Source organism: Periplaneta americana, chromosome 4 (genome assembly GCF_040183065.1).
Source record: "Periplaneta americana isolate PAMFEO1 chromosome 4, P.americana_PAMFEO1_priV1, whole genome shotgun sequence".
NCBI classification, from domain to species: Eukaryota; Metazoa; Arthropoda; class Insecta; order Blattodea; family Blattidae; genus Periplaneta; species Periplaneta americana.
In genome coordinates this window covers 42,286,381-42,358,469 of record NC_091120.1, presented here as the reverse complement: position 1 = coordinate 42,358,469, position 72,089 = coordinate 42,286,381, and the positions used below count along the sequence as shown (strand labels likewise).

Sequence of the window (72,089 nt, the reverse complement as noted above, 5' to 3'; positions counted from 1 at the left end):
GATCCCTGCACCACAGAGGTGGTCTTTTTGGCATTCTATTTGTATTAGTGTACGATTTATGTAACAGTAAATCTCACTTGACGATATGTGTAAGAGGAAGAACAATTATTGTTTCTATGCATCTGAAGTTTGATTAGCTAATCGGCGATGTATGCAATTACCCATTTATCTCCTGGCTTAGTTGCCTCATGAGCGATGCCTTATTGATGTTACTTACGAGGTTAAAAGTTCTCCTTAACTATGGAAAGTAGAGTGAGTCTTTGTCGCGTCTGTGGCTCAAGTACTAGAGTGCTTATTTTCCATCTAAGTGTCCCGGCTTCGATCACATTTATGTTCTTTAAGCAAAATAATCTTTTGTTCCAGATTGTGACAATGTACGTATTATTGTTCCGTTATACAATTTATATGTTAGTTCACATGTAAAACTGCTTATGTATGTTCTCTGAAAGTATTCAATAACATTATTTGTTTATTACCGATATACTGCTGTTGTTAATAATATTATTACGCACGGGCAAATCCTATCAGACTGACCGGGTTGCTTGGAGTATGAGATTATACTGTAGATGAGTATTTTTGTGAGTTGACTGTACGTATTACTCGACCAAGGCGAGTGGAGCCGCGGGCGTAATGCGAACTATTGCGATGCGGTATTACGAACGCAGGAGCAGTAGCGCCACGGCTCTGGCTGCAGGACTCCACTGACCTTGGTCGAGTAATACCAGATGACTGGTGTAGCTGAAAACAAACGTAAATACTACACGTTGTGGGCTGAAATAGGAGCTAAACCTTCGGACTTTTCCATTTACTGTAAGGAAGGATCTACCAGCGGTGTAAACAGGAGCTGAGTCCTGCTGAAGCCAGTTGGGCTGTTACCAGCGACGTCTACATAAATACAATTTTATTACTTGGATTCATTCCGCAATTAACAGAAAAGAAAGTCGTCAAATCTAAAGTTTATAGGCTACAAATAATTGATCTAGAACAGGCCTGCACAAGGTTTGCGCTCTCCGAGCCGGCTCATGAGCGGAATGCAGATATTAGCTGCTCTCTGTATAAGGGTGGACTGGAAGAAGGGGTGATCTCGTACAAAATATACACAAAAAAGAAGTACTATTACGAGGTTCATGAAATGAATTCCCATTCAGTGTTTGAAAAACTATTTTGGACTATTATTAATTAATAAAGAAATATTTATTTTACACAAATAATAGAAATTCTATAGCTACTTAAATGTACAATAGCATTTTATTATTTTTTTATTTATCAGTACATGAAAACGAGATTTTATGCTGTTGGCAGCTGAAAGGAACAGTAGCCTACTGATCGTAATGAAACATCAGTTACAGATGTTCGATATCTGCCTTTATTAAAGTTGATTATAGAAAACAGTTGCTCACAAATATAAATGTTGAGCCAAACATAGCAATCATTTTCACAGCCAACTTGTGTAGTTGTGGATATTATTGATAATGTTTAGTCTTGTAAAACTAGTAGTATTATTCAAATGATCTTTAGCCCTTATGTCACATTGAAGATCAATGTAAGTTCAAGCTGTAAAACGTTAAATGTTATGTTCCGTCATTTAGATTCCTCCATACTGTACTGTAGCAGTAGGTAAGCAACGTGAAACAGTTACTGAGAATAGGCCTACACACTGCACTCCACTAGATAGCTGAGTGGTCGTTTCCTTCTACCTAAGCAAGTCTCTGTCATTCTGACATATCTTCCTCTCCGTTTCGGCGAGTGGTAAACACAGCTCTCCCGCTCCGAAGGAGGGCGCGCGCTCGTTGAGCGCTGTTTGTGCAGGTATGATCTAGAAGAAACCGTTAGGATATATTTTTATTTCAGTACGTTATTTTACGACGCTTTATCAACATCTTAGGTTATTTAGCATCTGAATGAGATGAAGGTGATAATGCCGGAGAAATGAGTCCGGGATGCAACACCGAAAGTTACCCAGCATTTGCTAATATTGGATTAAGGGAAAACCCCGGAGAAACCTCAACCAGGTAACTTTCCCCGACCAAGAATCGAACCCTTGCCACCTGGTTTCGCGGCCAGACGCGCTAACCGTTACTCCACAGGTGTCGACCCGTTATAATAGAAATTAGAAATATTACAGCTGATTTTCCCCGACGTGTGAATTGAAATTTGTTCCGGAGATGGCATTTGTACATCGCACAAGATTGAGAGCATTTCCAGCATCTTATGAATAAGAACCAGTTAATAAAGCAAGTCTGCCTTTTCTTGCCGTGATTACGAGACCGATTTAACCCTGGGATAGCGCCCGATTTGGCAGAGGCAGCGATCGTTGTTAGTCGCTGCGCGACTTAGAGACTCTCAGTATTTTCTTCATATCCATCCTGAGCATCAGACGTGGGCACGCTACGACTGAAAATATGGAAGCCACAAGCACTGGAAAGTTCTCGGACGAGGATGGTTGTTACTACAGGTAACAGTGGTAGATTGTATAGTTTAGGAAGAAATACTGTTTTGTTTATAATTCTTTTTAAAATAATACATAATTATGTCGGAAATAATTTACAGAATATTCATCTTTATAAAACATGAACAGTAACAATCTATACATAAATGGACACAACTATAACAGAACTTTAATTACATTATGGATATTTAGTTTCTTACATTGATATCCAAAATCTCTTATTATATACTACAGTCCACAATTTCTTTGAAATTGGGTTCTGTGTCTGTGAGAGGAATATTTAATATTGCCAACAGGTGGTCATTGCTTAAACGAGACCTGCGTTCTGATGTCAAAACTTTAATTAAATGCAGTTGTTCACATAGATAAGTAGTACGCAATATAACTAACATTCTGGGTAAAGTTTCTAATATTTACATTTGGGAAATACTCGTATAGTGAAGCCTCAATTGTAGACAGTTCGATTCTAGGATGGAGTACTTCGACTCAGAGTTCAGCCACCTTACAGGGTCCGCAAGAACAATGTTCACTATTTCAGGTTCTCATTGTATATCGTAATTTTACCAACAGAGAATTGAGGCAATTTCGTAAATTAGATCGCAAGAATGTAACACGGCCGTGGCGAAAATGCGATCGTGTGCCGAACCACTGTGTAACCTGCAAAGTGCATAGCACCTATGGAGGGAGGCGGACACCCGAAGGGGAAGTGAAGCAACTGTCTGACTTATTAACGGTTTTTCATTTTCCTTACATAATGCACTTAAATAAAATTTTATACAGTACAAGGCTACAAACGAATGTTTAGTACGTGTAACGAAGAAAGAAATGAACAAGAAAGCATAGGACACATTATCACAACCTAAAATTAATTGTCTTCAGATTGTCTCTGCGACAGAGTTTCAAAATCAGGAATTATGTCACTTACTGCCAATCGTAGTTGATCACGAAGGTATTTGTCTGTTAGTCGTGATCTAAATTTGATTTTTACTATTTTCATTGTTGAAAATAATTTTTCACAAACGTAAGTTGTAACGAACATGGCTTCAACAGAGCAAGCGAAAGAACGAAGGTTCGGATATTTATTTTTTGGCAAAGATTTGGAAAGTTCAACATTTGTCAAGTCCTTACATCTAGCTTTCATTTAACATCATATTGCAAATCTGTGAGTTTAAATTGAAGATCTAATCGCATTATTCGTACATCTGCTGAAAAATGATCGACGTACAGAGATAATAATAATAATAATAATAATAATAATAATAATAATAATAATAATAACCTTTTAATGTTTCATCAGTAACATGTAGAAACTTATAATGCTGTTTTATGTTATACAATCGTTTTCCTCGTAATACTTGTGAACAAATCATACATTTAATATTCTCATCATATTGGCAGCAAAAAATGCGTCCTCCCATCCTTCTTGAAACTTTCGTTTTTATAGAGGTACATGGTTTCGAGAGAGACATTGCGACGATACGCCACTCGCAGGTCAGAGACAAATACAAATGGAACGGAGTTTGACTCCAGTGAGTGAGAGGGTGGGGGTTGGGGAGGGTAGGAAGCAAAGGAAATGCGCAGCTATCATTGCGAGCCACAATGTGCTAGTGAGTCGCATTTTCGCCACGGCTGATGTAACAAATATATATATTTTAAAAGAAATGAATTTATTGCAGTTGAATTTAAACATCTGATTTAATATATGGACGATTATTAAAACAAGGAAAATTTTTAAACTTTTGTGACTTCTTTTTCATGAAAGAACTCTGCACTCTAAATAATTAAAAATAATTACACATAAATAAAATAAAGTTAATTATTGCTTGTGACACAGCGTAAAATATACTTTCTTTATACAGTATATCAAAGTACATACTGATCCTTTTGAGAGAACAAAGAAAAGACATAATCTCTGCATTGTTTTTAGTTGGTCTCTTTACTGTTTTTCTATTTTCAAGAATTGAACTGGAAATAGTATCAAAATCATTGATGCCAGTAATACTCCTCTTCTACTTCGCTAATGTAGACCGATATGGACAATTCTTTAGCTAAACTTGTCACATTTTCAGCTTTCTTTAGACTCTCTATCACAGCGAACTTAGTTTTCATCGAGTACGAATTATTTCTTTTTTCTTTTAAGTGTGGTTGCGCTCAATACGAAACATCCGACTACTACCAAGAGACAACTGTACACGAACACCTCACCTTCGTTCACTCAATCCCCACCCCTTACTGCCTTATAAGGAAGTAGGATAAACAAGATATTTTCTCTGCCTCCAGTGTACCGTATTTAAAGAAATTTTGCCCATATAAATATGCTTTCGATAAATATATCATTTTGTAATGAATACCTCGGTGTAAAAACCGGTCAAGTCCAGCTTCTGCGTTGTGTAACTTTCTCCATTCTCCTGTAACTTCATCCCTCTTAGCCCCAAATATTTTCCTAAGAACCTTATTCTCAAATACCCTTAATCTCTGTTCCTCTCTCAAAGTGAGAGTCCAAGTTTCACAACCATACAGAACAACCGGTAATATAATTGTTTTATAAATTCTAACTTTCAGATATTTTTGACAGCAGACTGGATGACAAAAGTTTCTCAACCGAATAATAACGCGCATTTCCCATATTTATTCTGCGTTTAATTTCCTTTTGAGTGTCATTTATATTTGTTACTGTTGCTCCAAGATATTTGAATTTTTCCACTTCTTCGAAGAATAAATCTCCAATTTTTATATTTCCATTTCATACAATATTCTGATCACAAGACTTAGGCCTAATCATTTACTTTGTCTATCGCTTTACTTCAAATAAAATTTCCGTCTTTTCCCTAATCGTTTGTGGATTTTCTCCTAACATATTCACGTCATCCGCATAGACAAGAAGCCGATATAACCCGTTCAATTCCAAACCCTGTCTATTATCCTGAACTTTTCCAAGAGAATATTCTAGAGCGAAATTAAAAAGTAAATGTGATAGTGCATCTCCTTGCTTTAGTCCGCAGTGAATTGGAAAAGCATCAGATAGAAACTGGCCTATACGGACTGTGCTCTAAGTTTCACTGAGACACATTTTAATTAGTCCAGACGTTTGAGATGGGCAGGACATGTAGCACGTTTGGACGAATCCAGAAATACATATAGAGTGTTAGTTGGGAAGCCTTAGGGAAAAAGACCTTTGGGAAGGTCAAGACGTAGATGGGAAGATGATATTAATGGATTTGAGGGAAGTGGGATATGATGGTAGAGACTGGATTAATCTTGCACAGAATAGGAACCGACGGCGGGATTATGTGAGGGCGGCAATTAACCTCCGGGTTCCTTAAAAGCCATATCTATAATTGAAAATATCAATGTGGGGAAAAGCGGACGTTGGAAACCATTCCAAACTGGTATAATACTGGTATCAAAAACAGTTCTTGATTTTCAAAAAGTTGTCTTAATAAAGCGACCTTCAAATATCTTATGCTAGATAGATGCACGCAGGATGCTTTAGAAAATTTATTTTCTACTGTCCGTTCCATAAATCCAATCCCGGATGCAAAATAATTCAAAACTGCATTACGATTTCTCAGTTTATCTAAAAAAACGGAGCATGGAAATTACGCAGTTTTCGATTCTGAACAATTAGTTGAGTTTCTAGGTACAGGTGTAAGTAAACCCGAAACAGAAAGATCTAGTGAAGATGAATGTGAGTAAAAGGAAATTGATATAGGTTAAATTGTAATTTAACTAAAAATATGAATATTGACTTGAGTGAACAACAAGCTCTTTACTATTTGTTGGGATCAGTTTTGTTCAAAATAAAACAAAATAAGTTATATAGTATGTGTGAAATCTGTTTTCTATCTCCAATAATGATAACAGGGATGAATCTAAAAAATTTTATTAGCACATTAATGATTCTCAAGTCGTACAAGGAATTTTAACTTGCATATCCTTGTAAATTCGTGTTTGAAATAATTCTAAATGCAGAAAAATGTGAAACGTTGATAGAAAATGAATTGACTCCAAAGGATTTGTAGTCTTTATTCATTAACACAACTCATACGTTCCCAGCTTGTTATAATATTTTTGAAAAATTATTATCACTGTATTTTAGGACTAGAATATATTTATTGTTAAGAAAATTGTCTGTTATAGCAAATGCACTACAAATGCACTACAACAGTCTGCTAAATGTGGCAGTCGAAGTGTTGTATGAGAATTGCAGTAGAAAATTGCTGATGTTATCCATATTGAAATGGACATAACATAAATAATAAAGCGTTATCTCTAATGAGTCGTTTTACTATGACAGTAATGCTTATTAATCCCCTGTATTCAATAAACCATAACATGTCTGATATCGCCTTTAATGATCTTCGTTCTAGCATTACTGCATAGCAAGGAGTAAATATGGCCACCGCCGCCGAGAATGCGGTACTTTCCAATATACAGTAAGGTCCGAAAGTCTTGTCCCCCCCCCCCATTTGTATGTTGATGTTAAATGTTATGTTTTATTTAACGACGCTCGCAACTGCAGAGGTTATATCAGCGTCGCCGGGTGTGCCGGAATTTTGTCCCGCAGGAGTTCTTTAACATGCCAGTAAATCTACTGACATGAGCCTGTCGCATTTAAGCACACTTAATTGCCATCGACCTGGCCCGGGATCGAACCCGCAACCTTGGGCATAGAAGGCCAGCGCTATACCAACTCGCCAACCAGGTCGACAATTGTATGTTGATGTGCATCCATTTTCAACATGTCATAGCAGATGTGTGACAGTGGTTGATACTTTACGTTCCAGCTTGTTTAGTGATCCAGAACATCGGTATGGGCACCATCATTGTCGAGGCACAAAATGATGCGGCGCCATGTCCTGTGTGAAATTTTCCGCAGCAAAGGCGGTGTGATTTCCCTGAATGCCTCCCTAACAGCTTGCTTCAAATCTTCAATTGTCTGGTATCGATGTTTTGAGACATGCTGCTTAATTATTCCCCAGAGGGGACAAATTAAGTCACACAGTATTGTGTGCACTCATAGTTGAGTTCTGGCGTCTTATCAGCTCATTTGAGTTGTGTGGATATAAAAAGGAAAAATTGTGACGGTGTCGTGTATAGTTCCTGGGTAGCTCAGTCGGTAGAGCGTTCGCGCGCTAAGCGAATAGTCCCGGGATCAATACCCGTCTCCGGAACAATTTTTTCTTGAAATTATTCAAACCTGCTTTACAGGGAGCTACTACCTGAAAGCCTGATTTGTTGTAGGATTGTTTCATTTCTTTCAAAGTTAGAAATGCTACACTGCAATCAGTGCTTTTTGTATCCTTTAAGTAACTTATTGTTTTAACTCTTTCTGTGAGTACATTAACATTTATCTGTACAATATTTTCTGGTTGAATAATTCATTTCAATTTACAAACAATGAATATGAATCATGTAACTCGTATTTTTCATTTTTCTGAACCTCTAGTTTACCGACATGCTCAAATATTTTTTATATCAGTCTGTAATAGTTAATTATTTTGCCTACAGACTCCCTTACATTAGGGACCTACCAGAAATTAGGCTAGTACTATATTCATCTACGCTTCATGTCATTATGGGAAATCTGTGGTCTCTGCCTACACCTCTCCACCGCAGACCATGACTACTCACGCGCAGGTAAACAAACCCTTATCTATAGTCAAGGAACAGCAAACCTGTTTCATCGGGCAACAAGTTTCGCTCCCTGTATATTATTTTTATAAAGTATTCTATTAAGATGAAGGTGAGGTGGAAGGTTTTGATAGCACACTGCAGTTCGAGTCTGAGACCGCCGCTGCAGTGAAATGTTTTGACTGAAGAGTTCTTGTTGTCTGTGCGCCTCACACTAGGTTCACTCAGGAAATGTCCATGGGTGCAATGTGCATCTTTTGCGAAAGAAGACTGACTCTTACAATAAAGTTGGTAATTGTGAATGTTTTGGCATAGGTTGGTTCAAATATTTTTGAATAACTTGCACTAATAGTTGAAAGTCTCTATCTTAATGAATTTTGGTATTTCTGACACTAAAGTCGCCAATGCAAAAATGTGAGAGCCTTCGTTCAGAATATTTTTTATGATTGTCTTCGCAGTAAACCCCGAACACGGATAGCATACAGAAAATGTCGTAGCCTATAAGTTGTGTAAAGTATAGTGTAAATGTATGTTTTATGCTTCAGAATATTGACTTCAGTAATGGATAAGGCTGGACCATGGCTGCAATGGCTTTACTAATGAAACGTAAGTTGAATATGGTTAATAATAGAGATGGATAAAAAATAACACAACAGTTATTTTAGAACTGTTCCGATCTCGGAACTGTTGCAAAAATGAACAGTAGGTCGGAACCTCCTGTTCCGAAATAACAGTGTTCCGACTCCGAGCTGCTCACTTGCCCAGCTGTTGCGGGCTCGCAGTACCGCGTTGCACAAGATATGTTCCGACTCCCTCGGAACTGTTGCAGAAATGAACAGTAGGTCGGAACCTCCTGTTCCGAAATAACAGTGTTCCGACTCTGAGCTGCTCACTTGCCCAGCTGTTGCGGGCTCGCAGTACCGCGTTGCACAAGGTATGTTCCGACTCCGAGATAACAGTCGGAACGTCGGAGCTTGTTCCGATGAACCAACGACAGCTGCAGTTACACTGTTCTCGTTGTTCTTTATGTTATACTTGGAACTTCGTTGGATGAAGTTGGTACTTGAAACTCTCACGTGGTTGGAGGGGGGCGCATGGAAATTGAAATCCTTGCGGTGGCGCGAACTTTAATATCAACATTTGTAAGACTGGCCAATCATCTGTAATGTTATAGTAAGTATTTAATAGTCTGTAATATTCATTCCCGCTTTATGGTTTATTTCACCATTAGTTGACTAATTCTGTTTTATAAACATTCTACAAAGTCATAAAGTACGCATACTATTATTAATTCATTGATCAGCTGATTTTATACAAAGGTTAAAGTCGTAAATGGTAATGAGTGGTTTAGTTACAATGTCTGTATGTCGTTTGTTGAGGTTAAGTCTGACAAGCACAAGTTTTTGTGCTATCTTCTCTGTTATCAAAGAACGACAAAAATGTTGTAGCATTATTTGTTGGAAACTACCCATATAAGTACTGATTTGGAGAGCGAGGTTTAATGCGAAGTTTAAATTACACTTTGGTAAAGATGCGATTCCAACATTTTACTAACCCACTGCGGGGTTTCCAGGTTTCAGTACTGCCAATATATATCTTTTTTATTTATGAAATTGTAATATATATTATTATTATTATTATTATTATTATTATTATTATTATTATAACTGTGCATTAAGAAAAGTAAAAATAAAAATTAATGATTTGTTTTTTTTTTATTATGTAATAGAGAGAACAGAAATTACATACCATATGTTTTAAATGTTATGTTTTTTTTTTAGTTGGCTACCATGTCTTTATAACTTTATGTACGAAAACAAAGTGTTGTATTCTGTCCTTGTAGTCAACAGCTGTGTAATTACTAACATTAAGCTTTTGAGTTCTGTCCGCATGCACAGCAATTTTCCAAAATCGATTCGAATGTGCATTGCAGTGCCATCTATAGATAAGAATGTGTACTATGTCATGCCTATGAGTGCTCCAGTGTGAGCAGCATGGTGAAGAGGGAGGGTACTGTACCGTTCGTTTGAACGACTCAACGACTCCGACTCATCACCACTGGTGACTGTTATTTCGGAACTGTTATTTGGAACATAGTATTTTTCGGAACCGGAACAGTCGGAACTGTTCCGGGAAAAGAACAACTTCGCCCATCACTAGTTAATAAAATATATAGGTCTCGCAAGTACGGATTACCGACGGAAGGAATGCGAATCAAACACTGCGATAAGGAAGAGCGGGCGAGAGGAAAGGTCACGAGATAACTTGAACGATAGTCAAGAGCACAGTCGGAAGAGAAATGACATCGATAGAATCAGTCTTGCGTTGTGATAGTTACATTACCACTTTAGTTTGTTCCATTGCATGTGAATACGTGTCTTGTATCGCACGGTATTATTATTTCATTCGTAAACATATGTTGCACGTTTAATTAGTTCCGATTTTTATCTTGCTACGTTCTTTATTTTCACAGCGATGTCCTCATTTGTTCATCTTCTTGGAAGAGACAGTACTTCCATCGTCTCGCTCCTCTCCCCCCTCGGCGTGCCTACATACACACGTCAAAACAGACAGCAACGCCACCAATGGTTTTCGGTAACCGTTTCTTGCGCGAGCTATAACAACTGTACTGTTGTGTTTAGATAGCTTGGTCGGTCATAACATTCTGCGCAGTAAACCAGGCAAGTCCATTTGATACTGATATGGAAAAAAAAGGGGGATATAAGTTAGTGACTGTGCAGCTCCTATGGAGTTCACTTCTTTTCCTTGTGCAAGTAAATGGTATACTAACTATTGCAAAAACATTAGTACCGTAATGGAACTAATAAAGACATTGTAGTTTAGTTTATTGTGAGTCGAAGAGTGAAAATTGAAGACTGTGTTATATTAAGTACGAGAGCTTGGAATGCAGTGAGTAGAAAAACTGTGATCACCAATACGTGACCAATGTTTTTTAACATAGCTGTACCTTAGGTCAGCATGCATACATGCAGTTCTCCTCCTTCCCCCTCCTATCCCCTCTGAGAAACTGTTCGCTCCGCATCACCCTACTCAAATGTTCGTGCACAACAGAGACCAAGCTATTTAAACACAACCGTATATTACAGTCTGTACACAATAAGCGACTGTTCATTCCATACTAAATATACAAATAAACTGAAACAAAAATAAATTAAAGTAACCGATGTGCGCTTTATTTGCTTAGTAATATTTAAATGCATTTCATTTCATTACACTGTAAACCAAAATTTATTACTTGTCCATAAATCATGTTAAGTATTTAGGTACAAGTTTTCATGTCGCATACATGAGTTAGCACTTTAAGTTCGAATAGTAATATACAACCTCTGTAGCGTGTTCAATGAAGCGAATCCAGACAAAAGAATAAAGAATTCAGTCTTCGCCACATTCAGACTTCGGAAATCACGATGACAGCATAAGCAGTACGTATTTCTCGACTGACATAAACTGAACTTTGAGGTTGATTCATTTTGGATTTAACCAGCCTTTGGCATGATATTCAAGTTGTATAGGTCATTCGTTATCTCGTGAAACCAGCATATAGTAAGAACCTTATGGTGGGGGTAAGCGAGTTCCCTGGCTGCAAGTAGGAGCATAGGATGGGAAGGAAGCTTCTCAGTCCACTTTCTTCTTCCCCTGACGCGCAGAAAGGTTTCAGGAGAGAACGAATGGCCTATATCAAAGAGATGACTTAAACACGGACAGAGACCTTGAATTTTGAGGCTTTACTTTAGAAATGTAAGTACAATAGGCCTAGTCCCAATATAACATAAATAGACCTACATCTGTTTTATAATACCTACTGTTGTGAGTTCTTTGCTAAGTACTCCCATTATATCTGTAACACATTAATTTATAGTGTTCCTATTCAATACCTGTTTTAGAATAATTACTGTTTTAAAGAGGGAAGTAGATAGCGATAAAGGAATGGAATATGTATTTTTGCTGTTTGTATTAACTGTACAGAGAAAATATTGCGGTGCTGTTAAGAATGAATTTATATTAATGTTGTGGGATTTAATCGATCAAGTTCTGTTGTAAGATTGATCGATCAAAATATTTAATCGCATAATCGAGTCGATTAAAAAAATTAAGTTGATATTATTTATTATTTTGTTAATACAAACTCATACTAAAAATTACCTGGTTGAGGTTTTTTCCGGGGTTTTACCTCAACCCAATACGAGAAAATGTTAGGTAACTTTCGGTGCTGGACCCCGGACTCATTTCACCGGCATTATCACCTTCATTTCATTCTGACGATATAACCTGAGATTTTGATACAGCGTCGTAAAATAACCCACTAAAAAAACCACTGATTATTATTTCAAATACTGCATTAAAAATATTCCAGTTACTCGCTGCTTACTGAATGTGAGTACCCTAAAGAATTTCCAATAGGCGATACTGCATCTTTTTACAGGTAAAATTACATATTTTAAAGATGCATGGGAAGTAAATGCTACAAATCTCAGTGTCTGTAGTAGAACTATCGGACTAGTGTTCGTTTTGTGTTCAATATAACCGAAAATAAGCGGAACTTGGGTTCGAATTCCGGCAGATAAATTATTATTTTACTTTTATAAAGACTGAATATGAACCAATTATCATGTTTGCCCTATGATCTGGCTTTGAGTCATGCTTACTACATGGTGAAGTAGTCCCGCTAATTATAAACATGTTAGAAACATTATTATAATTCATTATACTGAAAAGAGTTTATAAGAAGTCATGACAGCTAGTTAAATTTTATAACTAATGATTAATGTATACTTCATAATGCAACTGATACTATAATAATCAAAACTTTCTGTTTTGCTTCAGGTGAACGACAGGTCCGATCACATTAAAAGACAACATGTAAATTACTGGAAACAATTGCGATATGCTGATGGAGCGGTTGATCCTCTTATCAACATTTTTAGCATATTCCCACCCATTTCTTAGCAACTACGTGCAGACCGTGACGACTGTAACGCATTATTTCCAGTCCGGTTGCGTGTATTTGATTCATCACCACAAAAATAGTGAGTCAATCCTTTATCTTCTTCTTTTCAAGGATAAGACTACCTAGGCTGTGACGTCACGCATTGGTTTCTTGATTACACTGCACCTGATCAACTGTTTTCGGTAATCAAACCTCAGTTATTATTTTCAGAGCTTTTGAATCTGCGTGGATTTATTTCTTGTCTTACATGATATTTCTGTTTGCGAAGTTGGCGACTCGAGACTTCACCTTACTTAAACTGAGGTTTTTACCCCAAAATAATGTAATTAATTTCAAGAGATTATTCTTTGAGATATTCCGAACGAAAAGGTTTAATACAATTTTGCTTTCTTTTCGAGAAAAATATTATTTTATATGCAACATTACATAGCATATTTTGGGAAAACTCAATCAATTTAAGAGAGTAGTGCATTCTAATAATAAATAATTCAAAGAATTTTAGTTCTGTCCTTTGATCTGAACTATGAAACTTTTCGTTCTCCAAAGAAATTTTAAAATGTTACATTTATTTGAATCAAATTTTTGCATATTTATAAGACAAAACTGAAATTATTTCAATTATTTATTATCATAAAATTCTTAAATTGACTGAGCTTATTGGGAATTCAATCAATGGCTTTCCCAAAACATGCTATAAAATTTCCACATAAAACAATTTCTATCTCGAAAAGGAAGTAAAAACGAGCAAAATTGTATTAAACTTTTTGTTTGAAATATCTCAAAGATTATCACCCTATCCCCCTAATTAATTACATTACTTACGGGTATCTAGAAAGCGGCCACTTTTTCATTTGACAGCTGTAGGCCTACATTTCTGAAAAAAAAAACACACATTTTCAAGATAGTTAAATATTTTAGTAAGTCAAATAATATTTTATTATATTAGAGTACTTTATTTCTTCTAATCTTTATATCTCTTCTAATCGTGTAATAGTAAAATTCCACTCGAGTTTTGATTTTCTCTAGATAAATCAAAACCTCTATTCACTAGTGAGATTACTGTAGACATAGTGTCTGTTACTTAGTACGTTTGTCAGAAGAGTTACAAATGCTTCATTAATTTTGAATGTTGTTTCAGGTCTGCAAGAGCGAACAGTGCTACTAGAGGCCACAAAACATTTCTCAAGACGTCGAATATCGGTAGCTATATTCTCCACGTCGATGAATAAGGAATATCTTAATAAGATTAAATGCAGAAAAAATCGCCCACTATATGTGATTTACTTCAAGGAACAGAATGTTGCACAATTCTTACAAGAGGTACATTGATTTTATACCATCCACTTTGAAGGATCAGAAACACTCACACTGGGTCTCAACCCTGAATAGCGTCTATAGTTGTGAAAATAATAATAATAATAATAATAATAATAATAATAATAATAATAATAATAATAATAATAATAATCAACACTTTTCATGGATTGGACCAAATGGTTGATCCGTTCCGGTCTCAGGTGACCAGAAGTCGTTTCAATGATCATCCCTGACGTCTTGTTCCTCCATTCTTCATTATTCTTGGGAGACGAACTCGTAGCATCCGTTGGATCTGTTGAAATCAGTTATTTTTTATTTTATCCAGCACTGATGTAACTTTTAGTTCATTTAAAATTTCTTCATTATTCTTGTGATCTACGAGTAGAGAAAATGCAGGAATTTTACTTGAAGCAAGTAAAGAGATAGGTTTGGAAGTAAATCCCGAAAAGACAAAGGATATGATTATGTCTCGTGACCATAATATTGTACGAAATGGAAATATAAAAATTGGAAATTTATCCTTTGAAGGGGTGGAAAAATTCAAATGCCTAGGAGAAACAGTAACAAATATAAATGATACTCGGGAGGAAATTAAACACAGAATAAATATGGGAAATGCCTGTTATTATTCGGTTGAGAAGCTTTTATCATCCAGTCTGCTGTCAAAAAATTTGAAAGTTAGAATTTATAAAACAGTTATATTACCGGTTGTTCTTTATGGTTGTGAAACTTGGACTCTCACTTTGAGAGAGGAACATAGGTTAAGGGTGTTTGAGAATAAGGTGCTCAGGAAAATATTTGGGGCTAAGAGGGATGTAGTTACAGGAGAATGAAGAAAGTTACACAACACAGAACTGCACGCATTGTATTCTTCACCTGACATAATTAGGAACATAAATCCAGACGTTTGAGATGAACAGGGCATGTAGCACGTTTGGGCAAATCCAGAAATGCATGTAGATTGTTAGTTGGGAGGCTGGAGGGAAAAAGATCTTTGAGGAGACGGAAATGTAGATGGGAAGATAATATTAAAATGGATTTGAGGGAGGTGGGATATGATGATAGAGACTGGATTAATCTTGCTCAGGACAGGGACCGATGGCGGGCTTATGTGAGGGTGGCAATGAACCTCCGGGTTCCTTAAAAGCCAGTAAGTAAGTATTCTTGTGATCTAACAAAATATATTGCGCAGATTTTCTCATGAACTTAATTTCAGTCGCTCTAATTCTTGATGTCTCAGATAATTTTAGATTCCATATCTCACTCCCATACATATACATTGGAAGTGCCTCTGCACGTCGAATCCCGGTCTTCCAGATGCTCTCAAAGGCTGGCTTCTTTGCTCGCTCGAAGACTCACTTGTAGACTGACTGACTGGCCCCTCTTCTGTCAGCACTCACGGTGTTATTTATTAAACCACATGTTCTGGGGTCTTCGATTCTCGTGCTTTTCAGAATATTCGGGAGAAATCTGCTTCTCGATGCTTCCCTTGCTTTCCCCACTCCGCGCCGCCACCGTAGTTCTTTTCCCCTTGCTCCGTACTACGCTACAGCTCCTACCGAAGACGAGTTTCCGTTTCCCCGCTCCTTCCTTCTCGCTAGTTGAGCGCGCAACCTCCTGACGCGACCAGAACATTCCAGACGGGTGCCACAGTATTGTAAAGTGTTGGTGAAAAGCTACATCCTTTACGTACTTCTTTATTGATGTTTCCGGCTTCAGAAATTTTGGAGTTACATTTTATTTTAGTTTGATTATATTAATGAATATATTTATTATGTCATTAATCAGTTTATATCGTATATTTCTTTGTTTCAGGATATAAAATAGTTTATAGCGTTGAACACAATCAAATGCTTTTTCGTAATCTAAAAATACTCGTAGTATGTGTGTTTCCAGATAAAACTCCCGCCTTTTATATTAATAATTTAAGACAAAACATTGCATCGATGCAAGAGTGGCCTTTTCTAAATCCGTTTTATGTTTCATAAATGAAAGTTTCAGGTTTTTTTTTGCGCTCTAGGATTGTCAAGAATGTAGTAAGATGTTTAGTTCATTATTTCGCCGATATGGTTGAACGTTTGGTCGCACTGTAGAGTAAATGATTCACTTCATCGATACCAAAATCAAGAAAATAAACAAAGACTAGTGTAGTAACACCATAAAAAACAAAACTGTTAGAAAACTCTTAAAGCACATTAAAACGATAAATTATGAGTCACTTATAGATAGATAGGTAGGCAGGTAGGTAGGTTGGTAGACAGACAGACAGACAGACAGACAGATGAATTTAATGTCATCCAGCGATTTACAGCCATAGACAACGTCAGAGTAGATATATATATATATATATATATATATATATATATATATATATATATATATAATATATGGCTACTACAATATGAATAAATGTAAGGATAAAAAAAATAAATATACAATCACGAGATAATCACAAAAACATGTTAAAAGTTTTAAAAGAAATAGTATAAAATCAGGTTAAAATGTACAGATTTGTACAGATTTGTCAGTTACATGAGGTTAAAACAAATAGTATCTAAAACGTAATATTGCTAAAATCATTGACACTGTAGATTGGATTTGCCATCAAAGTCCTTCTCACCATCTTTCTGAAAGTAAAATATGATGTGTTTCTTATATGCAATTGTAAAGAATTATAAAGTTTATAAGATATGGAAATAAAGCTATTGCTTGTAGCACTATATTTGTACTTGGTGAAATATATGTCAAGTCTGGAACGGGTAGAATAATTATGAATGGATGAACAAGTAGAAAGATTATGCACATTACGCTTAACATACAGAAGGCAATCGAGAATAAACATTGACGGCAACTTAAGTATTCCTAGTTGTACAAAAAGTGGTTTACAATGAGTTCTAGAAGAGACACCACAAATAATTCTCACTGCTCTCTTTTGAAGGATAAACAACTTAGAAACCGAAGTATGGTTACCCCACAAAAGCGTCCCGTAACTTAAGTGACTGTAAATATGGGCACAATAAATTGTAAGTAAAGAATTATAACATAATGTTTGTCTGAGGATTCGTAACATGAAAATTCCTTTATTAATTTTATTAACAAGATATTCTATGTGTGTACTCCAGCCCAGACCGGCTTCGAGGTGAATGCCTAGGAATTTAACTGAGGAAGACAAGTCAGTAATATTTCTGTTAAAAGAAAATTGAATATCTACAGTCTTATTAGAGTTGATGCTAAGTTTTAGTTTATACATTTATATGCAGTTGTCGTCAGATGTCGCGCTCTCCAGTGCAAAATGGCTGCTGATCTTGGACACGAACTCGTCGTTGGACGAACTGTTTTCCAAAGTCAATATTCCTTTCGACTGTGAGTTCTTGGTAGCACATCCAGAAGGCGTCAAAGTCGTGTTGACAAAACTCTACCGTGTTGGACCTACACTGCCCTTACAGAAGTTTCAGATTGGTGAATGGAGTTCTCGAGGAGACATCAAGTGGTCCACATCGGGATTAGAACGAAGGAACAAACTTCAAGGCTTAATTCTCAAAACAGGAGTTCTCGATGTAAGTGCAATTCCAACATCTTACTATAAATGGAGGGGCAAAATTGGTATACTGTACTTTATGACGTCTTATTGTGTAAATAATCAAGTCATTTAGAGAAAAGCGGGACAAGTTTCGTATGTGAATTTAAAAGAGACTTTCCAAATATATTTATTTATTTATTTTGCTAATAATTGTGACATAAAATATAATATATACAGAAAAACTTTAGCTCGCCCCTGAAAGAGTAGAACTCGTGCTCAGGGGCGGATTCCTGAATTGAAATTAATAGGTATACAATACAATTTGTCTTATGTCTACTGTGCAATTATAATATATAAATTTAAATTAAAAATTTTTCAATTTTTATAAATTCCATACATAACTTTTTAAATTTAATACTAGAACTATTAGAATTGACAAGATTAGGATATTTAAATATAAATTTGTTATATATTCTTGGGCCTAAATTACTGCTATGATTAAATACTGTAAAAGTGTTGCATTTTGGTTCAAACAATCTAAAATAAATATATACGTGCTAAAAAATATATACTTTTCAGGAAACATGATTATGTATAAATGCAAATATCTTGAAGATACTGAAAGTGAAGTGAGCTTTATTGATCGAATTTAATTTTTTTAATTGATATTGTGCTAGGTAACAATGCTGTTAAACATTTTAATATATTCCACAATGTGCTAAGTCACTTGATTTAACATGCCTTGGTAAAATAGTTGTGCAACTGTTTAGTAATTATGTAGGCCTATGTTTATTTGAAATTTTGCATTACATATAAAGCTGAAAGTAGGCAATGTCTTAATAATAATAATTTAGGGTGCTATTCATAGACATTTCGCTAGCCCGCGCTACAAGCGTACTAAACTAGCCTCGGCTATCGACTGGTTACTTGTACGGGATTCATATCATATCATATCATATCGCTAACACTGGTTTATGAATACGAAAAACGTTAGTTCGTTGATCATCCACCGGAAGCCCGCGCTAAGAATGTCTATGGATATGGCCCTTTAATATCACACCACACAGAAACTAGGCTTAACTACGAATTCAATGGTGTTGTAATTCCGCAAGAACAATGTTGTAAATACTTAGGAGTATGTTTAAACTCCAAACTTTATTGGGGAGAGCATGTTGATAATGGTAAGGGTAAAGCATGGAGGGCACTTCACTTTTTTACAAAAATCTTGAAAAAGGCTAGCCCCAATTGAGGGAACATTTTAGAACATCTTACGAACTTCTAAATCCGGTGTACCATTCACAGGGATATTCAGCAATAAACAGGACGATACTTTACGTTCAATATTCAAAACGTGTGGGTTTCACAAAAAAAATGGTATTCTATATTTGTAACACTACCTCTATTAATTTCAACGTTAGTTACTTTATAATTATATATAGTCTATATTGATTTTAAATATATTATTTTTAACCACTGCTAGTGATATTTATGTTTTACTTTAATATTCATACTATTCATATTATTATTATTAGTTTATTATTATTTTTGTTATTAATTGTATTTATTATTAATTGTGTTTATTAGTAATTGTCATTATTGAGTGTAATTAGTTACCACTGCCATCGGGTATTTACCCATTTGCAGTGTGATTACATACATTACATACATACATACATACATACATACATACATACATACATTCCACACCTGTGGAGTAACGGTCAGAGCGTTTGGCCGCGAAACCAGGTGGCAAGTTACCTGGTTGAGGTTTTTCCGGAGTTTTCCCTCAACCCAATACGAGCAAATGCTGGGTAACTTTCGGTGCTGGACCCCGGACTCATTTCACCGGCATTATTACCTTAATTTCATTCCCACGCTAAATAACCTGAGATGTTGATACAGCGTCGTAAAATAACCCAATAAAATAAAAAAATACATAGCATACATACATACATACATACAAACGTACGTACGTACATACATACATACATACATACATACATACATACATACATACATACATACTCGAATACAATTTGCAGGTTTTAAGTGAGTTCTTACACTACGTTGCTGTATTTGATTCGCTTCCTATTGTTAACTTATTTGTAGAGCCCGGATGTTAGGCAAAATGCCTTTTTTAACTGAGTGTATGTATGAAATACCTATTAGAGATAAACACGTTTCCACACATTTGGGGGCGATAGGTCCAATTTTTATTTTGCCTTTCCTTTTTTGCCTGTTTTAACTCCCGTGGCCTATTTTAAGGTTAAATACCCTTTCAGGCTTCTTACGTCGTTATTGTATATGTTCTATATTTTTAATGCATTTAAAATAAACCGCACATAAATTACATAAAAAAACAAAAAAGAACGGTTGTACAAATAAAAAGTATATATTCACTTCATACAAATATTTGCTGAGAATCTTATTCTCCAGGAATACATATGTTTCCAAGAAGTCGTAAACTTTTCTCCCCTACCGATTCCATCTTTCATGTCACTTAACAAAGATGTTTGAACAGCATAACCCTCAGTGCTCAGGTCACTTCGGGGTTTACCAGCGAAAGAAAGGGGATGAGGGAAGTATTGAAAGTAAGTCTCCAGGTCCCGTTACTGTTGTCGCTTGCATGCACAAGTCACGCGTACTTTGAAGTCTCTAATCCCTTCTCACATCTTTTTTTTTTTTTTTTGAGAGAATGCACAGAAAAGAAAAGTAGAGACAGAAAGATATACGTAGTCTCTTCAATGTAGCAAGTAATTTGGGACTGAACTTGTATTAAATTCTCCAGTTTTCGTGATTATTGCAATATTTATCATGCCGAAAGTGAGTGCATACTTATGTAGTAAACTACATGGTTATGTCCGCGAATTCGGTTCAGATACGCCATCTACCGATGGTACTGTTCTCATGTGCAAAATTTGTGACAGTTGACAAGTTAAGAAAGCATCTTGTGACATGTAACCAAGGAAAGTGAGTACCCTATGGGATAGTTTATTAAGTCTGTTTCCATGATTAATAAATGCCTATTTCACTGCTTATTTATACTATTTTTAGTGCCTATATGCCTGCCTATTTTAGCCAAAATAAATGCCTAAACATCCGGGTTCTATTTATTTGTAATAAAGTTAATAATGATAAAAAAATTACAAACTTAATTTTTTGTATTCATTTGTGAATGATGTCTTATATTATGACATGAACATCACATTTATAATAATGCAATGAATTACTATTTTTCAAAGGCTTCTTTAACGAAAATTACGAAGACTTCAAATCACAAACCAATAGAAGTTGGAGGTTTCTTCGGAGATATATGGAATATCCTGCAACAAACATTACTTTTCCAGTAAGTAATTGATATACATGATGATTCATGGCTAAAGTACGTAACTAGGTGGGATGATCCCTCTGGTTACCCTAGTAAGAATAGTTATTACGAATATAGATCCGATTTCCGAGAAACGCACTCCTGTGAACTACAACTCTCTAGTGGTAAAGAACCAGCAGATAAATCCTGACTAAAGCTTTGCTAGGTGCTTTAATGACGATTATGCGGATATTTTTATGAACGGACTTCGCGATTTAAATAATGTTATGAAATATCAGCGATGATTTGCACATATTATTATTATTGTGTAAGTTCATAAAATTAAAATGAAATAGTATGAGTTTATGTGTAATTTGACATTTAATGCCTGTATTATAGACTATAATTTCATGTATTAATTCTGCAATACAGTACAGCCGACTGAGCTACGTCCGTAGCCTAAATAGTCCTTACGGGGTAAGAGGAGAGAGTAAGCCAGTGACTCAGGGTCCTTGAAGGAGCAGGTGGATGGGAGTGATGTCATTGGCCGACTGGCACAAACAAGACTCAGTCAATGGCCGGCCGTGTCTGTGTTGGGGGTAGGTTATAAGTAGTGCTGCTTATGATTAGGTTTTCTCCGGAGCGGTTTTTGAACGCTTTCAATCGGAGACCTCCGGATTACCTCCGATTGATGCCGCGCAGGTTGCATATGTGCTGTGGCGCAGACATACACTTTCCTCTGAGCATTCCTTTAATCGGATCAGGTAGTGATTCGAGTCCGCTGACGTCCGCGTATCTTTTAAAATAAGTTCTAATTTGTTGTTGTATATTCTCTCTTTTATGCTAATCTCTCTCTCTTTCTTCGGCTCTTTTTTGTGTTGCTTGAAGTGCTACGTTAGCTGACATTTTTTTTTCTAGTTTTGAAATTCATAGTACATGTGGAAAGACGTATTAGTTTTATGCCATTGATCAAATTAATAACATTCAATCTAACTGCAAAACTAATGCAGAAGTAAAGGTTTTCAGTAGGTAATGTAAACATTTATACTTTAATTCTCCTAGAAACTCTCGTTTAATCGCAAACACGGTTTGTCAATTATTATTCTAATCCGTTTAGTTTAACGTAAAATATATTAAGGGAGCTTCAGAATGGAACAAAAGAAACGTGTGCTATCAGTGGGTTAAAGTTTACTGTCCAACATAACTTATTCAGATTCTTCACCGGACAGGATTGTGATCATTGTGTTAAAGGGTGTCAGTATTTGAACTGCCTCTTCTAAAACGCGCCACTCTTTCTCTGTAATAAAAATATAAGCGGATATCAACTTAAGAATAATTGTAATTATATTATTACCACATGTTTCTTTAGTTTCATTCAGAAGTCTTTTAATCCAAACAGTAAAATATAACTCAAGTTGTCTAAACAACAAAATATAACTCAAGTCGTCTTGTAAATATTTCATATGTTTTTATTGCCTCGAAAGTTACGTTTTAGAGAAATTTCAAGACTTTCCTAGACTGTAAGCCTTTGGGAACAATAGCACTAAAACAATTTAAAAATAAATCGTATCAAATGTTTTGCGTAATTGTTTTCATCAAGTTCGCGATTGTGCGATCGCTTCAAATTGTCTAACAAATTCGAAGTTCCACCACCCTTAGAGTAAATTCGCCCACAAAGTTTACAGTGTGCGACTTTATTTTACCTTCAACTAAATTAAAGAATTTCCATGCGACGGATATCCGATTTGGTGCCATTTTATTCCACTCACAACTACCGTCAGTACGTACGCACCGGTCGTCCTTGAGCTAACTGTCGCTTCGCTCCGAACCACCGCATCCCTTCGTACGTCCCCATTCCACCTACGGTAGTACCGGAGATCACCGGTGGAGAGCTTTATTCGTAATCTCCGATTCCTCCGCGGTAGTAGTCACTCCGATGAGCAGCACTGGTTATAAGAGTGGGGGAAAAACTCGCATTCCTTGCTCGGATCTTCTCGTGAAATGCGGACAGTATTTTTGCTTGTAACTTTCGACTCGTTCATTTTCGGACCAGGGTTCCTTGTCTCAAATTGATACATGTGCCCTTCGCCATCATCCCAGAAACTTCGGAAACACTCTGTATAGCAGTTTATGGTGTCTTAGGTCCTATAGAATATTAATAGGGGAATCCTGTGTACGTGTAACGTAGAGATATCTGAATAACATACAACTGGGATGTAGCAAACAAAATAGGTACAGAACTAGCTATCCGTTCCCTGGTTATAATATAACATCTAAAACAGTAGTGTCAGGGTTGTAAGCTCCAAAACCGGTTGTGGAGCTAGAGTCGGAGCGTGAACTTGCTTATGTCTGTGGAAACACCGGAGCACGCAACGAGTCTAGTGGAGCGCTCCGCTCCGTTTAGTCTCTGTCTGACAACGCTGACCTAAAACGACTTCAGCTACAAACACATGCGTAATAACTTTCACATCATAGTTAAGGAAGGAAATTAATTCATTCATTTCTTCCTTCTCAGGTCTGATTTCTACAAATCTGTGGATAATACCTACGGTACCGGCACACGCAATGACAGCAATGGAGTGGTGGACATGGTAGTGAGGAACGAAGTTCACGTGACTCCTGTTGACTTATACTGGACAACTGAACGTGCATCAGTTTTGGACTTCATAACTCCGATAAGAAGAGTCAGGTATCTATCGTATTAACTTGTTATAATTCATTAATCTTCTTTTTCTTCTTCTTCTGCCAATACACAGTTTTGGGTTGTTTCCCGTCTGTGAATTACAAATGGAATTGGTCCGTCCAACGTCGGTGACATCTGCCAAAATCTGTTCGTCCTCGTGGATGGTAGGCTACTCTCGGCTCCACAAGTAAAGAACCCTGGCCTCACACCACTTCTACACGGATGACTGTGATTGACAGGCCAGTAAGGGGAAGTTGTCTTGCTAAAATTTTCAGTTGTTGCCACGTTTACTCCTGACCGGACTCTTAATTTTCTTTTGCAACTGATTGGATTGTTTTCAATGTATTTTCTATTTACAAACAAATTAAATCATTATTATTATTATTATTATTATTATTATTACTATTATTATTGTTATTATTATAACAGGTCATCAATAGGGATATCTTGAACTAGTACCAACAGATAGCGCCCGTGTACTTTGAGGGATGCGCTTTGCGTGTGCATTTGTTTTCCGGTATATAAACATTGAGAATTTACGTAGTGTATTACTATTACTACATTAAATACTCTTAAAAACAACTCAAAATGCCAAATTTTTGTTGTGTTCCTATATCTAAAAACCAGGGAAAGCCTTTTGTCTTCATTCAGGTCCCGAAATATTCAGAATATATGCTTTAAACCTTAAAAAAATATTAACTAAGTAAATTGCGCCTAAAAATGCTAACTAATAAACAAAAAGAACTACTTCAAGTAAGAAATTGCTGGCTACAGTTTCATTTTGGAAGAGAGAAAAGAAAAACTAATAAAAACATATGGAACCTCGACAGCAAGCTATGTTAGCTTAGATTATATTTAGTACTTCTAGGAGTCTCCGAAGTTTACGCCTGCAGTAAACTCTCGATTAGGTGGGATGTTTATTATCCAGGACGGTTCATAGTTGAAATCCATTTCGTGAATAATCTTCTTAATGTGCTGTAGACTAATTATTAAAATCATGTTTTTACTTCAAATTTTCAAAATCATCCTACATAGTATTCAAAACTGCATGTTCTTAACCACAAAACACAGGAATATTCGTGCGATTATATATCATCTTATCAAACATTGCATTAAAAAACACATTGGTGACTGCATATCCTGTTTTTAGCGTACGGCACTTACCATAATAATTATCACCTGCGAGAAAATTCCTATTTTATTTATTTATTTTATTCGTGCACCTAGTTCTCAAAGTTCTCGTTTAGGTTCATGAATATTCAATTTACTCGTATCTATATTCTGCATACTGCAGATTTCCCCATCCATCTCTTAAGGGGAATCGTTCAGTATTATAAAAGTTTACGCTGTTATTTATTGTAAATTAAATTAAATTAAATTATGAGGTAAGAAAACACTGAATTATATTAAATTATACCAGGCTATACAAAATAATTATGAATATACTTTTGACACGCACAGAAAACCAACAAGCGGGAGAACGTAATCAACTGTAGCATATGACATAATACAGCCCTACAACAAGTTGTGCCGTATGGAACACTCCTGCTATCTAACGGTAAAGCTTCGCATAAGATATCCCTATAGTCTCTTTGGTAAACGATGTTCAGGCATCCTAAGGAGGTGGTTTCTGCATTTACGTTGATAATGTTGGACGTCGTCGGTCATCTCCTCAACTTCCCACTGATTTCTTATGTCTTCGCTCCTAATGCTGTCCCGCAAGGTAACTCCTGTCAGTGATCGTAGAAATCTCATTTGTGATGCGTTGATTCTGTTTATTTCCTTTTGCCGCAGTGTCCAACATTCACTGCCATATAACAGAGCTGGTTTTGATATCATGTTGTAAAATCGGATTTGGATCTCTTTTCGCATTTATTTTCCAAAATTCCTTCCCAAGATACCATTTAATAGATTATATTTCAATATATTTTTATTTATGTCTTTTTCAAATATGACTTCTTAAATATACAAAATCTGTCACTTGTTCTATTATTTTATTATCAACCACTATTTTTGCTCTTATAAGGTTTTTGCCAGAAACTGCCATTACTTTTGTCATTTCGGTTGATATTTTCATATTGTATTCTTTTAAAACCATCTGTAGTTCAAAAACAGAGCGCTATAATTCGTCTTCAGTTTCTGCAAACAAAACTTGGTCATCTGCATGTATTGTTGTATTTAGTCTTGTGTGTTCGTCAATTTGTATACCTTATGGTGCTACTTCACTCCATTCTTGAATTGCTTTGTCTAAGTATATTATAAACAAAAGGGTGGAAAGGCCACAACCTTGTCTAAGTCCTTGGTTAGTTAGTATTGTTTCTGTATATTTGTCATGATATAGATTAATTTTTGTAGTAGTTGTTTCATAAAGACTTTTCATCGAATTTAACAGATTTTATGCTCGACCATGCCGAAATGTAGTAATTATACACCTGGTAGTAGCCCTTTAACGCACCTCATTAAAGTACACCTATTCATTATAATTCAGTTGTTCATCCACTGAGAAATCACCATTGTACCATTATAAAACCGCAAGTATCGATTATTCTCGGATATGCAATCGAAAGACAATTAGCGAAAAGTCACGGAGGCTGGAAAGCCAATACTGTCGCAGAAGGTTATGTTTTGTTACTATAATAATTAGCGTTAATTGTAAATAATATTCAAATAAATTCAATTTGTCATCTCGTTTTTCAATTCTAAATCAATTTCCAGGTTATATCAAGACTAATGTTTATGTTATTCTCTAGATTATATCAAGGTCAATGACATTCGTGCCTCGGAAAAAATTCAGGTCAGTTCCGCTCCTCACTTACATAACCATAACATGAATACTTATGAATAATTCCAAGTTATAAATATGGTCGAGCATAAAAAGTCGTATGAAGATTGCCTATAATGGTAATTAAGACTCTCGTATGAAAATTATGAAACTCGCTTGCGCTCGTTTCATAAACAAACATACTCGCGTCTTAATTACTACCATTTTAGGCTCTTTGCGTAATGTACTATTCTTGAATGCCGTAAGATCCTAAAATTAACTATAACTTTTCTGTATTGACTCTATCATATGCTTTTTCATAATCTAAAAATAGCATATATAGAGGGAGGTTAAATTCTCGCCTCTTTTCTAACAATTGTTTTACTATAAATATGGCATCTATTTACAGGAACGTCCCTTTCGGAAACCACATTGTTCTTCCGGAATTTGAGCTTCTACTATTGTTTTCAATATAATTAATCAATATTGTATACAAGTAATCTTGTGAATCTGTCTTGGATAGTTGAAATACAAAGTATGGGTATAATGTTACGAATAAGACCTTACTGTACACGTGAAATATTTTCAGGTATCTAATGAAATTTGGGTCTGCCAGAAACACCTTTTTGTTTGTTGAAGACGTTGTTTATTGGTTAAAATTTCTTCACGAATCTTTCAATTTTCTATCCCAGTGGAACTTCTGCATTGAAACTAAAAAATCATGAAACACCAAGACAGTACTTTTAGACTGATGAAAACGTTTCACAGAAAACACCCTTTGTTCAACAGTGTACGCCATTTTGTTTACTAGGTGCTGTTCAATGCATCGCAATGGTTATAAAGAAAAATCTCAATTGTCTGTGATATTGTGTAATACCAAAATCAATGCAATGTTTCTTTGTGTAATTATAGGGCTTTAACTTGTCTTTATTCGCGCCGACTCTACGAGCGTAGCTCATAGATGTCACTAGTGTCAGGAAGCGTAGACCACTTAGTTAGTTCGACAGAGACTGTCCAGAGTGCACCACAGGCACTGCATTCATAACGAATAGATACATGAATGAATGATTACGATGGTGGTAATGATGTTGATGATGATGATGATGATGATGATGATGATGATGTTGGAGAATTGTTGGGATATCAGGGAACCGGAATATCTACTGGCTGTTCAGTTCAAAGTGTGTCATGTCTCGCTGTATGCCGTCACATGGCTAGTCGACGAGCCTAGAGAATTCAATCTTCCTACACTTCCGCAGAGGTGTATTACTTATCTGCCAGAGAAGTTGCCTAGCAAGTACGGCGTTCATTCAGAAGAGTACTTACCGATACGTACAATAACGCCGGTAGTGGCAGGAATGTGAACCGGGTTCGAAACATGTATTGAGGTGAGTTTTTTCTTACCGTCGGGATATGGAGAGAGGGTTAAGACAATTACTTACGTATTTGTTGACATTAACTTCGACGGTCAACATGGACACGGGGCATTTGATTTGTGTTGTGGAATGTTACCGTACGCAACCAATGATAACAAATACCCTGCGTACGACTTGGCCGCGCAAAACTCAGTTCGAAAGAGGTTATGGTAGCACACAGACCGTACAGACCACCATCTGTTGCTACGACTTTCAAGTTATACCGTACACGTTCTCAAGTTCAGATTGAACGCCTTGATTAATAGGCAACTTCTCTGACACAAATGCTGAAACTCGCTTCAAATCGCTGACTCATCAACAGTGACGTCATGACACACTTTGAAATGAACACCCAGTAGACAAAACCCTGTGTTGCCTGGACCAGAGTCTTGCCCAATATAAGTTATAAATTCAGAGTGAATCGACCGCGATTTGAACCCAGCCCCATGAGCCACCGTGGCGGTTACAATCAATGCAATTTATGGAAAAATATTAGGCCTACATTAAAAATACAGCGTCTTTTGCAATGTCTTTTGTGTGTTAATTCATTTATTCATTACTCATTTGTGTGATTTTGCAGGTCATACTTGATGTTTCGAATGACTGAATCATCAGATTCGAATTGGATGGGTCTACTTACGCCCTTCAGTACTGATCTGTGGCTCGTATTTCTTGTCTTCATGATCATATTTTCAATTTTTCTGAAATGTACGACCAAAGTCTGGAGTAAATATAGAGGGATGGAGAGGAATATGTCTACGTTGAACTCTTTTAAATCGTCACTGTGCGTCTTCAGAGCTTTCGTAGCACAAGGTAAACACGTTAGACATATAGTGTATAGTACTTGGGTTGGATAAAAAGTATTGGCAACAGTTCGATATTTCTGACATGGCTTTATTCACAGGGGTACAACATTTACGTACCTTCTATATAGTCGCCCCCCTTATTTATTACCTTTTGCCAAATGTTTGGAAGGCGTCGTACACCATCAGCACGCCCATCTTTGTTGATGTTCCGTATTGACCGCCCAAAAGCACGGATAAGTTCATCTCTGGTATTTTACCGGGTCCCTCGCAGTGGTTCTTTCACTTTGGTGAAAAGATCGTAATCACATGGATCATATCGGGTGAGTACGGTGGATGTTCCAGTAGTCCGCGTTTTCCGTCTGCCTTGGAGGTACAGCGTGGTGCAGTATTACCCCATCAATTCATACGCCACAATGAACATCTCCTTCACAGCACTTTGTGTAGGGCGCACTTTCTGTGGACGAGGAGAACCGGGATTCATTTGATTGGCGTTTCAAGTGTGGCTCATACGAGTGAGTCCAGGTTTCGTCCATAGCGACGATTCGTCCAAGAAAGTCGTCACCTTCATTTTGATACCGGTGCAATAAGGCCTTCCCGGAACGCTTTAACCCATCGTGCAACTGTGCGATATGGCAACGCTGCATCGCCACATGCTTCACGCAGTCCCTAAAAACATTCTTGTGCACTATGACCTCGTGCCATTTCAATTTTGACCCAGGAACGTTGCTCTAGTTTTGTAAGGATTGTCTTAGGGAGCTCGCACTATCCCTAAGAAAGTGAACGTTCTACACACTGCAGTAGATTGATGTAGTACTGTCGCCGCTGGCTGCACTAACTCCTCTAACAGTCCTTGTTCATGTCCACACAGCTGGCAGCTCTCGAACGCACCATTACTTTTTATCCAACCTATGTATATAGTAGAGGAGGAAAGAACTATCCTGTGACCTTATCAGGCATCGTTGGACATGGAGGGGGAAAATAAATTTATAGTCTGAGATGAACTTCCGAGTCGGTAGATTAGGCAGGATGGCCTACCAGTCAGCATCATATTCAATAATGCTGCTTGTATTGGTTGCAGCTTGCCCGGATGTGCCCACCTCTTGGCCAAGTCGCATGGTGTACTTGACTGTGTACCTCTGTGGAGTCGTGGTGCTGACTAGTTACAGTGCTTCTCTCATATCCCACATCACGACACACGTGTACAAACTTCCGTTCGCCAATTTCCAGGAATTTCTGAGTGACGGAACTTACCGTCTGGGAGTTCTTCCTTTCAGTGGCACAGCTATGTACTTTATGGTAAGTTGGCTGCATTATGGTACAGGGTGTAACAAAGAATACTGGGATAAACTTTGGGAAAGAGTTATCCACAACAGAACAAGGAAAAAGTTAGTTGGTTATTTAACGACGCTGTATCAACTACTAGATTATTTAGCGTCGATGAGATTGGTGATAGTGAGATGGTATTTGGCGAGATGAGGCCGAGGATTCGCCATTCACCTTACGATTGGGGAAAACCTCGGAAAAACTCAACCAGGTAATCAGCCCAAGCGGGGATCGAACCCGCGCCCGAGCGCAACTTCAGACCGGCAAGCGCCTTAACCGACTGAGCCACTCTGGTGGCTCTCTTCGTTCTTGTATTATACTCTTTTAATACCGGTACTTATATTCTCACTGATTAACTGTTGAGTTAAATAAATGAATGAATAAATAAATAAATAAGTAAATAAATAAATAAATGAATAAATGAATAAATAAATGAATAAATAAATGAATAAATGAATAAATGAAAAATAAATGAATGAATGAATGATTTTACGGTGTTAACATTTCAATTTCAGAATGTTTTCTCAGCTTGTAGGATTCAGCAGATGATGAAAATAACATTGGAAGTAGTCAATCAGATAGAATAATATCATTATTTAAAATGTTAACACGGTAGAGTCATTATTTATTAATTTAAATAACTTCACAGTTAATCAGTGAAAAAAGTCATATAAACATAAGCATTTGACATTTCCTGAGACTACTGCGTTGGTCGGTCGAAGTGCGTAGTCTAATGTTTTCGGGTCCATCCTAATTTATTTTCATAAAATTTAAAGGTTATGTGCATCGTAATATTTCCAGAAAAAAAAATCATCCGGGATGTCGTCTCTCTATATAGGCAATCCCAACAGTAATAATGTATTAATAAATTAATATATTTTGATGCACCTTTATTTCAGTGATATATATTTTTATACAAGGAGTGCCGTATTAAAAACAATTCCTGTAGATATGTGATTTCGGTATCAATTGGTTTTGGAAAAGATTCTCGTTTTTTAGCTTGTAGAAAGCATAATGAAACGTTGAACTTAATTTTAATAAATGAATTATTATTGTGCGCAAATAAGATAATTAATAAATGCGGGGAACAAGTTAATTCAACAGTCTAATTATACTAGAATACTTAACTGTGGTATTAATTACAAAATTAATTCCAATTCCCTGTAATGAGCCATTGCAGAGAATTGAATGTTATCAGAGATGAAACGAAATATTGAAACAATTGATGGTCATTGAATTTCATCTACTAACACTAGGGGTGCTATGCATTGGCATTTCGCTAGCCCGCGCTACGAGCGTGCTAAACTGGCCCCGGCTATCGACTGATTACTTCTACAGGATTCATATCATATCATATCATATCATATCATATCATATCATATCATATCATATATCACATCATATCATATCATATCATATATCATATCATATCATATCATATCATATCATATCATATCATATCATATATAATATCATATCACATCATATCATCGTATCGTATCGTATCGTAACGTATCGTATCGTATCATATCATATCATATCATACCATACCATATCATATATCATATCATATCATATCATACCATACCATATCATATATCATATCATATCATATCATATATCATATCACATCATATCACATCATATTATATCTCATATCATATCATATCATATCATATATCATATCATATCATGTCATATGTCATATCATATATCATTTCATATCATATATATCATATCATATATCATATCATATCATATCATATCATATCATATCATATCATATCATATCATATCATATATCATATCATATCATATCATATCCATATCGTATCGTATCGTATCATATATCATATCATATATCATATCATATCATATATCATCATATCATATAAATGTTATGTTTTATTTAACGACGCTCGCAACTGCAGAGGTTATATCAGCGTCGCCGGATGTGCCGGAATTTTGTCCCGCAGGAGTTCTTTTACATGCCAGTAAATCTACTGACATGAGCCTGTCGCATTTAAGCACACTTAAATGCCATCGACCTGGCCCGGGATCGAACCCGCAACCTTGGGAATAGAAGGCCAGCGCTATACCAACTTGCCAACCAGGTCGACCATATCATATATCATATATCATATCACATCATATCATATATCATATCACATCGTATCATATCTATTATATCTCATATCATATCATATATCATATCATGTCATATGTCATATCATATCATATGATATCATTTCATATCATATCATATCATATCATATCATATCATATCATATCATATCATATCATATCATATATCATATCATATCATATATCATGTTATGTCATATTATATCATATCATATCATACCATACCATATCATATCATATATCATATTATATCATATCATATCATATATCATATCATATCACATATCATATCATATCACATATCATATCATATCACATATCATATCATATCATATCATATCATATCATATCATATCATATCATATCATATCATATCATATAATATATCATATCGTATCACATATATCATATCATATATCATATCATATCATATCATATCATATCATATCATATCATATCATATCATATCATATCATATCATATCATATCATATCATATCATATCATATCATATCATATCGCTAACACTGGTTTATGAATACGAAAAACGTTAGTTCGCGGATCATCCACCGGAAACCCGCGCTAAGAATTTCTATGAATATGGCCCTAGATGTTTAAATGATATATTATTCATTACAATTTTCACCATCTCATTGAATCGTTTGGAATATCAACAGCACTATTGTCCCGAGATTAGACATCATGGAATGAGGAAGTAATTATGAAGTAACGGGTTTATCACGTAAAACGCAACTCGCGGCCTACGGCGTTGCTCGGAAAACCGAGCCGTGACGCGGCATTTGTGCTAGTCTTATGCGGTAGACGTGCCGCGGAAGATATGAGCAGCCGATTGCGTCGTACGTGATAAATCCTGTACTTGAAGTGAGGAGAAGGATCCACCTCATTGAAGTTATATGTCGGATGTATTAAGTTAGAAGTGAAAATAAATATATATATTTTTTAATGTAAATCCCAAATATCATTATAGAGTGAAGTGAGATAATACAAATAAGATAAATTGTATTTTGTTCATTACAGAATTCAACCAACACAATGCTGCAGGAAGTATACAAGAATCATATCGCACCACTTGGTTTAGATCGACCGAAGTCTGAATACGAAATACTACAGAACGTTTGCGTACGACCCAAATATGCAACTGTATTAAGCACCCTCAAATTTCAGTCCTTAAAGAATAAACTCAATTGTACTATTCTCTCGGTTCCTGATGCATTTTTCGAAGCTACCATGACAATGGGCATTCAGAAGGGAAGCCCATACTTGGAGATACTGAAACACACGTATGTAAATAATTATATTAGCTTCTTTGTTCTTATATTTTATTGGTTATCTCCTTTTACGTAGTGGTCTTTGGATATTAAGGTATTAATATGTATTTTAAGTAGTGCTGTTGATCGATCAAAATATTTAATCGTTTAAGTATTTGAATTTAATCGATTAATCGAGTTTTGATCGAATTGAAAATAGTAATATACGTTACAAGAGCGGTATGTTGACGTTTTCATGGTCGAGGAAAAGATTGAAAAAGCGAAACGTAGTTGAGCTTTTTTAATTTCCGAGAACATGAAAACAAACATACCGCTCGTGTATCGTACATTATTTTGTGCGAAGATCGTTTATTACATACCTGAAAGACGAATTTCTTATTAGTTGCAATGAAATCTCCATCTTGGTTTCTGTTTAATGACGGCAACTTCGGAAAGCCAAAATATCTTTCTTCAACATTGTTGCTATAAAATGTTTTCTGTGTTTACTATACTCCAGCAGGCCGTGATATACGTCTGTTTTTTCCCCCCAGTCTATAAATGCGAACTTAAAACAAACGGTAAGGTTATGTAATGATTTATTTTTTATTTTAATATTTTAACAATATTATTTATATAACGTATTGCAGTAATAACATCGGCATCTGGAATCTTGTTGATTTTTTCACGGCTTCCTTAATGTTACTTGTATCAGGAATGCATTAAGTTTCGTGGAGTAGTAGACATTACTTAATTTTTGCAAATATTTAAAAACAATAATTAACATTGCAATTTAGGTGAAATTGCAGTGGTAAGTTTCCAATTTATAATTATTATTATGTTAAACGTCTCTAAAAATAATATGTTAAAAGCCTAAAGCAGTAAAATGAATGTCGCGCTTAAGCGGTAAGAAGAGGGAAATTGTTATGTGTGTTACGTTGGGAATACTGAATGTGGTATTTCACACTTACCGCGTATTGGTTCTGTGCGGAAAACAAGCAAATACGCACGATCTCGCACAAAATGTTTTAATATACTGTAATACACAATTATTCTTAAATTTAACTTGTGTTCGGTGATAAGCATAAGTATTAAATGTTGTATATATGTATATATTGTATCTTATATTACTAAACAACTATTTTAATTACTTACTAACATATTATTTATTATGAGGCTTATAATTTATTGTGTCAATTTCTCCGGGAATTTTTCAGACAAACATAAATAACAAAAAAGTACAAAGACTCACCTAGTTAATACTGCTTCATCCATGATTTTAAACGTGTGAATGCATTCACATGATCCGAATTAAGTGCCGCCCTACGTTTAGTAACAATATTTCCTGCATCACTAAACACGAAAAAAAACTTTTTTCTTGTCAAGCACTTCTTCACGATCGTTCAATTTAAATCCAAACGTTTCACCGAGTTTACCTATCAAATTCTCATATGACATAATGGAATTTACATTTTTCACAAACCACAGAAAAATGATTTTTTTTTCTTTATCAAACTAAACACACAACCTTCATACACAAACTCAGTATAGAAACTGCAAGTGCAAAAAGTACAACTGTCGAAATAGAAGACTGGCCCCTATTGTAATCGAATTACCAGATTTTGGAAAGAAAAGAAAGTAGTTAATCTCTCACTTGCACACAGTGTAGACATGGCTATTTTATAAGGAATGAGGGGAACGAATCCCAGAAAAGTATGTATTTCATATGCTAGGAAGATGATCTCACAACAAGGTGGAAGTTTTCTTGGAAAACCATAAAACTTAATAAGAGTTTCGCATTGTGTTTCAACTTTCAATAGAGGTATACTAGGTCACTGTCCTCATATCTCCATCTCTTTCTTAAGTGTTTGTGCAAAGATTTTCTCTACGCTACCTGGTTTACGTTAGAAAATAACACTACTATTGTGCTTTTAAGTAAGCAATTTCCGAAAGAGGAATATTGTCGGATTTTTAGTATGAGTATGTATTAACAAAATAATAATTAATATCAACTACAACCGATTAATTTTAATGGACTCTATTAAATGTTTTGATCGGTTAATTTTACAACAGAAATTGATCGATTAATCGATTAAATCCCACAACACTAGTTTTAAGTGATAAAGTGCAGACGTTCACACCTGTGGAGTAACGGTCAGCGCGTCTGGCTGTGAAACTAGGTGGCCCGGGTTCGATTCCCGGTCGGGGCAAGTTACCTGGTTGAGGTTTTTTCCGGGGTTTTCCCTCAACCCAATATGAGCAAATGCTAGGTAACTTTCGGTGATGGACCCCGGCCTCATTTCACCGGCATTATCACCTTCATTTCATTCAGACGCTAAATAACCTAGATGTTGATAAAGCGTCGTAAAATAAACTACTACTAAAGTGCAGACATTGCATTGAAATAAGATATAAGGATTGCAATTTGTTAAAAATGTATTTGTAAAAAATTTAATGAGTTTTGTAGAAAAGTTTTAGAAGTAATTTAAAATATCTTTGAACTCGAACAGAACACAATTTTTTTTATAGTCGGTTTGACTACAATGTTCATATCGCGACTTTACTATGGAGGTGATATAATTTTGTCTCAAGTTCGGCGTTCTCGCTAGCTCGAAGACATCCGACAATCCGACCTGGGGTGTTTTTTCATTATCACGACATCCACCACGCCGGCTGGACATTTTAAACCCCGAACGGAGTATCGAGTACCGAGTACCCTAAATTTAGATGGAATATACATGTTAAACTTGAAGAAATAAAGGCAAATACCGTAAAATGGGGTAACTTTGCACCATTTTCTAGTTAAAAAATTTGTTTTCAGTCTGTATGTAGTCTTTAAGGGTGCTATTCAGAGACATTTCGCTAGCCCGCGCTACGAGCGTGCTAAACAGGATTCATATCATTTCATATCATATCATATCATATCATATCATATCATATCATATCATATCATATCATATCATATCATATCATATATCATATCATATCATATATCATATCATATCATATATCATATCATATATCATATCATATCATATCATATCATATCATATCATATCATATCATATCATATCATATCATATCATATCATATCATATCATATCATATCATATCATATCATATCATATCATATCATATCATATCATATCATATCGTATATCGTATATCATATATCATATCATATCATATATCATATATCATATATCATATCATATATCATATATCATATATCATATATCATATATCATATATCATATATCATATATCATATATCATATATCATATATCATATATCATATATCATATATCATATATCATATATCATATATCATATATCATATATCATATATCATATATCATATATCATATATCATATATCATATATCATATCATATCATATCATATATCATACCATATCATACCATATCATATCATATATCATATATCATATCATATCATATATCATATATCATATCATATCATATCATATCATATCATATCATATCATATCATATCATATCATATCATATCATATCATATCATATCATATCATATCATATCATATCATATCATATCATATCATATCATATCATATCATATCATATCATATCGCTAACACTGGTTTATAAATACGAAAAACGTTAGTTCGCTGATCATGCACCGAAAGCCCGCGCTAAGAATGTCTATGAATAGGACCCTAAATGTTTATTTTATGCGTTCTAAAGATATGCGGGAATGTATTTAGCCAGTCATATCTTCGAAAATAAATGTCTTTTGAAACTTATAATCTGCCAAAAATTGGTGCAAAGTTACCCATAGTTGGGGGTTACTTTCCAACGCCAGAGTTTTAAGTGGGGTGGTGCAAATTTTGCCACTGCTGGTGTTACATTACACCGTACACGTGTTAAACAATGAAAATAATATAATTTATCAGGGACAGAAAAAATGGAAAAACAGGTTCAAAAACTGCTATAAATAATAACACGGACAAAACTTTTTGAAAAAAAACTACACATTCTTCTAAAATGTTGTTTCAAAAATATTTTGAGTTCTTTCGGATGAGAAGTCGAGATGACAGCACGTGAACAACTGTAAAAAATTATACCTATTGTTTTGTGTAAAGTTCTGGAATGGAATATAAGCAAGCCCTTTCTTGATACTTTCTTGGGTGGATTTAGTCTCCCAATTAGCCTGCATCCTCCCATTCATATTCCATAATATTCTCCCTTTCAGTTCATTTGCAGGATTTGAATGATTTTGTCACTGCCTTAATGACAGCACTATTTGTTTTTATTTCCTGGTACCTTTCCAAGCCGAACCAATTGCCGACATCTTTTGGAGCACTTTATTTGGAACTTTGTCCCTCAGTGATAAGCCTAGTATCCTTCTCAACATTTTTCTTTGGCATATTTGGAGATTGTTACCAAGTTTGGCAGTGAGAGACCATGTATGACTTTAATATGTAATAAAAAGAAAAACAAATTCAAGTAATTTAGCTGTAATACGAAGTGTGAATTATAGTAAGCGTTTTTAAACTTCACGGAAGGTCCTCAAATGAAAATAATGCAATTAAAATTTTAAAAATCTTCGTTTGTGTTATAGTGCAAAGTAACCCCAATTTAGCCTCAAATTCACCTTGATTAGAAAATTATTCTGTAACACCATTTTCCGACAAAACAGATGCACAAACGAAACTAGAAAGTCTAAATGGATGAATACGGAACAGATACACGTATAACTTATCTTGTGCACACCATCTGTGGTGAAAGGTAATTAATTTGATCTATATTTCAATCAAATTATGCACACGTTCTGTTGTCAAGGTACAGATATACCATAAACAAATTCTATGACCACGAACAGTGGGGAAAATACCGTGCACATATATCTACTGGTGGAAGTGATGGACAGATAAATTTGGTTCACCCCTAGACCTATATAAAAAGTTTTTCATAGATGGTGCAAAGTTACCCCTGCAGGTGCAAAGTTACCCCATTTTACAGTATGTCGGTGTATGTTCTGACAGCGGACAAAACGTTAATTATGCGGATATAGTTTACGCCTGTGAGATATTGATATTCCTCGGCTATTTTTACATTTGTGAATAAATCTATAATTAATTTAATGAATGTTCTTTATTTCAGGACAAATAATATGCTTCGGAGTGGAATTCTTAGAAATATAGAAAAGAGAAACATTCCTCAGGGATTAACCAAGTTAAAAACAACTTTTACAAGTGTGACTGTTCCAGATATTACGCCGGTTCTAGTGGTGCTCTTAATAGGCATTGCGGCATCACTGTTATTACTGATATTTGAGCTAATATCCGGCTACAAAACTCGTCTGAAGAAGATACCAAATGAAAGATTTGCTCGTACAAAGCTTACTGGAATTCGTATTGGCCGCTATCGGGCAAGGCGGAATCATTCCTACGTACTGTAGCCAAAGATTGGCTTTTTATGGATCCTATAGAAATTTTTGCGTGTTTATTGTGCTGCCCGACTAAGCCGCTTCCATCATCCTTTTCAGCATGCAATCCTCTACTGCCACGTTCGAATACTACACATCTGTTAATGATGTGCCATACCTAAGAGACCTTCCAGTGTAGAAAGCTTAGATTTTAAAAAAAAGCCTACTGTGTGTAACTCAGTCTAACATGAGAAATGAATTATCTGTAAGTACTATCTTCCTTATATGTTTCACAGAAAAAAAATATATAAGAAAAATTCTGAAGGGATATAAATAATTTACATCGAAATGCACTAACAACTATTTTATTTTGTTAAAAGACTCAGAATAAAATCTGAGAATGTAACATGAGGTTCCTTGATTTTGCACAAATGATGTAACTCGACTTTTAATGAAAATGGGGTTACTGGTATATTTTATAGCAAAAATGCCGATACTTTACAATGTTAATATGTATACAAATTATTACAACACTTATTTGTTTATTGAATGTTCTCTAAATATATTCATTTTTTTTAATATTTCCTCATATTTCACGGAAGTATCCCAGATGGAGTTACATCATTAAATATGTGCTGTAATTGAAAGTGTTATTTCTCCTACGGCCCCATGAAATTCGATATGTGAAACTCAATGTTAAATAAGTTTTAATATACAGGGTTATTCACGAGGATTTACCCCCACTTATAGAGCTTATTTCCGAAGACATTCTGAGCAAAAAAGTCATATAAACATTTGTCCTATTCTGAATATTTTCAGAGTTACACTAATTTGAATTTGGTTAGTAAAATACCTTTTTTCTTTAGTTTTAAAGGTAATGAGAATGAACTATTCAGAAGTATCATTTATTTAATTCGCTAGTGGTCTGAAACTAAAAATGTGTCGTTAATTGTTTTGTACAGTTTTTGTTTTTCAATTTTTAACTAAAAATTACATCATTCTTACGCACTTATCACAAAAATTATTACAAATCTTACGACTTTATTGATTCTTTACAGTTTAATCATGTATCCTAATGTACAGTCTTAAAGAATTTACAAGAGTGGCGTGATTTGTAATTGTTGTGATAAATGCGTAAGAAAAATGTAATTTTGTAGTTAAAAATCGAAAAAAAAAAAATTCTATACGAAGCAACTATGGAATTCAGAAACTAAGACACTGCCATACAAGGATAGTGAATCAGTACTAGATAAAAGACAGTGGAATCATAACTCTAAAATGCCTGTAGACATACGACTTCCTCTACGAAGAATATATTTTCAGAATTTATCGGGAACTTAATTCGATTCATTTTGATGAGAAACTATCGATTGACTGAGCTACGAATCTGAGAAAGAAATGAGGTACCTCTTTGACATTGTAATAGATGTTAAATTATAGAAACGTACAAAAGAATGATTACGTGCATCGATAAGGAATGGATTAAGTAGAGATAACATAAATCGAAAATGTTAGGAAATAGACTTTCAACTAATGGAAATGATATTATCAAACATTTGTCCTGAATCGGCTACGTATTGAGAAAGACTATGATATCAAGCTATTGATGTATGTTCCATGACGATCACTAAACCATTACATTGAAACCCGTGCTGTGTTTCTCTTGTACTCATTTATGCATTTGGAAGTGTTCCACATTAATTCACGAGCGGCACAAACTGAGCAGCTACAAGCATATAAGGGTGAGGAGGAACACAGAATTATACATCTAGCAGGCTGGAATAATTGTAGATTAATTTAAGCGAGCTATATTGATTTTGTGTGTAATATAATTCGTAGATATGTGACACGAGATTATTATTTACAAAAGCAACTTAATTCTTATCGCAAGATGAATATCGGCTACTATCACCTATCGTTTCTAAGTTGCTTGTATCCACCTCGTCTACAGACTATAAAAATTAGGAGGAAATGGAGAAGTTGCATTTGAACCTAGAAATGTTATGTTTTATTTAACAACGCTCGAAACTGCCGAAGTTACATCAGCGTCGCTTACAAAAATTGTGAGGTCCACATTACAAGGATGTAAATGTTGACATACCATATCATATCATATCATATCATATCATATCATATCATATCATATCATATCATATCATATCATATCATATCATATCATATCATATCATATATCATATCATATCATACCATATCATATATCATACCATTATCATTATCATATCATATCATATAATATCATATCATATCATATCATATCATATCATATCATATCATATCATATCATATCATATCATATCATATCATATCATATCATATCATATCATATCATATATCATATCATATCATATCATATCATATATCATATCATATATCATATCATATCATATCATATCATATATCATATCATATCATATCATATCATACCACATCATATATCATATCATATCATATCATATCATATCATATCATATCATATCATATCATATCATATCATATCATATCATATCATATCATATCATATCATATCATATCATATCATATCATATCATATATCATGTCATATCATATCATATATCATATCATATCATATCATATCATATCATATCATATCATATCATATCATATCATATCATATCATATCATATCATATCATATCATATCAGTGTCGCTGGTGTGCCAGAATTTTATCCCGCGGGAGTTCTTTTACATGCCAGTAAATCTACTGAGATGAGCCTGTCGCATTTAGGCACACTTAAATGCCATCGAACTGGCCCGGGATCGAACCCGCAACCTCGGGCATAGAAGGCTATACCAGTTGCGCCAACCAGGCCGACTCTTGAACCTAGATCCCATAAAATTAATAACAAATAAACGTAAGAGATTCTGCAAAGAAAATCATTTCACTGAAGTTGTGCACAACATAGCCTATTCTAATTTGAAGCAATCAAGAAGTATGTGCGTTCGTTCATGTAGCTCAAGGGAGGAAAAAACAATAATTGAATAAACATTATAAAATAACTTTATCCTCTGTTTTACAAGTCTCTTAGATTCGATGAGTTCCAGTTCTCATTGTTATAACACACCATTATGGAAATCGCTGTTTTTTAATTCAATAGCGAATTATTCAGGGAGTGTAATTCTACAGAATCCGGCAATTAGTTCTAACGAATTTCAGCATTTAATAATAATAATAATAATAATAATAATAATAATAATAATAATATCTTATTTGTTAACGGTAATATAATTTTTGTTAGCTTACTTTTTCAACTGAAAGATAATACGAGGAAATCAAATATTTTCTAGAAGAAAAATTCTAAATCTTTTTCTCTGTTTTTTTTTGAAACTGCTAGTTCTTGTAGTGATAACTATGTATTAAATTTAGAAACTGGATAATATCTTACTGATTTCTATTGCTATACGTATTTTTATTTAATATTACTGTCCTCGTTATAGCTGCAAATATTACTGATATATTTTGTGCAAACCTATTATTGTTTAGCATGTTACTATACATAAATAGAATTAATTGCTATTGTTAATATTTCAAATTTTCCGATGTAATTACACATATTCTTTGTATGTCTAATAGATGTATGAGAAGTTGGTGATCATGTTATCGCTGCTCTTGTTTCCGATGGCACAAATGGCGGAGGATTCCTTCCACACAGATGGGCACCACATGGTGTTATTTGTGAGAGATATTGCGGAGCGTTACTTCACACCAGATCATCCCTTGATGGTTGTCGCACCACCTCCAGTCAAGGAAAATATTCCACGCACACTCATGCATCGCGAGGGTACTTACTACATAGACGTTCTGCACCAGATGATTTCCTCCACATTCCTTATCCCATTGTATGCTTATTGCCCACTGAACAATAAAACCCATCCAGTTGTGGAATGGTATTCTCAAACTTATGGGAACATAAAACAATATCTTATAATTATTTCACGGATTCGTATCAGGGGAAACTTTGCTACTTTTGATATAAACCAGCTGGACGTTTTATCAGAATTCAGCCGTATGGGAATATTGTTTAACAATAAAGCCCGCATTGTTATTGTTGTGGAGAAACTTCCTCCAGTCCAAAACAACTCTCTGCTACAATACATTGCATTTGTCACCCAATTGTGTCATATATACAACGTCATTATAGTAATCCCTACAGATAAAGATTCTACGAAAGTTACAGGCTTTGATATTTTCACATGGTTTCCATACGAACCTGTAAACATGTGTGGAAGGTACAATAATTTCTCAATTATAGATCGATGGGTCCTGTCTGAGGAAGATTCGTTTCTTAGAAAAACAAATTTGTTTCCAAATAAATTACCTGTGAAATTCAAAGGCTGTCCAGTAATATTTCAGGTGTCATCGTTTTATTCTTTACCGCCTTTGTTGAAAATAGTAGCGCACAATGCACTGCTTAGGCTTTACGAGACTCTAGAGGTAACTGTCTTCAATCGAGAACATTAGGTGAAATTTCGTTTGAAAATTTAAATTTTAGGTATAATATGTCGCAGTACGTAGACATGACTTACCTCCTTTTCTCAGCGGAAATGAAATGGTTTGTGCCTTGCTCAAGATCCTTTCCTCTCAGAGGGAATTTCACAAAAGTTTTTTCTTTTTGGCTCTGGGTGACTCTTACTGTAACGATTCCTATCATGGCATTAATGATGCACGTGTTATACAAGAAAGAAAACAGTGCGCAAAACTCCACGACTTACAAGAGTCTGTCGAGTCGTTTCTGCGACATTTGGGCTGTGGTAATGGGCGTATCCGTTCCTCAATTACCCCGAACTCACAGACTGAGAATTTTCTTTCTGTTTTGGGTTTGTTACTGTTTCTCTATAAGCACAATTTTTCAGTCATATTTCACTAGCTTTCTCGTCGAACCAGATTTTCGTAAACAAATTTCTACTATTGAAGAAATGGTAAAGAGTGATATGAAATATGGATTCTTGGATTATATTTCTGCTTTTCATTGGTGTTATTTTTCTAAGCACTTGACTGAACAATTGTGTGAAGACTTTAATGACGTCTCTAAGTCTCTTTCTAATGCTACCTCTTTTTATTCTTCTTCTTTGGCTTCATTCTCTTTGATAACTGATGGCAACAAACAAGCTATATTTTTCAACGAATTGGAGTTGAAGACAGAATTATCTTTTCTTGGCAGAACGTACGACTTGTGTACATTGAAGGAGGGAGCACTCGATGCGAAATACATGATTTTTATTCTTAGAAGTAGCGCTTTTGGGGAATCTGTTCAAAAAGCAATACATCGAATTGTTGAATCTGGCTTATTACTGAAAATTGAAGCTGATGTTCTGTTAAATGGGAGAAAAGTATTAAATAATGATAAATTTTCGTCATACTTCGAAAAGTTAGACTCTTACATAAAACATTTCCCTCATAAATATTTTCATGAAGACAGCGATTTCTTTATTTTCACTGTAAGTCACATGAAAATTGCTTTTTATTCTTTATTATTTGGATACACCCTCAGTTTAATAACACTAATATTTGAGATAGCTTGGTGTAGGTATAGGAGAGAAAAATCTGTCTCATTAGCTACTGGGGGGGAAAGAACAAGAGGGAGAAAAATAACATTGAAATGTTGATGAGGATGACGATAATGACACTGACTATGATAATTCGCATTGCTTGAAATCACTTCTGTTACCATAATAATCTATTTAAAGCAATGCGCTACTAAAAATAGTCGAATTTTGACAAATTTTATAGTTTTTTATTTTTAGGCTAAAATGTACGGTTTCATGAAAATTTTACCTCGATATCTTAATTATAAGTACACTTTTATGTAAGTGGTAGAAGTTATGTTAATGTAAGAGTTATGTGTAACCAAGACTTTAAATGTAATTATCTAAAAAAAAAAAATAAATAAATGTTCTACGTTTTTAGCCACAAGTATTCACTTTATTTTTCAGTGTTTAAAGCTAGAGTGATGAAACTTGGCATACTTATTCATTAATATCTCTGTTGTTGTGAAATGGAGCATCTGATTGGCTGTGTTCAGCAAAGTTTTATTGCTAGAGAATTATACGTAAAGCAGTATTATTTCTTTTATTAATGTTTGAACATTGAAAAAATTATATATATACAGGCTGTTTCCGAGGTGGTGTGTCAAACTTTCAGGAATGATGGCGAAGGGCACATGTATCAATTTGAGATAAGGAACCCTGGTCCGGAAATGACTGAGTCGAAAGTTATAAGCAAAAGCAGTTGTGTGAAAATGGAAGTGTAATTTGGCACCACGTGCCCTCTTTCCCTTAACTTTTGGAACAGTCGTGGAAAAACGGTATGGGCCAGATGTCTCCTACGTGGGTACTTGTCCCGATATAATCTGTGAGCTTGTCTACTGTTCCCATTGGCTCATCCGTATTCGAAAATCAGGTCTGCTTATTCCGCTCTCGTGTACTCCTCCATTTCACTAGGACTGATCGACTGGACACTGCAACTTGTACACATACACTGCTGTCTACAGACGTGCATATCAGGACCGACCATGTCCGTTACACATTACGCTATCTGCATTGCTGTTTTTTTACGGTGATGTGTTGTTAGTCCTTCGCCCAACCCCCAAGCTGGAGGGCCACTCCTTATCGGCTGTCCGCGACTGCTTATTCAATATATTCGCAGCTACCCTCCATTTCTGGAGGCCGTCTCCTCTATCCGCAACCTGAGATCGCGCAATGCCGTGGTGACAGATATTTTTGTATTAGTCTACTTATTTATATTACTGTTATTTATGTCATTATTACTATATTTCTTTTGTGTTAGTTTTATCATATTCTTGTATTTGTATTATTTGTAGTCTGTAATAAAAAAACTGAAGAAAAAAAGCGTGAATGTTGCCGCTTTACCATATCCAGGCGCTCGGTTCAGTGGTGGCCCCAACCTGCACAAAATGGCGTTATCTCGTAAACGGTTAATTTGCGGACTCATATTTACAGGAACTTTTTTGCTTCTCTTCGTTTTTACTTCCCATCTCTACATTTTTTACGATCACGTTTAAAACACCCTGTAGTTGGTACGAGGTCTCATGCTAGAATACTTCGTTGCGTAATCTTAAGCCTTGGTTTTTCTGAACCGACGCATGCGACGTGCGAGTTGCGAGGCCAGCCTCGCACAAATCCGGACTACACGAGAGATAGTGGTTTCTATAGCTGTGAGATGCGAGGTCTACGTACCTCACAATTATAGAAACCACTCACTCTCGTGTAGTCCGGATTTGTGCGAGGCTGAGTTATAAGCAAAAGTAGTTGTGTGGAAATGTAATTATAATTTGGCACCATTTGCCCTCCTTCCCTTAACTTTTGGAACAGTCGTGGAAAAATGTTATGGGCCGGATATCTCCTACGTGGCTACTTGTATCGGGATACAATCTGTGAGCTTGTCTACCTCATCCGTATTCGAAAATCAAGTCTGCTTATTCCGATCTCGTGTACTCCTCCATTTCACTAGGACTGATCGACTGGACACTGCAACTTGTCCAGTCAGCTGCAGTCAGGTCAGGAGATCTTGACGGCCAGACAGTGTCTCCAAATCGTGAAATTATTCGTCCTGGAAACATATTTCGCAGACAGTTCATTGAACCATGAGCAGTGTGCAATGAATATTTCCTATGGGGAATCTCAAAAGTAAGGTGTATCACAACAAACCTCGCACCATCATCCAGCTAAAACAAAACATAAGGAACGAAATTAGTGCCATCGAATCTTTTTTTGGGGAGTGAGTTATACAGAACTTTCTAGCAGCTTCCAGGAATGTAATCGTTGCCGTGGAGGCTACTTACGAAATGTAGTTTTTAAAAAGTAATCAGACATTAATGAATTGCATTGTACTGGATTACTTCCAGTATATGTGTTTTCTTTTAATTCGTCCTGACTGTCCCACAACAAGGCTATGAAAACCGTCATATCCCACTGCAGCACCCTATAGAACAGCGTTTCTCAAACTATAGTCCGTGGACCACCTGTGGTCCTCGAGGTCTGCCCTCGTGATCCTTCAAAAAAGACAGAAGAAAAAATAAAATTCAAACGAACAGCTTCTCACACCATAGCTTAAAATCTCAGGGTTTGGAAATGACATATGGCAATCGCCTTTCATTTCTTCTCCCAGTTCTGACATTTTATGAAATGTATTACCCTACCCGTCTACCGACTTCCCACTCTACTCTCAGCATCAAAATAGAGATTTAAAGCACTATGAACGTGGTGTTTCTCGCCATCTTTTCCTACATCTGGCACAGCGCCTGTAACCCAGCCAGGGACCACCCGAATTCATAACAGAGGACCAAAGTACCGAATATTTTAATGTGTTTATGACTTTCTTAATAGTCTTGCCGACACCCAGTCTGCACATTGAAATGGTCACATACTGTACGTCGTACACTAATAATAATAGAACGTGCCAAATTACATCTTTACTTGTTTAAAATAGGGCATGTTTCTGCATTAATTTTTTTATTTCTGTTTTTCCAGATTACGATATAAGAAATTTTAGACTCCGCCTATTTTAAAATGCAGACGAATCAGATCCAGAAATTCAAATTACAATACTTTTCTAATTATATTCATATTCATATTCATATTTATTGTCATCAAACGTCTTTCAGGTAGTGGTTTCCCTCACATTTTCTAATTATATATTTTGTAGCCAGTTAATTCGTCCCTTGCCTGTTGTTTGAAATCCTTCTTATGTGCTACACGGTAGTGTAGTTGTCTATGTCTCTGTTAAATAGCACCCATTATAAATAATGAAAAACTGGCTTCGATTCGGATCTTTGAAAAGAAAGGAACGTGATGATACGCTTCATTTAGGCACTGTTAATAGTTCAGAAACTGTGTGTGAAGATATTAATATCAGTGATTCTAGTGTCATTTATGAAATATCTAGACATACAAATATAGAACAACTGTGCAAGAATCGGTAAGCTCATCCATCTCATTAATGTGAGTAACAACATTTATTGATATTTTTTAGTTAATAAGTTAAAAGACTATCCAAACTCTAATAGCCTTGAATTATTAAGTAAACGAAAATGAATTTTCTTCTATTAACATTAACTTAATTAGTTAGTACTAATATAAAATTAATTGAATTAAATTAATTTTAATTAATTAATTCTAATTAATTGATTAACTAGTGGACTTACTCGTGTTAATTATGTAAGATTTGTCTGGCTTACAGCTGTTTCAGTGCTTACGCACCATCCTCAGAGCCTACTAGATCACGGCGTCATCTCGAACTTCTCTGCCTGTTATGTGGGTGTGTTCGATTGTTGAAAGGTGTTGAAGAGTGGAGTCAAATAGTGTGTGTGTACTGAAATTGATCTATGTGTTGAGAATTTGACCGGGGTGTGTTCCACTAGTTAATCAATTAATTATATTCAAGTGTTAAAAGTAGTGTACGCAAGATTCAAAATGAATTAATTCTATTTTAAAATATAAGTATACTGATATTAAAATTTTCTAAAAAAAATGGTAATTTTGCTTTCGTAGGGAACAAGAGTAAGGTGGTCCGTGGAACTGTTCTGACTTAAAGAAGTGGTCACCACTTCAAAAAAGTTTGAGAAACGCTGCTATAGAACAATGAAGACTTTTTCGTCATCGTACATTAAATTGTATTTCCTGGAAAAATTTCATGTTATCACTGAGTATGATATGTAGACGTATTACGCTGCCTTATTCTTATACATAACTTCCCATATCATTAGAATCTGTATAGTTCTCAAATGTGATTGGTAGTTTCGATTGCTCATTTTCCATGTTAAAAGTTAATGCATCGACGTGATGTAATAGATGTACCAGAAGAAACTACTCGATCCGCTGTACGTTTGGGAACAAAAAATGCGCTGCCTGGTGATAACGCTCGATGATACGATTTCTTGTGGCGAAAATTGTAAAGCGGCTGAAATCCATCATGTTGAGCTCTGGGATGGTTTTCTACAGGACAACGTCCGCCCGTATACTACGCAGTGTACTGTGACCGAACTGCAAAATTTAATCTGGGAAATGTTTGGAGGTTTCATAATTATGTTGACAGTTGGCCGATAGACCAACGCTAATATTTGATTTAACAAGCAATGTTTGTTAAATCAGGTGATACGTATCCGAAATTTATTTATTTATTTATTATTTTGCTAATAATTGTAATATAGAATATAATAGGGTAAACGCGGGTGAATCGGATCATTTTTAAAATAATTATAAATAAAAGTGGTAATAAGCTGTTAATTCTTGCGTTTCTTACCGCCCGCTGCAAGATAATTTCATTAACTTCAAGTCTGACGCAACAGTCTGTCAGAAATAGTTATTATGTTTTATTTTTCTTCAATTTAATTGGTTGTTAAAATTGATCCGAATGATCCTCCAGTGGCGGGTGAATAGGATTGAAAGAAAAAGCAGTGGAAACTTATTATTCATGCTATAAGATACAAAATTAGAAGCTCAGTAATAGCAAAATCATATTTCTTAGTTTCTCTGTTTTCAAACACATTTTCCACAGATAAACGTCTTTCTCCCCTTAGCTCCCACACACACCTCGTGGCACCATTCACCCTTACGTTGGCACTGAATCCATTCTCCTTTCTTCACAGACTTGGGATCAGAATATTTCAACATACAAAATTGGCAAATGTCATCACTCCCTTCATTGTCTATTTCTACAACCACATCCTCATCCTCCTCATCATAATCATCATCATCGTCGTCATCATCGTCATCATCACTATCGTTAATCTCAATCATGTCCTGACTTCCTATTTGCACATTTTTTCTGTTCATTCTGCATCCTTTCTTACTATTTATCTTCTCGTTTTTTAATTCTTGCTTTTTCTTCATTTGTGCTATGTTCTCTGGTGAAGTGAGAAGACAAGCAATTTGTCTGGGTCTTCCTCGTGCTGAGTCTACCCATCCGGAATTAAAAAAAAACAATATTGCCATTTCTATATAAAATAAGCAATTCAAACTACCCGCCATTCACTGATCCGTTTCGCCCGCACATGCACAGAAATACATATTTGCAAATTGGCAGCACTGGCAGCAAATAAATGAGAACATCAGGTGAGGTTATAGAATCAAGACAGACTGTTCTTTCCTACTACATAACTTGTTGCGTAAGTTTTAATAATGTGTGTTCAAAAAATTGTTTAATCCAGAGCTAAAAATAACAAAATGGCAAATTCAGAGCATCTACGTACCTCAAACTTATAAAAAGTAGTCTATTTATCACCAGCAGGTCGTACACACGCCAACTTCTTATGGTCATCGAACTCAAATACTAGCATTTTTTTACTTCAGAGGATGGTATCAGCAAGAACTCACTAGCGCACTCTAGGACCAGCAATTTATATTAACTGATCCGATTCGTCCTCCAATCCGATTCACCCGCGTTTACCCTATATACAGAAAAACTTTAGCTCGCCCCTGAAAGAGTAGAACTCGAGCTGAGGGGCGGATTCCTGAATTGAAATTAATATAGTTATACAATACAATTTATCTTATGTCTACTATGCAATTATAGTATATAAATTTAAATTTACAATTTTTCAATTTTTATAAAATCCATACGTAACTTTTTAAATTTAATACTATAACTATTAGAATTGACAAGATTAGGATATTTAAATATAAATTTGTTATATATTCTTGGGCCTAAATTACTACTATGATTAAATACTGTAACAGTGTTGCATTTTGGTTCAAACAATCTTAAAGAATTCATACATTTTGTTTCCTAACTATGAGAATACAATTCAAAATTATTTCGATTTTTATGTATGAATTTTATTAATACAATATAATAAATTTGTCTTGCGTTAAGTACATTAAAGTCTAAAAACAAATTTTGAGATGGAAAATCTATAGGTTTATGAAGACATATTTTAATTATTTTCTTCTGTAATAAATAAAGCGAATTAAAATTGGATTTAAATGAGCTACCCCATCCTATAATTCCATACATAATTACCGATTGAAATAAAGTTAAATATATTGTGCGTAATAAACTTATTGACAAGTAATTCCTCAATAAAACAAAATAATATACTATTTTACGTAATTTATTACAAAGGTAATTAATGTGTTGGTTCCATTTTAAATGATTATCGAAAATTATGCCTAAATACTTAACTTCAGAGGACTCTTTAATAATCGGACATTTACACTATATAAGACAAGAATCAGAATTATGTAATTTAATACTTAATATAGATGTAGGAGGTTTGTTACATTTTTCATATAATGATAATGGAATAATTATGGTTTTATTTTCGGTGATAGAAAGACAATTTATGTCAAACCATTTTTTTTATTAATTTAAGTCCATTGTTTGAATTATTATATGCATCATACCAGGTTTTTCCACCAAATGAAATCAAATTCTCCATAAGAAAAAAGATATTCTCAATAGAAAGTTTATAAATACTTAGATAAGCATAGGCCTATAGACGGCCCTCATATAATATATGTATAAGTTGGGAAGTGTTTGATCACCATCCATATAGCCTTGATTTGGCACCTAGTGATTACCATCTTTTGATGCACATGAAGAAGTCGTTTGCATCGCAGCTCTTTGACGATGACGAAGAGTTGCAGTCCAGCGTCGTAGGTTGGCTTCAGTCACAGAAAGGAGACTTTTACGACTGCATTATTTTCAATTTCTGTTAAACGCTGTGGTAAGTGTCTCAGTTTGGTTGGAAACTTTGTGGAAAGGTAAATCGAAGTTTATACCTTAGTTTAAAACTGTTGTAAACAAATCCTGTAATCACATTGCGATTTTTGTTGCAATAAAATGGAAGTTACTTTATGAATAGCCTTCGTACAATACATGTTCCCAGTTCAGGATGTAATAACGCTACTGACTTGAATACATAATGACGCTAAAGTGGAGAATTACATACAGCAGCTTTGAGACCAGCTGTATATATGTATAACAAAATATATGTATAATGTCGCCAAGATATAGACATGACTTTTACCTGTGACGTTGTTACCAAGAGAAATTTGTTTCTCTTTCCCTCTCTCTCTCTCTCTCTCTCTCTCTATATATATATATATATATATATATATATATATATATATATATATATATATACAGGGTGTTTCAGAAATACTTTGACAAACCTAGGGGGCATGTTCCTCACATCAAAACAAGAAAAAAGATCATATAAACATATGTTCGAAAATCCTTAGTTTTTTAGTTATTAACGAAAGAACATAATGAAACATCTGTTAGACATTGTCAGCTTGGTAGCAAGTGTTGCAACTTTAATCGATTCAGAAACTCATTACAATGACAGCTTACGTTCAAACGCGTTTCGAGGTACAAACCAACAACTTAACTTAAGTTTGTAACAGATAATAATGCATTTTGTTAGATAATCGAATGATGTTATGGATACAAGTCTGCTGATGCACCCATTGTATCCTAGATGGCTATGTGTTGCCAAGGAGACTTTTTTACTAGTCATTTTGTCATTTAAACATTTGTTGTGGGTTTCTGAATTGATTAACACTTGCTACCAAGCTGACAATATCTAACATGTTTCATTATGTTCTTTCATTAATAACTAAAAAACTAAGAATTTTCAGACATATGTTTATGTGAACATTTTTTCTTGTTTTGGTGTGAGGAACATGCCCCCAAGGTTTGTCCAAGTATTTCTGAAACACTCTGTATATATAGGCCTATAACTCTATCTCCCTACTGAGAGGTAGCGCCACTGTTAGCAACAAGGTTAGGGCACAGTCTACTATATATATTCACGAAGTTTGAGTTTTGAGGGTGCTAGAAACAATAGACTGTGACGGTACTATTTTGCATTGCCTGTAATGAGGCGATATTAACGATCCTAGTGGTGAGCTACTATCTAATGTTTGCATATTCACTACGTATTGAACTTCGCGACTGTATATACTAGACTGTGGTTAGGGTACGTACACGTTGGAGCGACGATAAACGATAAAAGAAGCAGCGATGCTATATCAGAGTGAATTGAAGCATGCATTGTCATTGAGGTGTGCATATGGGAGTAACGACAAAAGCGAAGATACACGATAAAAGCGACGAAAAAGAAAAGTTCCATTTTCTTCTCTCTTGTCGTTCATATGATCTCTGATTAAGATAATATTAATCTGTATAATGACCGGTGGTTATCAATATAACCGAATATTAATCGATTTATTATTATTTCGGCATATTAAATTAATTATCATGGATAGTGACAAATTGATAAGTTGTGTATTTATTCGTGATACGTTATGTGATCACAAGAACCAATCACATCACAAAGAATTTATACTAGCTTTGGGATGAGAAACGGATTCAATTTTGTACGTATTTAAGTTATATTAACCTAGAACCTAGCAGCTGATATTTTCTATATGTCTTCTTTCATTAGGTGCGATGTATAGAATATCTTCTATTGATAAATCAAAATGTTCGCTTCCCGCGTCCTCGTTGCTCCGATATGAACACTTGATTCTTTGATAATACCAAAGCGTCGGTAGATCATTTCTTTTATCGTTTATCGTTGCTCCAACGTGTACGTACCCTTAGGTAAAACTGTTAGTGATAAGGTTAATGAAAATTGGTTTGCTCGAAAATGACTGAAGTTAATATTAGGTCCATTATTCCTTTGATATAATATTATGGTTTCTCAGATTCGTTGATTGGGGAGAAAGATTAGTGAAAATTGGTTTGCTCGAAAATGACTCAAGTGAATATTAGGTCCATTATTCCTGTGATATAATATTATGGTTTCTCAGATTCGTTGATTGGGGAGAAAGATTAGTGAAAATTGGTTTGCTCGAAAATGACTCCAAGGACGACCTGAACAACTACCGTCCAATCAGCCTGATGTCAAATGTCTACAAGCTGTTCTCTAAGATAATCACAAGGAGACTCACGAAAGTACTGGATGACAACCAAGCTCCAGACCAGGCAGGATTTCGCTCAGGTTACAGCACGGTGGATCATCTACAGACAATCAACCAGGTCATAGAAAAAACGGACGAATTCAATATTCCCCTCTATCTCGCATTTATAGATTTCAAGAAAGCATTTGACTCGGTAGAACACTCCTGTGTATTACAGGCGCTGAGTAACCAGGGAGTCGAGCACAAATATATCAACATCCTAACTAAGCTCTACGGAGACTCGCACGCCATCGTGATGACAGAACGAGAAGTACAAATATTCAGAATAGGAAGAGGAGTCCGACAAGGGGATCCGATCTCACCAAAGCTATTTACTAGCCTCTTGGAAGACATATTCCGTAAGCTAAAGTGGAAGAAAAGACATGGAATCAATATAAACGGATATCGGCTGACGAACCTAAGATTCGCGGACGACATCGTACTTTTCGCTAAAAACGCCACCGACCTACAAGAGATGATACAGGAACTAAGCGATTGCAGCGCACACGCAGACCTAAGCATGAACATGGAAAAAACCCAAGTCATGACGAATAGCCAACCACAACCAATCCAAGTCAACGCAACCAGATTACAGTACGTGGAGGAATACATCTATCTGGGCCAATTGGTCGGATTCAAAAGCTGCATGACGAGAGAACTAAAAAGAAAAATTGCATCAGCATGGAGAGCTTTCTGGTCACTGCAATTCATACTCCTTGACAAGAAACTGAACCGCAAACTAAAGCTGGAGGTGCTGCAATCCTGTATCTTCCCAACCTTACTGTACGGCTGTCAGACCTGGAAACTGACCGTGAACCAGAAGACGCAGATTCAGATCTGCCAGCGCAAAATGGAAAGGAAAATCCTAGTACTCTCCCTCAGAGACAAGATTTCCAACACCAGACTCAAGCAGATGACAAACACCAGAGACATGGCACACCAAGGGGAACGCCTGAAATGGAAATGGGGAGGCCACGTGTCGAGACTCCAAGGCTGCAGATGGGCGCATATTTCCACCACGTGGGACCCACGCATCGGGAGGCGAAACCGAGGAAGACCTGGGACCAGATGGGCGGACTTCTTCAAGAGACTAGCTGGACCCCTGTGGTCCAGAACAGCCAAGAACCGAGAAGAATGGAGATCGCTACAGTTTGCCAGTATCGAGTGAGAGCGCAAGTGTACACACACAAACGACGAACAAAACTTATATAGAACAGAACCTACCGTCATGCGGATTAGCTCACCGCATGATCTCTAAAGAGCTCCCCTTTTTAGGAGGCCATAGCCCTTCACGGGAAATCCAAAGGCTATTTCATTCATTCATTCATTCATTCATTCATTCATTCATTCATTCATTCATTCATTCATTCATTCATTCATTCATTCATTCATTCATTCATTCATTCCTTTGATATAATATTATGGTTTCTCAGATTCGTTGATTGGGGAGAAAGATTAGTGAAAATTGGTTTGCTCGAAAATGACTCAAGTGAATATTAGGTCATTATTCCTTTGATATAATATTATGGTTTCTCAGATTCGTTGATTGGGGAGAAAGATTAGTGAAAATTGGTTTGCTCGAAAATGACTCAAGTGAATATTAGGTCCATTATTCCTTTGATATAATATTATGGTTTCTCAGATTCGTTGATTGGGGAGAAAGATTAGTGAAAATTGGTTTGCTCGAAAATGACTCAAGTGGATATAAGGTCCATTATTCCTTTGATATAATATTATGGTTTCTCAGATTCGTTGATTGGGGAGAAAGATTAGTGAAATTTGGTTTGCTCGAAAATGACTCAAGTGAATATTAGGTCCATTATTCCTGTGATATAATATTATAGTTTCTCAGATTCGTTGATTGGGGAGAAAGATTAGTGAAAATTGGTTTGCTCGAAAATGACTCAAGTGAATATTAGGTCCATTATTCCTGTGATATAATATTATGGTTTCTCAGATTCGTTGATTGGGGAGAAAGATTAGTGAAAATTGGTTTACTCGAAAATGACTCAAGTGAATATTAGGTCCATTATTCCTTTGATATAATATTATCGTTTCTCAGATTCGTTGATTTAAATAATATTTCCTGGACCATACTATATTTTCTCCTCCATTTTGCTGTAATTATGTGTTATGATATATTATAAAAAGTGCATTTCCTTTTAGTTCATTAAAAAAAATGCCGTTATACTTCGTAAATTTTGCACTCGACTAGTGCAGTGAATTCTTAAAGAATACAGTCACGAATTTACTAGCAACATTTCGATTTCCTTTTGTTTGGTATGCTCGGTACGACCCGCTAACTATTGGCAAGCGTAGTCAGCGATTCTGTACCGTTCTTATTATCCACTTGTTTCGAAAAAGAGTATCATCACAATCTAGTATTTACAGTCACGAAGATTGAGTTTATGAAGGTAATTGGAACAATAGACTGTGCAGGTACTATTTCTCATTGTCTGTAATGAGGCGATAGTAGCGATCCTAGTGGATAGCAACTATCTATGGATTCATATTTACTACGTATTGAGCTTCGTGACTGCATATACTAGACTGTGGTATCATGATGTATTTATAATATATGTTCTTATTTAAGGCTGTAATAACACTACTGGCTCGCAGGTCCATAAATATAATAATCATGTAAAATTAGGCTACTTGTTTTAGTTACAAGCAATTGAAATGAGTAAAGCAAAAAGTCCCGCCCCACCACATCTCTTCAGAAACAGGTATTTTTGGTTTCTTTCGATTTTATGTTGGTCAAGATATAGTTCTGCTCTATGCAGCAGTTTATAGTTTGTTATAAATTAAAAACTGATTTTGTGCAAAATGAAATTCTAGTTTATGGAGAAGGACTCATACATCCTATAATTGACAAAACACAATATCGACTCAGAACATCGACGCTGGAAGTCACATAATGAGACAAGAGCGTCGTTAAACAAATATAAAGAAGAAGAAGAAGAATTGATTCATCGGTCTGTTTCCGTAAACTGTAGACGTGTTCATTATCATCGTGTATCATCTATTATCCACTTAAGTTTTTATTCAAGTAGTTACCTGTGGGTGCGGTACTTTGGTACTACGAATACAATTATACTACAGAATTCGAATTAGATTTACTAATAAAACGAATGTGAAAATTGAAAATATATTCAACGGCCTGTAAAGAATACTACGTGAAAACGAACTTTTTCTAACGACACATTTCGACGCAGGAGCTTTACTGAAGTGGTTAGCAGCAGCGTAGTGAAGTGAAGTGAAGTGAAATTAAAAACAATGCAAGTCACTCTGACGTTCGTTTGGATGAAGTGAGAACGTCAACATTGGAACGATCATTTCTACTGTCGTTAACTTTGTAATTATTTAGCCCGACATGGTCCCACATATATACCCCAAAAAGTATTTTTTTTTCGTTAATTTTTTATTTGTTGAGTATATTTGTGTCTAATAAGTGGCGATAAAACTGTTGAAATTATTATTTTGGGTAATTTTCGAGAAGACGCCGGTCTTTTACAATGTATGTGACAAGGTTAGTGTGTTGGTTGAGAGGATATCTAAGTGACGTGAGGCCGAGGAAAATGTGAAAGATTTCAATGATCTTAAATCATTGAAATCACGTCACTTAGATAACCCCTCAACTAACCCACTAACCTTGTCACATGCATTGTAAAAGACCGGCGTCTCCTGGTAAATTACCCGAAATAATAATAATTTCAACATTTTTTCCGCTACTTATTAAACACAAATACATTCAACAAATAAAAAATTAATGACAAAAAAAAAATATTTTTGAGGTACATATGAGGCGTTCAGAGCTAAATTGGATCAAGTCCATGAGACGTAGTTTTGAGATATTGTAATAGAACTTACTTTAGTGGATTATCTAATTTCACTAGCAATAATTTTATTGCTCCATTCTCAAATGGTAGATTTATAAAATATAAACAATTGTGATGTTAATTGATGCTATACTTTGATGACTTGATCCACTATGGCTCAGAACATTGTGAACAAATAATCTGAGCCAAAAGTGACTGGTGTCATCTACCGGCGAATGCTTGGAATTAAGACTTGATCCATTACTGCTCGGAAAAGATCTAACTTCAGATAATCATAAAATGAATTAAACTCAATTTATGAAAATTTGTGACTTGATCCACTTTAGCTCTGAATGCCTCATATGTAGGTCCATGTCAGGCTAAATAATTACCGTTAACTTTATTTATTTTTGTGATAGTGTTTGTTTACTTGTCATTAACTATGTAATTATTGGATTATTAGTAATATTGACATATTTATGTATACTTATATAATCTTTGGTTTCTTAATATGAATTGAGGGGTTCACAACAAGAGTGGACCAAGTCCTTCTGGAATAATTTTGAGAAATTGAATCTTAAAATTCCAGGCTCACGCTTAGCAACCTTCACCTTCCATAAGAAATGCTGCCCTCTGTGGAGTAACAAATGAGTTATGGACTTTGTTTGTTATGGCAATGAATAAATCTAAGTTTTCTTCATCCGAGATTGTATTAATCCACAAACTGACTACTGGTGGACTTGGTCCACTCTAATTGTGAGCCCCTCAATTAACAAAGACGTTAATATTCAGACCGTAAATATATTGAAACCAATCAACCAAAAACAATGCAAACGTTGCATACCACATGAGGCAATGATAAGGTAAACCCATAAGTAGAACCATTTTCATGTGAATAAATATTGTGTGTCCAAGATAAGTATAACATACATGGTTCATAGAGCGACTTAAAAACCTTTTAACGGACTTAAAATGGTGCAGAATTATCCTATGTTTCATGACCCAATTATGGACTCTAAATAAAGTGAACTACAGCGATCCTTGTGACGTGTTATTGAACTATTGGGGTTTGGGTTCATATTCAGTTCCTTGTATACTCTGGAAAGATTCGGTACAAACACTACGTAAGAATTGCTCTTGTTCTTGTGGTTTTTAGTTATGTGCTTAGCGACGCTCTTGTTATTGAAGATTAGTGGAGATATTCAGTGGAATACGTAATTCATCTAAAGGTAAACATAATTATGTAAATATGTAGCTAAAGCTAAAGGAAGTGTGCATTTATAAAACGAGAAACTATGTTTCGTAGATCTGTTACTTTGGTATAAAAATACGGATTTTCTAACTCTAACATAATGTATACATATAAAAAATATATGCCGTTGTGTATAAATAAGTGACATTGTAAGAAAAACACTTAAACACATACTAAATTCATTACTCCATCAGACAGCCAAATAATTTCTTTGTATTCTTCATTACGTAAAAGTGTTTTCCTTACGAAAGATTCGAATGTTTAGGTGCAATTATGGTTGGAGTCCCCTTCTGTGTTATGGATGTAATTCTGTATTCTATGTGATGTCTTGTTTTAAACGTGGCGTTTGAATGTCATTTCGATCTCAGTTTTTCTTGTGTCCATTTAATATAGAGAATAGGATTAATATATAGAATAGCTATGAGACAGGAGGTGAGGGCCTTGACAAAAAGTGGTTAAATGAGGGAATAGCTAAATGGCTGAAGGTGAGGACTGTGACAAAGTTAGAGTAGATGAAGTGAAGTGGTAGATAAGTGATAGGAGGCCGATGATTTTTTATTTTATTTTAGTAGGTTATTTTACGACGCTTTATCAACATCTGAGGTTATTTAGCGTCTGAATGATATGAAGGTGATAATGCCGGTGAAATGAGTCCGGGGTCCAACACCGAAAGTTACCCAGATTTGCTCATAGGAGGCCGATGACTGTGACAAGGTTAGAAAGGTGGGTTAGATGAGGGGATTGCTAAATGAAAGGAGGCGAGAACTGTGAGAAATTCTGATTTGGTTAGATGAGGGGATAGATAAGTGACAGGAGGTCGAGGAATATGAGTAGGTTAGAGTGGGTTAGATAAGGGGACAGAATGGGTTAGATGAGAGGATGGGTCAACGGCAGGAGGCGAAGAATGTGACACATTTTGGATCAGTTACATGAGGGGATAGATAAGTGACAGGAGGTCGAGGAATATGAGTAGGTTAGAGTGGGTTAGATAAGGGGACAGAATGGGTTAGATGAGAGGATGGGTCAACGGCAGGAGGCGAAGAATGTGACACATTTTGGATCAGTTACATGAGGGGATAGCTAAGTGTCAGGAGGTCGAGGAATATGAGTAGGTTAGAGTGGGTTAGATAAGGGAACAGAATGGGTTAGATGAGAGGATGGGTCAACGGCAGGAGGCGAAGCATGTGACACATTTTGGATCAGTTACATGAGGGGATAGCTAAGTGTCAGGAGGTCGAGGAATATGAGTAGGTTAGAGTGGGTTAGATAAGGGGACAGAATGGGTTCGATGAGAGGATAGGCCAACGGCAGGAGGCGAAGAATGTGACACATTTTGGATCAGTTACATGAGGGGATAGCTAAGTGTCAGGAGGTCGAGGAATATGAGTACTGTAGATTAGAGTGGGTTAGATAAGGGGACAGAATGGGTTAGATGAGAGGATAGGCCAACGGCAGGAGGCGAAGAATGTGACACATTTTGGATCAGTTACATGAGGGGATAGCTAAGTGTCAGGAGGTCGAGGAATATGAGTAGATTAGAGTGGGTTAGATAAGGGGACAGAATGGGTTAGATGAGATGATAGGCCAACGGCAGGAGGCGAAGAATGTGACACGTTTTGGATCAGTTACATGAGGGGATAGCTAAGTGACAGGTCGAGGAATATGAGTAGATTAGAGTAGGTTAGATAAGGGGACAGAATGGGTTAGATGAGACGATAGGCCAACGGCAGGAGGCGAAGAATGTGACACATTTTGGATCAGTTACATGAGGGGATAGCTAAGTGTCAGGAGGTCGAGGAATATGAGTAGATTAGAGTGGGTTAGATAAGGGGACAGAATGGGTTCGTTGAGAGGATAGGCCAACGGCAGGAGGCGAAGAATGTGACACATTTTGGATCAGTTACATGAGGGGATAGCTAAGTGACAGGAGGTTGAGCACTGTGAAAATGTTAGAGTGGATTAGATGAAGGAATAACTAAGGAACAGGAGGCCGAGAACTGTGATAATTTTAGAGTGGTCTAGTTGACGGTATGAAAAAATGATAGGAGGCGGTGACTGTGACAAATTTTGAATGAGTTAGATGAAGGAATAGCTAAGTGACAGAAAGTGAACACCTGTAACAAGAGTAGAGTGGGTTAGATGAGAGGATAGTTAAGTGACAGGAGACCGAGGACTGTGATAGTGTTAGAATGGGTTATATGAAGGGATAGCTAAATGATAGGAGGCCGTGTGACAAGTTTAGAGTGGGTTAGATGAGGAGATATCTAAGAGACTTTTAGGTTATATTGCACAGTCAAATTTTCCTATTTGACCTATTATAGCAAGTAAAACAAAAATGTCTTTACACCCTATAAATCCTCATATTTTAAATGTTATGCTATTAAAAATGATGCTTTATTTAGGATTTTTTTTTCATCTAGATGTAACTTATCGTGTATCCATTTCGTAAATGATTCCAGTACTTCCGTCCCTCTTGTATGTTGTGTGTACACATGTACAGGGACATCATTTTATATTTACTAACATTTTTAATATTAACCTGGCTATACCTTTAGAGAACCGGAAACACAGTTTGCTATCCCTTTCCACGACTGTAGTTCGATGATACTGGCGTAAAACACAAACAAATCACTCTACAAGATATAGGAGGGAAGAAAAGTAGTTCACCCATTTACGTAAATTAGGAAATATCGCGATTTTGAGTTTGATAATTTTCATTAGGTTTTTGTTTAATCAAAATATAGTACTGTATTAAGAATAAGTGTTTTTACTCACGAATTGAGTTATCCATGCGAACGTATTTATTATACAGTCTATATTATACTGTCTACAGCACATTAGCGTACAATATAGAGAATGAAGTTCAATTGAAAAATAATCTTAATATGAATATTTAACACATTTTTGAAAATGGTGGCCGTTCATTTCGATACATGCTTCAGTTCTTTTGTGTATATTATCGCACTATAGACTATTGCATCTAATTCCAATTGCTAGTTTCGTCCTTCGTACTAGTAGCTCATGTTGAAATAATTCTGTACCTACTCTATAAAAGAGTACCTTACGTACTGTAAATTCAATCTTCACTTCTGCCCGACCCGCACAGATAAAATTACTGTTATGCCGCAGGATCGTAGAAAGGGGGGAAATCACGTGGCAGTTAATTACTTAACGAGGCTCTTTTATTTAAGTTAATTTAAACAGTTGCATAATATTACGTAAACGTCTAATTCCTAACAGAAATTAATGTTTTAGAAAAGAGCTAAGACAGCCCAGCTTTTACAGAGGGGCGAGCAGAAGCAGGTGGGGGAAATCGGGATGTGACGTAGGCAAATGGACAGTACCTGTGCGAAAATATGAATCAATATTGAAAGCTCTTTCGTCACTGGAAAACGCGAACATATTTATGGTACGTCCTATACTCGCTAACTCAGTGCTGTTTACTATATGCGGCCTTGGTTCTGTATGGAGGACAGTTGGAACTTCATTAGGAGAAGGGGTGGGAGTGAAGTACATTAAAAAACTCTGGTACAATAAAATTGAAGTAAAAATAAAATGATGTACTTGTATATATTTCTGTGCCTGCGTGTGCATGTGCATGTGCGCGTGCGCGTGTGCGTTTTTATGTGCATGAAAACTATGTACATTGAGGTATCATTTGCTCAAAAATTACATTCCTGTATCTAGCGTAGTTTTTCAGTAATAAAGAAATGCTTATAATTAGGGAAAGACTTTGTGTTCTCCTTGTATTTTATTGTATTGTATTTACTGACAGTCCATGGTATTCATACATTGCTTACTTACTTACTTACTGGCTTTTAAGGAACCCGGAGGTTCATTGCCGCCCTCACGTAAGCCCGCCAACGGTCCCTATCCTGAGCAAGATTAATCCATTCTCTATCATCATATCCCGATTCCCTCAAATCCATTTTAATATTATCTTCCCATCTACGTCTCGGCCTCTCCAAAGGTCTTTTTCCCTCCGGCCTCGCAACTAACACTCTATATGCATTTCTGGATTCGCCCATACGTGCTACATGTCCTGCCCCTCTCAAACGTCTGGATTTCATGTTCCTAATTATGTCAGGTGAAGAATACAATGCGTGCAGTTCTGTGTTGTGTAACTTTCTCCATTCTCCTGTAACTTCATCCCTCTTAGCCCCAAATATTTTCCTAAGCACTTTATTCTCAAACACCCTTAACCTATGTTCCTCTCTCAAAGTGAGAGTCCAAGTTTCACAACCATACAGAACAACAAGTAATATAACTGTTTTATAAATTCTAACTTTCAGATTTTTCGACAGCAGACTGGATGATAAAAGTTTCTCAACCGAATAATAACAGGCATTTCCCATATTTATTCTGTGTTTAATTTCCTCCCGAGTATCATTTATATTTGTTACTGTTGCTCCCAGATATTTGAACTGCTCCACCTCTTCAAAAGATAAATTTCCAATTTTTATATTTCCATTTCGTACAATATTCTCGTCACGAGACATAATCATATACTTCGTCTTTTCGGGATTTACTTCCAGACCTATCTCTTTACTCGCTTCCAGTAAAATTCCCGTGTTTTCCCTAATCGTTTGTGGATTTTCTCCTAACATATTCACGTCATCCGCATAGACAAGCAGCTGATGTAACCCGTTCAATTGTAAACCCTCTCTATTATCCTGGACTTTCCTAATGGCATACTCTAGAGCAAAGTTAAAAAGTAAAGGTGATAGTGCATCTCCTTGCTTTAGCCCACAGTGAATTGGAAACTGACCTATACGAACTCTGCTGTATGTTTCACTGAGACACATTTTAATTAATCGAACTGGATTCTTGGGAATACCAAATTCAATAAGAATATCATATAAAACTTCTCTCTTAACCGAGTCATATGCCTTTTTGAAATGTATGAATAACTGATGCACTGTACCCTTATACTCCCATTATAAATACATAGCTTACAGCTAGAAAATTATTTTACGTTTTACAGTACTTAGAATAATTTTTAAGTTTTGAAGGTAACTTCGAACAGCTAAATGTATTGAAAATTCATTAGATATTTTTAAAGGAAGTGTTTTATTTATAGAATTATTAATTTTATTTTACGTTGAGCACAAGAGACATAATATGAAAAATAACACACAGTAAGTGTTGAGCATGGTGCAATAAGAATTTGTGCTGTCATCACTTATGAACAATTCACAATTTTGTTCTGTTTATGTTGAGTGAGACTGTAGTGTGTATAGATAACCAGAAGGGGTGGAAGAATAGAATAAGAAAAATAAAGAAGGGATATTGACAGGTTCTAAGAAAGACGAACCTGGGACCGTGGGCTGTAGGTTGTATTCGTGTACTTATTGTAAAATATACTGTCATAGGTTGTGAGACCATTAAACATATATTACCAATTTAATATATTATGAGTTTGTTTAATTCTGTGAAACCAGTTCATATTTTGCTCGTAATGGTAGACCCTATTTAACTGTGCTGTTTACAAAGGTTGAGTTGCAGCCTTGTTTCTCCCTCATCTCTGCCATACGCTACATTCAAAAGGCTCTGCAACTACTAGATTCATTCATCGGTCTGTTTCCGTGAAGTGCAGACGTGTTCATAATCATCAAGCATTATCCACTATTCACCTAAGTTATTAATTAGTTAGTCACCTCAGGGTGCGGTACTTCGGTACTACGAACACAATAGAATTGAATTTGAAGCAACTTAATTACGAAAACGAATGTAAAATGTGAAAACACGTTCAACGTTTTGACAAGATTACTGCTTGAAAACGAACTTTTTTCAAACGACACATTACGACGCAGAGGCTTGACCGGATTAGTTAGCAGTAGCGTCATTAAATAAAAACGCAGTGAAGTGAAGTGAAGTGAAGTGAAGTGAAGTGAAGTGAAGTGAAGTGAACTACTAGATTCACAGCGATATTCGGAACATCGTTTTAATCCCATGCATATTATTTTCGCAATTTCCTTTGCGCATCTTATATCAATAAGACGTATCAGTGTGCACAATTCAAAATTTTAAGCTCTTACAAACATTCCAGTGTTAACTGTTCCCTTGTTAGTACAATCTCAAATTATTTATATTTTGTAAGTCCTATTTGACCCTCAGTCATCTGTATGTTAATTACCAGTAAACGTATTGATATTCGACGTGTTTTAACAATACAAATGTTTAATCATTACGGTTATGTAGACCTAAGTGCACAATAGGCCTACTATATTTGAAATAGGTATTATGTCCAAATCTAAATTATTTTCTTATTTTTATTTAGTATGTTATTTTACGACGCTTTATCAACAACTTAGGTTACTTAGCGTCTGAATGAGGTGAAGGTGATAATGCCAGTGAAATGAGTCCGAGGTACAGCACTGAAAGTCACCCAGCATTTGCTCATATTGGGTTGAGGAAAAACGCCGGAAAAAACCTCAACCAGGTAAATTGCCCCGACCGGGAATCGAACCCGGACCACCTGGTTTCGCGGCCAGACGCGCTAACCGTTACTACACAGGTGTGGACATTTTCTTATTCCATCTCTGGTTCTAAAGAAACATTTAACATAAAAATGAAGAAAAATTGTATTATTAAAAATTAAATTCGCGACGTGACAGCCAATGAAGTGGCTTAAGTCGAACAGCCAGCTACTGTCCTCACGCCCAAAAGCCTCAGTAGAGGCGAACGATCATCCAACCACAACGGAAGTATCGTGTGGTTACCAGAATGGTAGTTACATTTGGTTTCTGTAACCGTATTTCGCTACCTATCGTAAATCCCCAAATTCATTTCGATGCTGGGTGAGCACTGGTCTCATACACTGGCGGAAATTTCATGAGCAAATTTATTTCCCAGAAATTGAACTTAATTGAATTTCGGAAGGGCGCGCCACAGCCCAGCAATGAGATCATTCAAGATCTACTGCGCTAACCCTCAAGCTAGACGCATTCTCAAACCTACACCGGCTGACTACACTAAGTTTCGCTGCGTAAAGTACGATTATTTAGTCTTAACAGTCGCCGGCGATCTGCGTCTGGGTTAGGCGAGTCGATTTAGTTACGCCAAGGGGTGTTTGGGTTAGTCACTCGCTTGTCTTCGAAGCGATCGGATGTCATGCGTGCGATAGAGCGGTATGTTTACAGTACAATTAAGCTGTACTGCATTCCTTTACTGACGCTCGCCCTTATCTCTACTCCGGAGCTCTCCCCACTTCTCCTATTACTTCCCCTCTTTCGCGTCGCTGAGCTCTCAGGACTAAATAACACTGTTCTACAAAAAAAATGAAATTCATTTTTCTGGGTATAACATTCTTGATTAATATGGAAATTTACCTCCTGAATTCAAATCTGTAATTAGTTTCTCTGTGTCACGCATAGTTTTCAAGTTATATGCAATTTCATTTTTTTAATAATTTTCGTTTCCACGCTATGTATTTGTGTAGGCAAAATATGTAACTATTAATATTTTAGTCACTTACAAAATTATTTACAAACATTTTATGCACTATAAAACAAAAAATAAATACAAGCCTCAATATAATAATTATATTATATGGAAAAACGTATTTAAGGTTAGAAAATATGAACAAAATACACTTTTCCCTAAGAATTTAAATATCTTATCTTTTTCTGTGTTCAATTTTGCAGTCTCTAATAATGTTCCAGCGGTAGTCAGCAAGCATCGCAGGCATCCACTTCCCTTCATGCCGCTTTTCCGTGGACATTATATCTTTATGGAACCTTTCACCATGTTCGTCGGAGACAGCACTGCAGCTCTCGGGAAAATGATGCAGATGAGAATCTTGGAAATACACTTTTAAAGACATGTGACATCCTAGATCTCTATATGCATTTATCATTTGTTGAACCAATTGTTCGAAGTCGCTAACTCTTTTTCTTCCCAGAAAATTTTGCGTTACATTCTTGAAACAAGACCACGCTCTTCTTTCTTTTGGTGCAAGGCATTGTACAAAATCTGAATCCTTCTGAAGTCTCTAATTTGGGGACTCACAAACACGCCCTCTTTTATTTTTGCTGCAGAAAAACGAAGAAACCTTTTTGAAAGGTACATAAATCCTCTTCCAGATGTGTTCATGGCCTTAACAAATTGTTTAATAAGGCCTAGCATGATTAGACTGTATTTTGAGGCATCTATAAAAGTCTCCACTCCTATGGCTCGTATTTGAAGTTCAAAGTATTCATTAGGTCACAAACATCATTGCAGAATGTCATTATGAGTTGAATTGTGCATATGCAGAAACAATATTTCATGTAAACAAACAATACTCACTTCCTCTAACAAGAATTTCAGGTTAAACTCAAGATTTCTCTCTCTATCTCTCTCTCTCTCTCTCTCTCTGTTAGAATCTGTCTATTTTACTTCTATGATTTAGGAGGTTTCTGTGAAAGAGAAATATGTAAAGTTTTACACATTTTATATACCACAGATGTCGGAATATTATGGTTAAAAATGAATATTTACTCACATGGTAAGGAATGTCTCCATCATCCAAATAATGCCAGTTTAACTCAATTTTAAATCCTGTGACAACGACTTGCTTATTAACATAAAATTTTACTAGCAACAGGAATGCCACAATTTGAAAATGAAAACCAATGAACAAAGTTAACTGTAGGCAACTGTTGTTAAGCAAAGTTCACCATCTTTATCACAAACTTAAAATGTAAGTTAAATGAGACGTATATTGTCAAATAACTAAAAATCTGTGTCTGATAGCGAATTTCTGTTTTCAGATTTGAATTTGCCATATCAAAATCCTTTGGAATCACATATTTTCATATAAGAAAAATGACCCTCGTAGAACAGTGTAATCGGTCTGTACTTGGGTTTCGAGTAGGCAACCATTCATCCTAGACTAGCCTTCTCCGTGCGTCGCCAGCTGGAGTTCGGGAATTGCTATGGAATGATGACGGAATGCAGAAATGTTGACGGAATTACGTAGATGCCTAATATGGGGAAACGAGGAACCCCGAGGAAAAATGTTTTTTATTGGGTTATTTTACGACGCTGTATCAACATCTAGGTTATTTAGCGTCTGAATGATATGAAGGTGATAATGCCGGTGAAATGAGTCCGGGGTCCAGCACCTAAAGTTACCCAGCATTTGCTCGTATTGGGTTGAGGGAAAACCCCGGAAAAAACCACAACCAGGTAACTTGCCCCGGCCGGGAATCGAATCCGGGCCACCTGGTTTCGCAGCCAGACGCGCTGACCGTTACTCCACAGGTGTGGACCCCCGAGGAAAATCCAACTGCGACAAGTGTTACTATGGATTTTTATTGAAAAATCCCAGACCTAACCGGGACTCGAACCCGAACCGCCTGCTTGAGAAGCTGACTGCTTGACCTTCCAGCCACTGCAGGGTTTGCTTAGAGTGCTTACAGACAAGCAATAAACGTAGCTTAAAGCTTTCAAATTGAGTTAAGTTATGATAGGAGCCGCTGGAACATCAAATTCAATGCTACGTTGACTACAAGAAAGGTACAGCCTTAGAAAAAATGACCGATCTCCTGTAGCGTGAATTTGTCTAAATCCACTTCGGGCAGGGCCAGGGAAAGGATATTTATTCTGCACTTAATTTACTCCTTGAATATATCTTCGTTATAGATATTTCATAACACTTGACCTGTAAACAGACAGAAAAAGCAACAAACAAACAAACAAACAAACAAAGGAAAAACAAAGCGCAGTCGTGCATAAGAAATTCCTTAACGTGTGAACCTAAGCTCTCACGGAGTCAACCGAAGTCTTCCGAAAGAGACTTAGCGTGTGGCAGCCGATTATTTTTTTTATTTACTTTTTATAATTTTTTGCTTTCTGTCTGAGACTTCACATTCAAATTATAAATAGGGGGAAAAGGCCGATATTGCTTAGTCAACTGTCCGAAGACAGATCTGAACATCACGAGTGATATCAACATGGCACCACTTATGAAGCAACTAGGCCAGGAGATAATGAAGTAGGATGACCAGTTCCTTTTCTTCTCTATTGTAATCTTGGATTTAAATGTAAAAAATTGAAGTAAATGCACTCTAGTGTTCATAAATAAGCAGGCTTCGGCCTAAGGACATAGAGTAACCAGTATGAAGAGTATAAATGACGTCATGACCCGTGCGGTCACCCGACTGCAACAGCACAGGTTGGTCCGTAATGTGCATTACCGTTGTGTATAGGCCTATTGCTGCTTGGCTGCGGTACGTGTAACAGGCTTCGGCGTAGGGACACCTGATTGAAGGTTACAACTCACGTTAATACTTTAATGGTAGACATTTATTGTCTACACTAGGTATGTACTGTATATACTGCATCTGTACAGAGTGAAATATATTTTGTGCCGTACTGTGACGGACTGTTTACATGTTGAGTCACGAAGTAACGGCGCGCTCCATCACCCACTCTACTCGACCAACACAACACTATAGCCCGTGCGTTATGAACTTCATGCGTTTCTGTGCCCAGGACCGAAGTCTGTACATAAGATTATTAATAAATTATTTATGATATAACATGTTTTATGGAATGTAAAATTCGGAATTGGTGATCTACAAAACAGCAATGTGTTAATTGACTTTATTATATGCGAAGAAATAAATGAAATACATGAGAAATATAGCAAAATATAAGCACTTGTTAGGGACAATAAATTGAGCAGTTATAATTTCATTTCTTCATAATTCTTGTACCACGAGCACAGTATATAGAACATATAGTAAAGACACCTCAGCCATTTCGTGGGAACAAATTCTGAGTGCGCATGTCACGAAACCGGGTGTATTATCTGGAACCTCCACCAGATGGATCTCCATCTACGACAGGCCTGGCATAATTTAATATTAACTGAAAATATTCATTACTCATCTTTTAATAATTTTAAAGACATGAGGCAAAGGTATGGTAGTATAACCATAATAATAAGTACTTCCGTATGCAATCATCATGAAAATATTCACTAATTGACGCTAACGTTCAAGTAGGCTAACTGTTTGAGGCTTATGTTGGTAAAATTGATCCAAGTACTACATAATACATTATGGCGTCCGTTGCGGTGAAATGCGAACATAAACGTCAACAATGGATATAAGTATTTTGACTTCCTAGCGACATAATATTAATGATAGATAATATACATACAAGATTATTCGTATTACTGACCAATAAAATAAATAAATAAATAAATAAATAAATAAATAAATAAATAAATAAATATTTTACTAATATTTTGATAGTGGTTTGATACTGGCGACATAGTTGGATTCATTGAGAACTAGACCTTACTAAGCTTGAATTTAGTACCAACAACATCAAAGGTGCCGACTAGAGTTGTCCTTACTGATTCTTCTTATACTGTGCCACGAGCATCTTACCCCTTAGCGGCCTCGAGCTGATACTGCCCGCAATACACTCGTGCATAGATAGACTCCGCCCCTACATGCTCCAAGTCACTCTACAGATTACTGGAACGGACCATAATTGCCAATGTCTCCGTGTCCCAGAGCGGGAGACGCGAGTTCACAGATTTTGTTTTTGCCTCTCGCCTTGCGCATATCTGCGTATGTGACAATTTTTGCTTGCCTCTTATTATTCGTGCGCAGTTTCGAAAATGGAAACGCTGCTCTAAGGTTACACCGATGTATTACAACTTCAAACATCAGTAAGCACGCAGAGGTAACGACGCCCATTGAAAGCAGAACAAATATAGGCACTGCTTGCCGCAAAGTGACGCTGCTGAAGTCCGTTTCAGTGCTAGGATTCGTCTGAGGGTTGTACACGTTTGTTATTCTCTGTAGCATTCCATTCCGGAGCATTTCATTCAAGCTGAAACAAATAATACTTTAGTTTACACATCCTCATCTTCCCTTGTACAGGGACATCATTTTATTTTTACTTCAATTTTTATTGAACCTGAGTTTTTGAATGTACTTCACTCCCACCCCTTCTACTAATGAAGTTCAACCGTCCTGCACACAGATCCAAGACCGCATATACAGTCATAGTAGCCTTACGGTCATAGTAAACAGTACGTTCCAAAAATATGTTCGCGTTTTCCAATAACGAAGGAGCTTTCAATATTGCATCATTTTCGCACAGGTACTGTCGTCCATTTGCCTACGTCGTATTCCAGTTTTCCCCACCTGCTTCTATTCGCCTCTCTGTAAAGACTAGTGGCTGGGCTGTCTTAGCTCTTTTCTGAGAACATTAATTTCTGTTAGGAATTGGACGTCTACGTAATATTATACCCATACAATTGTTTAAAATAACTTAAATAAAATGGCCTCGATAAGTAATTAACTATCACGTGATTTCCCTCTTTTCTACGATTCTGCGACATAACCACTTGGACGGACAGTAGATAGCATGTCTGAGTAATTTTATCTTTTCGGATCGGGCAGAAGTGAAGATTGAATTTACAGTACGTAAGGTACTCTTTCATAGAGTAGGTACAGAAGTATTTCAGCATGAGTTATTAGTACGAAGGACGAAACTGATAATTGGAATTACACACATTAGAACTGAAGCCTGTATCGAAATGAACGGCTACCATTTTAAAAAATGTGTTTAAATATCCATATTGTGATTATTTTTCAATTTAACTTCATTCTCTATATTGTACGCTAATGTGCTGTAGACAGTATAATATACACTGCGTAATTAATACGTCCGTATGGACAGCTCAGTTCGTGAGTAAAAAAAAAACTCATTGTTAATACTGTACTGTATTATGATTAAACAAAAACCTAATGAAAATTATGAAACTCAAAAGCGTGATATTTCCTAGTTTACGTAAATAGATGAACTACTTTTCTTCCCTCCTATATCTAGTAAAGTGATTTATTTGTATATTACGCCAGTATCATCGAACTCCAGTCGTGGAAGGGGGTAGCAACCGTTGATCCAAAGGTATAGCCAGGTTAATATTAGAAATGCTAGTAAAAATAAAATGATGTCCATATACAAGTGGTAGCGGAAATTTATGAAACTACCGCACTATCAACTCTACCATAAATACATTCACCGTCAGCCCCAGCATCA

At 35.8% G+C, this 72,089-nt stretch overlaps 1 protein-coding gene across 1 annotated transcript; it reads left to right on the top strand.

Moving 5' to 3' along the window:
- Nucleotides 1–12,934: 12,934 nt before the first annotated feature.
- Nucleotides 12,935–44,917, top strand: LOC138697763 (glutamate receptor U1-like). Its single transcript, XM_069823251.1, has 10 exons — nt 12,935–13,131; nt 14,191–14,372; nt 17,630–17,926; nt 21,132–21,235; nt 23,712–23,885; nt 28,636–28,868; nt 29,940–30,157; nt 33,367–33,629; nt 38,738–39,267; nt 42,616–44,917. The coding sequence occupies exons 1-9, from the start codon at nt 12,990–12,992 to the stop codon at nt 39,033–39,035; spliced, it is 1,911 nt and encodes a 636-aa protein (XP_069679352.1). The 5' UTR covers nt 12,935–12,989; the 3' UTR covers nt 39,036–39,267; nt 42,616–44,917.
- The last annotated feature ends 27,172 nt before the right edge of the window (nt 44,918–72,089 follow it).

Bases quoted from the DNA above. Each gene is read 5' to 3' on its own strand.
- LOC138697763 (XM_069823251.1), top strand. From the start codon at position 12,990: ATGCTGATGGAGCGGTTGATCCTCTTATCAACATTTTTAGCATATTCC. The intron at 13,132-14,190 runs GTGAGTCAATCC...ATGTTGTTTCAG, and splicing joins GATTCATCACCACAAAAATA to GTCTGCAAGAGCGAACAGTG. The intron at 33,630-38,737 runs GTATGTAAATAA...TCTTTATTTCAG, and splicing joins TTGGAGATACTGAAACACAC to GACAAATAATATGCTTCGGA.